The following is a 72089-nucleotide window of genomic DNA, read 5'->3' as shown; positions in this document are numbered from 1 at the left end:
GATTGGCTGAATTTAAAACTGGCGGAAACAGAGATCAATATTGCCAACCCAATAAATGAAAGAAAGAAATTTAACAAAGAACAAACTTATAGATACCAAAATTCCTTCAAAACAACAGTTCCTTCACTTCGCACTAGGGTGCACAATTATAGTTCTTAAGTAGTGCCATCTAGAAGAGAATGTCCACACTTCTTGATACGGAATAAACAAACACAAATCAAAATAGATACAGTTCAGAACACTTCAAAATTACCAAATTTACAGTAGTGACATCTTTTAAGAAATAGTAGAATTAGTTCAGTTTTCAAGGTTCCAAAGTTCTCCTGTAGAGGAGTTTAAACTGGCGCAATATTTGAATTCGCGGCGTGGAGGTGTACCGCCCGGTACAATTATTATTATGTCCGACTCGTTGGCTGAATGGTCAGAGTACTGGCCTTCGGTTCAGAGGGTCCCGGGTTCGATTCCCGGCCGGGTCGGGGATTTTAACCGTAATTGGTTAATACCAGTGGCCCGGGGGCTGGGTGTTTGTGATGTCCTCAACATTCCTGCAACTCACACACCACACATAACACTATCCTCCACCACAATAACACGCAGTTTCCTACACATGGCAGATGCCGTCCACCCTCATCGGAGGGTCTGCCTTACAAGGGCTGCACTCGGCTAGAAATAGCCACACGAAATTATAATTATTATTATTATTATTATTATTATTATTATTATTATTATTATTATAAGAAGGCTTACATTTTTAGCGGTAGGCTACCGGTGGACAAAAGACATATCAGGGGCAAGAATTTGTGCATTTTAGTTAGAGCAAACAGTGATATAAATATATATTTTTGGTGATCGTTAAAATAGATGCAGATGGCATGACCGCAAATAATTTGTGCGAAGTACTTAGAAATATTTAGAGAGCAACAAAGTGTCTCTCAAAGTGTTGAGTATGTGACATCAGCAGTGATGAGGGTAACTAATCACCAATTCTACATTAATAACCATTTGATTCTCGTATATGAGCATGCATTCCTTTTATGTAGGCCTGGCCTAGGGTAATTATTTATGAAATTTTAAACAATTCAATAATAAGATGAAAATTTCAACTCGGGATTGACTGGGTTTCGAACCCCGGCCTTCCGGGAGAGAGGCCAGCTCCTAAGCCACTGAGCTAATCATGTCCCTCATTTTTTTAACAGCTCATGATGTGCACTAATTTCAACCATGTTAACATATTAGCGTCCCAGAGCCGGGCTGAGTGGCTCAGACTGTTGAGGCGCTGGCCTTCTGACCCCAACCTGGCTCAACCTCGTGTCGGTTGATTTACCGGGGGATCTAAAGCCGCTATTAGCCGAGGGCGACTAGTGGCGCAACTTGTGAATAATTGTTCAGTTCACATCGAGGGAACAGTCACGAGAGAGAGAGAGAGAGGGAGAGAGAGAATGGTGTCCTATGATCTTCTTCTCCTTGATCTTCTATGAAAAAATTGAAAGCCGAAGGGTTAGGAAAATGCGAAAACATCCTTGTCTGTTTCTCGACTGACTACAGGATTGTATTATACATTTCTTAATGATCTAACTGCGGGCTACAGGAAATTTTTCAGTTGTCGTCGCATGTCGAAATCGTCATTTTACTCATTTATAGGCTACATAAAATAAGATATAACAGGAAACGACACACGACTAAACGAGCGTTTTCCAGCAGGAGAAAAAGTGTTCCACACACTGAAGTAAGTCATGCCGTAGTCGTTAGTTGGTTTCTCATAATAAATATTTTACAATTATCCGTAATTTTGAAAAAGCGTGTTGTTCGAATTCATCACAAATTATTGTACGGTAGTTAATCATTAGTAACTGACTCATTAACTCCTTTGATGAGATTGACGTCAGGAAGGGCACCTGGTCGTAAAAGCAAGCTTCATACCCGAACCGTATACATACATACATACATACATACATACATACATACATACGTACCTTAGTTACTGATGGTGTCATGGTTGTTGCGCGCTAAGTAATTCTCCCTAACGGAATATATTTAAAATAATTCTAATTAGAAAAACATGAATGTTATTTAATATCAAATTATTTCTGTAAAAATATTTACTTTACGATGAAAATAATTTTAGTAACTAGTCTATATATATAAAATAAGAGTTTTGTCTGTACATTGCTCAGAATTTGAAAAGAATGGTATTTCTGTATCGGTCATGTCCACAGTAACAAGAAAATGCATTTTTTACTTTTCCGTAATTTCTGTCTGTCTGTCTGTCTGTCTGTCTGTCTGTCTGTCTGTCTGTATGTATGTATGTACACGCATCACGAGAAAACGGCTGAAGAGAATTTGATGAAAATCGGAATGTAAAGTCGGGAGATGAACCGCTACAATCTAGGCTATAAATTATTTTATTCACGCTGAGTGAAATGGTAGTTTAGGGGAAGGCCTGAAATTTAATTCTCAAATATTTATGTTATTAGTGATCGTGTCTTAATGAAAGTCGCTAGACAAAGATGGGAAATAAGTCGCTTAGCAGTTGACCTCCCGAGGCTGAGTGGACCCCGTTCCAGCCCTCGTACCACTTTTCAGACTTTGTGGCAGAGCCGGGAATCGAACCCGGGCCTCCGGGGATGGCAGCTAATCACGCTAACCACTACACCGCAGAGGAGGACCTTTATTTTCTTTAATTAACGAAATTATTACCGGAAATACGCACAAAATGTCGTTCGTTGTGGCCAACCGATTTGTTTACCGCACAGCATGTAGTGGAGACTTTGCATGTGCTGTGAGGAAGTGTAGTAGGGGTGTATATATACCAGGTGGCTCACGGACGCCGTACTTTCTACTTATAAATGTCCCGCATGCATAAGTGATGTGTGGGGTGTCCACCAACTGGTTTTCACAGGGGAACTACTGCCAGCGGGCAGGTTACGTCAGAATATGAAGAGATAAGAAACGGAGTGTCGCTCTCAGCATGTTACTCAGCGCTATTGGCCTAATGCACCCCTTGCATTAGTAAACATCGTTTTCGACCGCATAGTTCTAGGCTGGTGTATGCTACAGCCGCACTATATTTGCTGTCTGCATATCGGCAGTAGCTAGTGTGATCAGCAGCGGTTAATACACAGACATTATTTTAATCTGGACAATCTGGTCGGAATGCAACAGAAGCTCCAAACAGACGTATGCCTTCTACATACGTACTTCACCGAACAGTATTAGTTTTTGTTTCATACATACAACTCTTCCATCGAGTGGAATGTCTACACGAGTATAAATAAATAAGTTATTACATTTCCTTTTCTACACCTTTGGCGTGTCTACAAACAGTAGCGGCGATTAGGGGGTGCGGCGAGGAGGGACAGTCGCTCCCCCCCCCCCTCCACTTTGTGGAGTACACATTATATTTTCATTCCACTTTAGCCAGCTGGAACTAGGAATTATTTTATAAAGCTGTTTGTACAAACTTTGTTATCTTATCTGCTAATTCCTTCGTTTATTTTCTTTAATTATTAACATAATTACTGACAGAAATACGCACAAAATGTTGTTCATCGCCGCTAACCAATTTGTATAGCACTACGGCAAGTAATGGAGACCTTGCCTGTGCTGTGAGGAAGGGTAGTAGGGGTATATATTTTTTGCTGAGGTCGTGGCCACTGAGTTATAATTCACCCACTTGTCGCGCGCATTCATCATTCTGGCAGTCTATTTAGTGTCTGTTAGTTTCTTAGTGAGTATTCAAATACTAAATTATTTTTAATTGCATAATCATGCCGTACTTCTATGTAATTATACCGGACGAGGTGGCGGTGGGGTTACGGGCGTGCAGCACTGAGTTTGCACTCGGGAAATAGTAGTTTCGAATCCCACTGTCAGTATCCCTGAAGATGGTTGTCCGTGGTTTCCCATTTTCACACCAGGCAAGTGCTGGGGCTGTACCTTATTTAAGGTCACGGTCACTTCCTTTCCACGCGTAGCCCTTTTCTGTCTCATCGTCGCCATAAATCCTATCTATGTCGGTGCGACGTAAAGCCAATTGTAAAAAAAATATTCAGTTGTAATCGTATTTCAACAGGAGCTAATACCAACGTTCCTAAGTTATTTCTTTGTGTACTGTTATTTATTAAGTAAATGTCCCGTAGTACGTTCGTGAGACCTGGTGAAAATTTTATTATACAGCATTGTAACGGTTCAAATCCCGTTACAAGGTGATATCTGTATTTTATTATTATTATTATTATTATTATTATTATTATTATTATTATTATTATTATTTTATCTGTGATATTATTACTATTATTGTAATTATCATTCTTATTCAATTCAATTTTGCAATGCTTGTCGCTTGCAGGATTGTATTTAGATGTATGCATACAGTATATTCGTATGTGTAGAATAACGCTCAAGACATGTACAGTGAGAATTGTTAAATATCAGATGTTGGATATGACATTGCTATATTGTGCAATACTGCTGGTGATTCTGTCAAGTCATCGCCACGTCATGGCTACGTCATCGTGCTCACTTAGCACTGAGTTCTGTTCCTTTGATTTTCTTAGGAAGCCCCAGGGGATTTCACCATTACATGTAATATCTGTCGCGTTGTGGGAATAGGTCATTGTTATTTCTGGAGATTACGTAGGTGTGCCATGCAACGTCTATAAAAGGTGACTTCTTATTGTAGCGTCAGTCATTAGTTAAACGGAAGCTGAACAGGGAAGAAGTCAAATGGATAAGTGGACAGTCATAATTCTACTGGAAGCAGAGGCCACAGTTGGTCATTAAGGGAACGAGATGGAGAAGACTCAGTGAAGCATTAGTCTTTGGTCATTGAGAGAGTGAGGCCAAAGTTGGTCGGTCACCTAGTCGAAGATACGGACTCAAAGGCTTACCATGGAGTCATCGAAGGATACCACTTGCAATGAAGTAATATCATCCAGACTTACAAAGAAGTCATATGATATGGAGAAGAAGCAGTCACATGGATACATCACCAAATTAGGCGTTTTCCACTCAAGCACTGTGCAAAGGATCACAGGCATATAATAGCTTAATTTTGTGTATATCTGATTCATTTAGTGCTGTTTATATAGTGGTGTTTAGTGCTTGTTGGTAGAAATTGGGAGTAGTAATAATTATTTAAATTTTGTAACAAGTAATTCAGTTGGTCTTCAGTAAATTACGTTTTCTAGGTTAAGTAGGCTAGCTAGGTGCACCTTGTTTCGAATTTAGCTTTAGGTAATACTTTAGGTAACAATATTAACTTTAAAAATATTTGTAAATATCTGTAGATTCGTTGGTTGTACTTACAAAGGCAGATTATCATAAGGAATAGTACCGTAACTTCTGCAGCAACTTCTCCGGTATTTCGTATAGATATACGTTCAAACTATCGCGAAAGTAATAATTTACTACATTAAAAAAACACGATACGCCTGTAAACTTCCATTTAAAAAGAAGTTAAAGAGATTACACGGTAATAGTTAACAGTCGTATTGTTATTGATTATTGTCGCTCCTCATATTCAAATATTGCATTGTTGGCTACAGTCGTGAACAAAGGGTGTAGTGTAGTCAAGTAAATATAAATAAAAATCATCTGACCTTGTATTCCATTCATTTGTACTTCTGAGTAGGTAGTTAGTATCCGTAATTTATATTTCGCTCTCTCGATCTTTCAGTATTTATGAGCGGTTAGCTAATAATAATAAAGTTCATATATCCCAGTAATTGCAGTTCAAGTCCCTGGAGTAGTAGTAGTAGTAGTTTTGATAGAAATATTTGAGAAATTATTGTGGACAACCTCGTATTTTTCAGTAGGCCTAATTAAGGACACTTTTTTTTCTCCGTCCCGTGGAGTAGGGAAAATAATAGTAATCCACCAGCTGTAATAATCACATAACAACATTTCAGTAGAATTGTAGTGAAGATAAGGTATAATATATTAGATAGTATCTTGCCAGTTATATTCGTGTTTTTCTTCGTGTACGGCAATCCTTTCGATACTTAAGCATTTAACCAAACGCAGTGTAGTGTAGTGTAGATACATTGTAGTATAGATACAGTATATTTAGATAGTGCCGTATCTTGCGTGCTATATTCGTGTGTTATCTTTCGTGTATATCTATTAGACCGTAATACTAATAATAATTTGTCTAAGCATTTAGCTTCGTTGGTAATCTTTGAGTACAGTAGTTCTTGCAAATTTCATTTCTGTTGTGCTTAGTAGTGACATACGGTACGGTACCGGTATCGTAATTAGGATACGTCTGAAAGTAGTTTAAAAATTACTGTAGTGTACTGTACAGTAGTATACGAGTAATATCCTATTAGAATTTAGTGTGCTTATTTTATTATTGTAAAATATTTGTGAAGTACTGGTGTGGTAGAGGTATCCGTAGAAACTCTTACTAAAATATTGTTGAAATTAGGATAGGCTTAATTGCAGTTTGGAATTGTGTAGTTCTTGTGTATTACTTTCGATATTCAGTAATTAACAGCAGCTTTTATCCTGTTAGGGGTTGTAGGATAAAACAAATTTAAAAAAAATAATAATAGAGCTCGACTAAGTAGTATTGTAGTGTAGTCGTATATTAATTACCTTATTGTTGTGTACTATCCCAGACAATATATCCCTCCGTTCATTTATTTTTTTGCAAATAAGTTATTTTATTTTTTTAATTTAAAATTTTCCCCCCGTAAAGAATGGCTAAGGAGCGCGAGTGTACTTATTGTGGGTGTGGTGAGGCATTGAGGGGTATGAGGGAGGAGTTGGAAAGTTTGAGGGAGATAATTAGGATTCTCACAGAAGATGGGAAGGAAGATAGGACTCCCTCAAACAATGTACAGGTTACAGTAGGTGTACAAGAGGGAGGGGAAGGAAAGGGAGGAGTTGTAGAAGACAGGTGGTCTAATGTTCTAAGGGGAAGGAGATTGCAGGCCAAGGGCTCTATTCAGGATCAGAATTCAGGACAGGTGTCTGTGCGAAATCGGTACGAGTCACTCCAGGTAGAACAACAGAGGGAAGATGAGGGACAGGGAACTGTTGCTGAGATGCGTGGAAGTAGGAGGAAGGGAAAAGGTAGGAAAGGGAAATGTAGAGTAGAGGATAGGAAAAGACAGGTGGAACGGGGTCATGGGAAGGAGAAAAGGGAGGAGGAAGTAGCTTCTGCAGCTATCAGGAAAGATAGGGCTGACCAGGAGGGGAGGGGATCAAATGAGGTGGGTAGGGTTGAGGCTCTGGTCATGGGGGATTCCATCGTTAGACACGTGGGGAAAGTGTGTGGAGGAAAGGGTACCAGGGTAGAATGTTATCCAGGAATTAGGTTGAGGCAGATGTTGAGGAAAGTAGAAGAGAGGGAGGAGGGGAAGGAGAAGGTGGTAGTGTTTCACGTTGGTACCAACAACGTAAGGCAAGCTGATATAAGTACCAACATAGTTGGAGATGTGTGGGATCTGGTAAATGCAGCACGGGTGAAGTTTAAGAAAGCGGAGATTGTTATTAATGGAATACGGAGGGATACTGACTGGAGGGTGATTGGGGATTTAAATGAGACTATGGAGTGGGTATGTGGGAAACTGGGAGTGAAATTTCTAGATCCTAATGGGTGGGTAGGAGAAAGGGATCTGCGCTCAGATGGCCTTCATTTAAACCGCAGTGGTACGTATAAGTTAGGAAATTTGTTTGGAAGGGTAATAGGGAGGTACATTCAGGAAAACGGGATGGCCTAGGGAGCGGTGATAAGGGAACAGGGAACTGGAAATCAAGTAGGGATGACATAAAATTGTTAGTGTTGAACTGTAGAAGTATTGTAAAGAAAGGAATAGAATTAAGTAATTTAATAGATATATATTTACCAGATATTGTAATAGGAGTTGAATCATGGCTGAGAAATGATATAATGGATGCAGAAATTTTCTCACGGCACTGGAGTGTGTATCGTAGAGATAGGATAGGAAAGGTGGGAGGGGGAGTTTTCATTCTGGTGAAAGAAGAATTTGTAAGCTACGAACAAGTTAAAGATGAGACACATGAAATTCTAGGTGTAAGGCTCATTTCTAAAGATAATAGGCAACTTGATATATTTGGAGTGTACAGATCGGGAAACGGTAGCACTGATGCGGATTCGGAATTATTTGATAGGATAGTCAGCTATGTGGGAAACGACATGGAAAGAAATGTGATTGTAGCGGGAGATCTGAATTTGCCAGATGTCAATTGGGAAGGAAATGCGAACGACAGGAAGCATGACCAACAAATGGCAAATAAGTTAATATGGGAAGGACAGCTGATTCAGAAAGTGATGGAACCAACCAGAGGGAAAAATATTTTGGATGTGGTGCTGATAAAACCAGATGAGCTCTATAGGGAAACTGAAGTAATAGATGGTATTAGTGATCATGAAGCTGTTTTTGTGGTAGTTAAAAATAAATGTGATAGAAAGGAAGGTCTTAAAAGTAGGACTGTTAGGCAGTACCATATGGCTGATAAAGCAGGTATGAGGCAGTTTCTAAAAAGTAACTATGATCGGTGGAAAACGGTAAATAAAAATGTAAACAGACTCTGGGATGGGTTTAAAGAAATTGTTGAGGAATGTGAAAACAGGTTTGTACCTTTAAGGGTGGTAAGGAATGGTAAAGACCCACCTTATTATAATAGAGAAATAAAGAGACTAAGAAGGAGGTGCAGACTGAAAAGAAATAGAGTTAGAAATGGCTGTGGAAGTAAGGAGAAATTGAAGGAACTTACTAGAAAATTGAATCTAGCAAAGAAGGCAGCTAAGGATAACATGATGGCAAGCATAATTGGCAGTCATACAAATTTTAGTGAAAAATGGAAGGGTATGTACAGGTATTTTAAGGCAGAAACAGGTTCCAAGAAGGACATTCCAGGAATAATTAATGAACAAGGGGAGTGTGTATGTGAGGATCTTCAAAAGGCAGAAGTATTCAGTCAGCAGTATGTAAAGATTGTTGGTTACAAGGATAATGTCGAGATAGAGGAAGAGACTAAGGCCAAAGAAGTAATAAAATTTACGTATGATAACAATGACATTTACAATAAGATACAAAAGTTGAAAACTAGAAAAGCGGCTGGAATTGATCAGATTTCTGGGGATATACTAAAGACAATGGGTTGGGATATAGTACCATATCTGAAGTACTTATTTGATTATTGTTTGGCCGAAGGAGCTATACCAGATGAATGGAGAGTTGCTATAGTAGCCCCTGTGTATAAAGGAAAGGGTGATAGACATAAAGCTGAAAATTACAGGCCAGTAAGTTTGACATGCATTGTATGTAAGCTTTGGGAAGGCATTCTTTCTGATTATATTAGACATGTTTGTGAAATTAATAACTGGTTCGATAGAAGGCAATTCGGTTTTAGGAAAGGTTATTCCACTGAAGCTCAACTTGTAGGATTCCAGCAAGATATAGCAGATATCTTGGATTCTGGAGGTCAAATGGACTGTATCGCGATTGACATGTCTAAAGCATTTGATAGGGTGGATCATGGGAGACTACTGGCAAAAATGAGTGCAATTGGACTAGACAAAAGAGTGACTGAATGGGTTGCTATATTTCTAGAAAATAGATCTCAGAGAGTTAGAGTAGGTGAAGCTTTGTCTGACCCTGTAATAGTTGAGAGGGGAGTTCCTCAGGGCAGTGTTATCGGAACTTTATGTTTTCTTATATATATAAATGATATGAGTAAAGGAGTGGAATCGGAGGTAAGGCTTTTTGCGGATGATGTTATTCTCTATAGAGTGATAAATAAGTTACAAGATTGTGAGCAACTGCAACGTGACCTCGAAAATATTGTGAGATGGACAGCAGGCAATGGTATGTTGATAAACGGGGCTAAAAGTCAGGTTGTGAGTTTTACAAATAGGAAAAGTCCTCTCAGTTTTAATTACTGCGTTGATGGGGTGAAAGTTCCTTTTGGGGATCATTGTAAGTATCTAGGTGTTAATATAAGGAAAGATCTTCACTGGGGTAATCACATAAATGGGATTGTAAATAAAGGGTACCGATCTCTGCAGATGGTTATGAGGGTATTTAGGGGTTGTAGTAAGGATGTAAAGGAGAGTGCATATAAGTCTCTGGTAAGACCCCAACTAGAGTATGGTTCCAGTGTATGGGACCCTCACCAGGATTACCTGATTCAAGAACTGGAAAAAATCCAAGGAAAAGCAGCTCGATTTGTTCTGGGTGATTTCCGACAAAAGAGTAGCGTTACAAAAATGTTGCAATGTTTGGGTTGGGAAGAATTGAGAGAAAGAAGAAGAGCTGCTCGACTAAGTGGTATGTTCCGAGCTGTCAGCGGAGAGATGGCGTGGAATGACATTAGTAGACGAATAGGTTTGAATGGCGTCTATAAAAGTAGGAAAGATCACAATATGAAGATAAAGTTGGAATTCAAGAGGACAAACTGGGGCAAATATTCATTTATAGGAAGGGGAGTTAGGGATTGGAATAACTTACCAAGGGAGATGTTCAATAAATTTCCAATTTCTTTGAAATCATTTCGGAAAAGGCTAGGAAAGCAACAGATAGGGAATCTGCCACCTGGGCGACTGCCCTAAATGCAGATCAGTATTGATTGATTGATTGATTGATTGATTGATCTACAGTAAACACCAGATTTAAGGAATACGTCGTAATTACACTCAAAGTGTTGAAGGTACAGTCAAGTGAAACAGTGAGGGATATATTTTGTACAAATTGTTAAATGTCCGGTCAAGAAGAATTCAAATTCATGCCTAGTTTCTTTCAGTTGCAATGTCATAATTTCATATTCTCATCTGTTTTATCGCAACAAGACTCACTATTTTTTATATATTATTTAAAGAATATATTTTGTTCTATCAAACGAATTCATAGTTTTATTTCAATGACAGTAAAATATCTTAAACTCAAAATTAATGGGGAAACCGAACGCCAATCTCCTTTTCCCAGAACTTATATGGTATGTTGTCAAAAGTAAGCTTATTACCCCACACCCTAGAGATAGTCAAGATTCTCATTCTATTATTGCTGCACTGAGTGGTAGCTGGCGGCCTTCAAATAACGTATGTGTAAGTAAGCAGGTAAGAAGTAATTGTGAGTCCAGGGTTCGACGATTGTGTATTTTATTTAATGAATGTTAATTTTCATAATTTTCATGTTAAATGCAGATATTCAGATTTTTCAATATAAAAGCAGTCTTAAATGTTTCAAAAGATAGTCAGCGAGTCACGAACATGTTTACAGCATTGAATCAAAATCTCAAAAATCTATTATTACGAATAGGCCTAATCCACGGGGCTGATTAATTACATTTACTTATAAACAAGCATAATACAAACGAAATAATTTAGTCCGGTGAATGTACAGTTGGTATTCTCTCGCGCTGAAATTACAATTACAATTAAATATATCTGTTTATACTATTGACTTCATGTCGCACCGACACAGAAAGAACTTATGGGAAGGAAGCAACCGTGGCCTTAATTAAGGTACAGCCTCAGCGTTTGCCTGGTATGAAAATGGGATACCACGGAAAACCGTCTTCAGTGGTGTCGACAATGGGATTCGAAACCACTATCTCCCGAGTGCAAGCTCACAACTGCGCGCCCGTAACCCTACGGCCAGATCGCCCTATACAATTACATAGATGTACGGCATGATTATGCAATTAATAATCATCTAGTATTTGAATACACACTAAGAAACTAACAGACAATAAAGAGACTGCCAGACTGACGAATGAGTGCGGCAAGCGGTTGAATTATAACTCCGTGGCCACGACCTTGGCAAAAATTTGTACCCCTACTACCCTTTCTCACGGCACATGCAACGTCTCCACTACTTGCCGTAGCGCTATACAATAAAGGAAAGATTTATCATATAAGACAAAAAAGATTGTACAAATAGCTTTTTAAAAATAATCCCTAGTTCCAGCTGGCTAAAAGGGAATAAATGTCATATTTACTCTACAAAGTGCGGATGGGATCGACTGTCCCTCCTCACTCCACCCCCTAACCGCCGCTACTGTTTGTAGATACGCCAAAGATGCAGTACATGAAATCTAATAACTTATTAATTTAGACACGTGTAGACATTCAACTCAATAAAAGAGATGATTACATGGAACAAAAACGAATACTGGTCGGCGAAATGTGTGTGTAGAAGGCGTACGTCTGTTTGGAGCTTCTGTTGCATTCCGACCAGGCTGGCCAGCTTAAAATAATGTCTATGTATTCACCGCTGCTGATCACACTAGACATTGCCGATATGCAGACAGCAAATATAGTCCGGCTGTACCATACACCAGCCTAGAACTATGCGGTCGAAAACGATGTTTACGAATGCAAGGGATGCATTCGACCGGCAGCGCTGTGTAACATGCTGCGAGTGTGACTCTGTTTCTTATCTCTTCATATTCTGATGTAACCTGCCCGCTGGCAGTAGTTCACCTGTGAAAATCAGTTGGTAGACACCCCACACATCACTTATGCATGCGGGACATTTATAAGTAGAAAGTACAGCGTCCGTGAGCCACCTGGTATATATATACTAGCAAGATACCCGTGCTTCGCTACGGTGTTATATTGAAATTTATAATTGAATGCTTAACGTTTTATATATAATCCGCCGAAATTCGCGATCTAAGATTGAAAAATGAATATATATTTAACATAGCAGATCGCTTTGGTTTTCGCTGACTTCACTACCGCCCGTTTATGTGACTAGTAAATGGCTCCGATCTTAAAGCCCGCACCTTCCTTAATTCCACTTCCGTTGCCAATTCTTGGTGCAGTAAGTTATTCCAATCCCTAACTCCCCAACCTATAAACGAATATTTGCCCCAATTTTTCCGTTTGAATTCAAATTTTATCTTCACATTCTGATCGTTCCTACCTTTGAAAACACAACTCAAACTTATTCGCCTACTAATATCATTCCACACCATCTCTCCACTGACAGCTGAGAACATACCTCTTAGTCGAGCGCTTCTTATGCAAAATATTAGAAGACAAAATTTCGTAGTAGACATCGGCTCCTAACAAGATATCGATAGTAGAGGGCTGGTTAAATGTCCTATCACTCAAAATAATATCACGAGGAATAACCCAATTGGAACAATCAATTTCCTGCGCAGGAAGTGGACTTGACATTGTGTTCAAGACTGCACAGTATAATCTGATACATTGGAGAATCAAACAAGGTTATATGTGGAACTTACATGAGACACATTCGCATTGGCTTTACCAACAATAGATAGACAACAAGCCCTTGTACGGATACCAAGTTCCTTGACAAGGTCCGAAGTCACAAAGGATAATTGATTCGCAGAGTCTAACAAAGCTTTAACTAGTACAATCTCTCCTGAACTATCTTTTACTCCTACACACGCTGTGCTCAGCAAAACATTAGACCCTAGTCCTGAGACGACCTTTATAGCGGTGGGTGAAACAATTGCAGAACTTGTAACATTAATATTATTGTTTTTATTGGGACTTGTTTGTTCCTTGTGAACCAATAAGTTGTGGGGCCCATTACACTGGGGGCACTTGTTTTGCTTACACTGTTCAGAAATATGAGAAGCAGAAAAACAAAGATAACAAAGTTTATTTTCCTTCACAAACTTGCGACGACGATCAATGTTTGCTTGTTTGAACTTTCTACAATCAGCAATGCTGTGATTATCAAGTTTGCAAAACCTACAATTCAAGGAAGTGCTATTTTTGGTAATGTGAAGTGCTTTTAGGTTGGATTTTAAGTCTATTTTTGCTCAATAAAAGGTTTCTTGCATTCTGTTAGCTCTAATGTTTGACATTTTCTTTCCAAGAAATCAATTATATTATTTAGTGTGGGAATATCAGTGGAGGAAAATTTGTTTTCCCATTCACTTCTATGGTTGGACTTGATGTTATTTAGAATCAATTCTTGTAGCAAAATTTCATGAATTGGAACTTGACCCTCCAAACTGTCAATAGCACTAAGGTTAGATTTTACTTGGTTTATCAATTTGCGATATTCAACGGAAGGTCCACTAGTACAATTGTGGAGATTGAGCAAATGTTTTACGTGCTGAGAAACAATCAATCGTTTATTATTGTACCTTTAATCAATTAAATTCCAAGCAACAGTGAAGTTCTCCGCGCATATGGCTAGGTTATCCAACAAATCCCTAGGTTCGCCTTGAAGAGACGACAATAGGTAGTGTAGTTTTTGCACATTGTCAATGTGGGTATTGTTAATAACTAAGCTTTGAAAGGTGTTCCTGAAACTCAAGTATTTTGTCAAATCTCCTTTAAAAACAGGCAGTTCAATGAGAGGGAGCTTCAAGCTACAGTTGGATCGAGTAGAGTTATCAGAGACAATAGATGTGTTACTAGGACTCCTGGGTCTTTCAAACGAACAAAGCAATTCTTGAATCCTACCAACTATTGTATCATACCTGTTTTCAAATTCATTATGCTCTCTGAAGTGAGTTTTGATAGATTTAGAGTCTAATTCACTTTCTAAATACTCCCTAACTGCACTGAATTCCTTCCAAATTTCTGGCAAACTATTCTGGTTGGAAATCAGTTCGTAGTGGTTGATGTTATCTTGCTTCAAGTAATTTTCAAGGTGAGTTAATGACCTTTTAAGTAGACCACGTTTTTGAACAGCCTTTGCTCTGGATTCAAACACCATGATGAATAGTTCGGGTGATCAATTATTGACAAGATAATAATAGAAATCTATCTTACAACTGTGGTGACTATGCAAACTATAAGCTCTATATTCACTTCACTGCATTCATTTTGCATTGTTAGAATGAGTGACAGTCTTTGAATGGAACCAGCAATGTAGGTAGACGCACAAAAGCATGAAATAACGTATAATAAACCACGTACGTTCTAAAATATGTAAAATACACAAAGCGGCCCAACAAATTATCAGCACGAAAGCTTATAATGCCCATGAGAAATCAAGACAAATCTGTTAATTCTATACACGGAAAGTGCTAGCAGTAGGGTTAGGATATTAGGCAGGATGTCCACCCTAGTCAAGATAGAAACAAAAAAGGTAAATCTCACAGACTTACAGTACATAGCGGTGCTGTATCATTAATCATCACTACCACTGGAATCACTCCTTGACTGGAACCACATGGCCAAAGTGACTGGAAAGTCCAAAGGATGACGTCTGCGATGTAATGTTCGCTGGAGTCCATATTCCAAGCAGCATTTAACATCTCGAACATTAAGGTATCAGATACAAGCTGGCGTAAACAGCTCACAAGAACAAATGCGTTAGCACGTGGTAACATTCCACAGATTGTTAACGAGCGATATCAAAACAGTTCCAAAACAATGTAGACTTCGTTGAAATCTCAATATGACGAATTCAAACATGCGTAGTAATTAGTTTTAAGCACGATATTCTGGTGCTTCAGTACAATAACTGTTCACGATGCTTTTCGCGCCAAGCTCGTTGCTATGTTCAAATGGCGGTTGCAGGCAGCAATACATGACGATAACAATTTTATGGTGACTAGCACGACTAGCACAATGTTTAAAGTTCCCAATGATTCTCATCGCGGCCCAGAAGGACCAACATTTTATGTTGCGTACGACGAAACAACATATCGGCCGCACATAACAAAGTTCAGTTCCATAAGCGCACAAATACAATTTTAAAACAAGTCAGATGGAGCACCAGACTGCCCCAAACGAGCAAACACAAACACATCACTCAGAGGGTGATTCAAACATTTTTTACACATGAATAAAACACTGCACATTTACACACATGTACAACAAATTTCAGAGGTACACCAAAATCCGTGTACTGCTGCCGGTCGCCATGTTCGGTGTGTCTGTATAAAACAAAACGCAGCACCACATTGCCAACTGTGACAAATGAAATGCGGCAGGCGTTTACCAACACAAAAGCCGCAACACCTCCCACTGGAGTAGTGTATGCTGTGCTCGAACCCAGTGGGGGTTTGCTGGAGCCCCAAAACTGGAGATTGTGGGAGTTGACGATGGAATCATTCGAAAAATAACATTCATAGCTTCACAGGATATTTCTGATAAAATATGGATTTTATTGTAATGCCGCGGCCATTCTTCGGCACCATGTTACCCTGCGATTAAAATCATCTCTATAGATTTGCTGATGTAAGTGCGCCTTATATGGGTGCCATTTTCTCTCCTTCAGGATCCTTTTTATTGACGGTTTGATACCCCTAGCTCATCTGCAGCTCTTCTTTGCCCTAAGTAACATTAAACATGTGTACGTTGTAACAATGATGGTTTGTATATTATTATTATTATTATTATTATTATTATTATTATTATTATTATTATTATTATTATTATTATTATTATTATTATTAAGGGGCGGATTTTAATGACCTAAAATTCTTCGAGTAATGCAAACAAATATGACCCAAAAACCTTTAATATATGACCGTAAAAGTAAAAAATAAAACCTCCCATTATAATTGATTAATTTAGGTCTATAAATGAATATTTGTCAGTTTTGTTACATTCAGTTCCTGTTAATCACAAGGTTCTTTTTTATCTTCTGATATGGCAGCATACGTATCCTGAGAAATCAAGGTATAATTAGCAACGGATGGTGATCTGATCGAGTATTTAACTAGTTCTGAATCGGCAAATTTCTATAAAAATGACAATGAAAATATCCATACCTGGTTTTAGTATTCCATTCCGGCAGTGAAATTGCACTGGATGATCAGTGCATTTCCAAATTCTCGAACTCGAACCCTCTTCGGTAGTCAGGAGAAACTCCGCTGGACGTCACACGATGTTACTGGGGCAAATTTGAACAAGGTTATGTCCTCCGGAGAAAACTGCTCTTGAAAATCCCCAAATGTTGTATGGTGTCAACAAAGAATGTCAATTATCTTACAAAGCACAGAATAACCTTCATTTGAGAACAACACTCTTAGCAATTTTTCAGAAATTTGTTCAGCCACGTCACCTTTCCCTTTCTTTTAATCACGCTCAAGGTTCTTCACAATATCCAACGTGTCACTTAGTGAAAGCTCCACAGTTTCAAGACGAGTGATTGCTCTTGGTATCACACAGAAATTCGATGATATGAAAGCCAAATTTACGACCAAGCTGGCAGAAGTGAACAACTTTTGCACAATCCTGACAGATGATGAATCGCAAGGATCAAATTTCTGAACAACCGCCTTGAAGGAATCATAATTGCTGATAATATTGAACAGCGTCGAGCCAAGTTCCCCAACGAGTAAGGACAGGCTGAGGTGGAAGAGGCAGAGTAGGAGCAGTTTCTTTCAACTTTTGAACTCGAAGGGGAACCTTCAGGAATAATATTTTGCCATTTACAATTAACTTATCTACTTCAGGGTAGTTGATCCGAACCTCTTCGGCCGCCCTATGCTAAGCATGGACAAGGCACGTTACGTGGACCACTTTTTTTTTATAAAGTAGATTTAGGACTTTGGCTGCCTTCTTCATGTACTGGGCGGCGTCAGTTACAAGAAGTAGTATGTTGTTTCTTTTTCCCCATCTGCCCACAGTAACTTCATAGCATCATCAAACAGCGCTGCACTGGAGGAAAGATTTACTTTCTCTAAAACCGCACACGTCAGGAGAAACACATTACCGGGCTTGTCATCTTTCAGAATGTCAACAATTACGTTAGATACGTACCTGTCATTTAAGTCAGCTGTTTCGTCCAATGAAACCCATATCTTGTTATTGAGAACTTCAAATCGTATCTCCTTTAAAACATCTTCATAGAGACTCGAGATGTAAAATGTTCTCAAAGTTGATTCATTTGGAATAGGTTGTCTGATATACTTCTCCATGAAGGACCTGAAGCTGGCTGGTACTGTTCAGCTTTTCAAGGGAATATTTGAAGTAAATAATAATTTCGTGTGGCTATTTCTAGCCGAGTGCAGCCCTTGTAAGGCAGACCCTCCGATGAGGGTGGGCGGCATCTGCCATGTGTAGGTAACTGCGTGTTATTGTGGTGGAGGATAATGTTATGTGTGGTGTGTGAGTTGCAGGGATGTTGGGGACAGCACAAACACCCAGCCCCCGGGCCTTTGGAATTAACCAATGAAGGTTAAAATCCCCGACCCGGCCGGGAATCGAACCCGGGACCCTCTGAACTGAAGGCCAGTACGCTGACCATTCAGCCAACGAGTCGGACATATTTGAAGTAACCATCATCTTGCAGAGATCCTTACAGAATTCCGGTCTGTTGACTGACGGAGCAGTAGCCGCACACGGCGCCCTTTCAAAAAGCAAACGCTGCCTATTATCTGCCGCGGAAGATTTTATTAAGCACTTCTGATGTTTAGTTGCAGCGCTGTGTTGTTGGACATTAAAACGCTTCTGAGCACATAACTTCACTTCATACAGTTTACAATATAAAATAACACTATAACTACTAAAATTCTGCTCTCTAAATTCCCTAACAAACTGCCTTAATTTCACACTCTCTGAGCAGGTCGGTTTAGGCATGTTGAAACTACACTGAAGAAGTGGTTCCAAAACAACAAGGCAGACAGTCCTCTATTTTCTAGGAAACAGAAATACCAGTTCATTAGCTACGTATGCACCCCAGAATGCCTTTCTCCTGAGTATTGTCAATCACTTTGTGCTCCTCATTAGGAAAATCCAAGAAGATCCCTTGTTCATAATTCAATTTACGCGCTACCTGCCCATTCCCGCATACAGAGTAATATTCAGTCCACAAATAAACTCCCTAACTATTACAGAAGATTTCCTCGCTGAACAGCATTCCAAAAAAATTCACTCAGTATTGAACCCATAATTCTACGATGAGAAAAATATTTTTTATTTTTCTCAATATTTTTTTCAAATCAACAAGCTACTTTTATTTTCGAGAGCAGCCATGTTGCGCTCCCAGAGCCTCGCTGTCGCGTGGGAAAGATCTCACCCGCGGTAAGCTCGTGAAATACCGTGACACCTCGGCGGACTTCGAGTGCCCAATAATTCTTCAAATTCACGGAATTCTGCGTAACGAGAGATTTTGGCAACACAGAAAATACAGAAATAAATAATCTAAATTATTCTTAAACCCTACGTGAAGACAGAGCCCCCAGGGTAAAATATAAATGCAGTTAAGCCTAAGTACAAATCAGCGTCAGATCAGTGGACTAGCTCCACGTGCCAAGGTCAATGGATGAAGAAAACCCGCGAAACGCCCGGGCAGAAATAATTTATTTCGCCTGTTGCGAGTGTGGTAAAATTATGAGATTAACATCTAAAATAATTACAAGTCTGTCCGGAATTCTGGAACAAGTCTCATAAAAATCGGTCTATTGGACAAGAAATTAGCAGATTACGCAATCAAGCTTAGTAGTATGTGTGGCGTCACTCGTAAGACTATAAAAGGAACCCCCCCCCCCACTGCATATTTTTCAGTGTCGATCTGGTTTTTGAAGCAGCGGTAGCTTACGCCCGTCGTCAGCAGAAAATTGGACGAGATTGATCTATGAATAACTTAGTACATGTTCGTGGCTGAGGTCCACATATTCGGTTAGAAAGGGAAGGTGACAGAAACTTTCTGAACTTTTGCCGACAAACTGTGAAAGTATAGGCGTCTGTTAAAGTACATAGCAGATATTATTATATCACCTCATGTGCGTTTGAAAGTGTTAAGGGAGTTAGGAAGCTGGTCAGAGTAGTTCTGATTTCGTTATCTGTTGAACACCTGTTGTTTGGGGTGACAGAGAGACGACTCTGGGAAGAAGGTAGACAGTCGCAGTTGACTGCAGAACGCGGGAGGTTTGTTGTACAAATTATAACTAGGAAAGTGCGTGATTTGTGTTTGTAATTTAATATCGTGTGAAAAGGCAGTGTCTGTAAGATTGATATGTTGGAGAAGATGATGTTATTTGTACCAATGTGCAGCTAAAAGCACGAGGTCAGCTGGCGACAATGTAGCCAGAATACTGGAGATGACGCCACTTGCAGGTCTGTCTATATTTGTATTATGTTGTAGTTAGATTTTATTGTCTGTCCCAACAAATTTTTCAAGATGATTGTAGGGTTCATATTTGTAATTATCAGGCGAAAAGTGTTATAATTTTGGTCAGCGTGTGAAAACTTTTAGTTTGTAAAATTTCACGTCAAGAAACTATAAAATGCGACGTTTATGTCTGGTGTTAATGTTCTATGAGATATTGTCCAAAGTGAGGAAAATTAGGAAAGCTATAATGGTAAAATAGTCGTGGCGAATGTCTTAATTTCAAATATCAGTTGACTTCAGAAATGCTTGTCTATAATAATAATAATAATAATAATAATAATAATAATAATGTCTACCGCGGGATAAAGAAATTTTCCTATGTTAAAATTGCATTTAACCAGTATGTGTTACAAGGATCGCAGGCATTTAGATAATTCCAGCGCAATTCGATAGAGTTATGTTTTATTCATGGGAAGTAAAATTTTGTGACATCGTGTATGTCAATGATATGGAAAATCGCGGTGTGTTTTAATTCTCGAGGTTCGAAAGTTGTAGTAACAGTAAAGTAAAGAGGTGTATTTTATAATGGTTGTTGTTTTCACAAGAGGATTGAAATATGAAAAGGGTCTTCGAAATATAAGAAAAATGGATTGAGAGCGAAGAATTTATATATGTGGAGATGAGAGGGATAGGAATACTGAAGATGAAAGGGAGCCTGGATTTTAAGTAATACCGCTGGGATAAGGCGAGGAGAATGAATTTTGAGACAGGCTATGTTTGCCGAGGAAGGAGTTGTGATACAGGCTGTATTGTGGCAGGCTGTAGTGTTTTCCGCTAACAATCCGAAAATTGAGACGACTACTGTGTGAGGCACCGTAGATTTCTAGTAAGATCCCCAGTGAAAACGATTCTAGTAAAGATTAAAAGTCTTGGTAGTAAAAGTCAAAACATTAAGATAATGTGACCTCAAGGATAAAAGAGCACTTAGAATACGCGGTGGGTGTTGTGTGACCGTGTGAATTTATTGAATTTCGTTTCACTGGATAGTCATAGATATAAATATTTGGAATTGATGGTAGGCGATTTGAGAGTTTCCAATGCGGTAGTGATGATTACTATTTTTGAATACATCCACTAAATGGTAGACGTGTGTTGGAATTATTATTTCTTCCCTAAATTTTCATTGCACAGGCTGAGATTGTGTTTGAGTTGGAGAATTGTTCGTCACGTATATTTATTTTTCGAGCTCACGTTCTGTAACGAGATAGAAACTTACTGCATTTTTCAACTTGCATTCGTTTAATAGTAAGAGACGTTGTTCCGCTGTGTGTTATTAATCTGACCAGGTTTACATTTGAAATGTCAGAGTTTGTTTGAAATTATCAGTTCGCCTGATATGCTAGGGGATGCGTAGTACGACCCATTTTTACGCCCGACCATAGATTTAGGACGTCACATGTTATCCTTGGAGGATACTGATGATGAGACGTTCTAGTTCACGCTCGACGATAGGATTCGGTGGGTATCGTGTACATAGAGATTAGTGTTATGATGTACAGATTTTAAGTGAGCCCGACGATAGGTCTGGGATGTCAGCTGTACATACTCAAGTCTCAGATTAGATGTTTTTTTTATTGTTTGCGAAGTGACTTGGACGAAGGTAGCATCTACAGTAAAATATGAAATGTGAAGAGGGTTAGATCGGTAATAATGAGGCCAACTTGTGCGCAGCTCCAAACAGCTGGAAGGTGCTCCTTAAGATATGGGACCGTTATCGGCGAATGAGGGTTGCCCAAACATTGGATATCGACCTGATGGAGATTAAATATGTTACTGTAATTCTCCATGCGTGTTGAGTTTTAATGACTTCGATATGTTATTTTATTTTACGGACTTAATTGTTTTGTCGTTCTGACGTCCGTTTCGTTTTGATAGTGTGCATATTGACACTCAATGTATTAGTGTGAGACTTGAGCTGCGAATGCGGTTTCGATTTGCCAGCCAGTAGTATTATTTTATTTTCAATCTTTGTCGTTCTTTCACTTTTATACGTATTTGAATTCGATTAAGTGATCACTTTATAGGTAATGTGTTGGGACAAACAATAAGTAGATGGATCTGTAATGGTAGTCATTGTTTGAGAAAGGAAAGAATTCCTTTTGTTGTATTTTTCAATGTGGACTGGTAATTTTATTAAGCGTAACATAACCATTTCTAACCTGAAAATCGGTTTGATAATAATACTTTTCAAGTGATTTACCACTTTTTGATTAACTTCAGAGTTTGGCATTTCTTCTAAATGCGTAATGAATAAGTGTTTCCTGCATTTCGCAGTTTTGTTCCTTCAGAACGACGTAACGTAAGATCCTCGCGGATCATGTTGTTGTTGGTTCCCTCCGAACAGCTGTTTGGGTGATGCACATTTAGCATCGGGATTATCTTATCACTTAAGGGTGTCATGAATGACAAATACATGGTGGAATTTTATTTCAATTGTGAATGATGCTGTTAACTCGTAGTGAACACCATGCTTTCCCATAATATTTCGCAACCTATCCAAAGCAACTGATAGTCAATTTGGTTCGATTAAGGGTCCATTCGGCGGGTGTTCCGTATCCGTAAGCGTATTCGACTGGTGGATAACCTTAATTGAGAGGAAATCAGGCGTTCTACTTGTTGAAAGTCAGATTTTCCACGGATCGTGTGGATTAATTCTCAGTTCTTGTTTGGAATGATAGGTGCCCGGTTTTCAGGTCTTTCCTTTTTCAGTTTTTCCGTTTCGCTGTCCACTAATTTATTACTTTCTCCGAAGCAACCCTTCGATATTGTGAGAAATAAATCAACGCTATGCAATGTGACTGCGTTTGAAACATTCAATAATAAAGGATTTATAATTTTTTTTCAAGGATTAATATTAAAATAATAATGTTGTCGTGCCATTTCGAGTTTAATAAAAGTTAGTAAGCACATATTTGCTCCTCATTTCAAGTAGTTAGGCTCTCTTATGAACCCCATCGTTTGGTTAAGATCGTGACCGAATTTATTCCCGCAACGACCCATGATTTAAGAGTTCTATATTGTTCTACTGTAGCAGCCGTGGCCGACCAACGATGGAATGGTAAGAACAAGGGTTCAGTATGAAAATCCTTAGAATATGACGGAAAATATGACTTCATTGCGCGTCAAGCAGAAATATGACCAAGTTCTTAAATGTGTCCAAAATATGACTTTTCAAGCAAAAATACGACATGTCATTAAAATACGCCCATTAATTATTATTATTATTATTATTATTATTATTATTATTATTATTATTATTATTATTATCACAGTAAGGTGAAGTTCAACTTACCATGTGAAGGATGACGTTCAAAGTATTGCAGTACATTCTGCACAACGTCAACATTCTTACAGACGAGTCTGTCCCTGCTGGTATGTGCCTTGAACGATGCATTGCAGCTCTGTTCGACTAAATGAGTGTTTAGAAGGCAGACGCCTATTTGGAAACTCCTGCGCATACCGTCTGCGAGCTTCGGCTGCATTCCGATCAGATTTTCCATATATTAAAATTTTGTGTGTGAATTCGTCGTTGAACACATTTGCCATTACCGATATGTAGACAGCAAATACCAGCCTAGTACTATGCGGTCGTAAAGGAGGCTTACTACTTACTGCAAGGGGTTGCATTAGACAGGTAGCGCTGAGGAACATGCTGCGAGTGACGGCCCAGTTCTTATCTCTTCATATTCTGACGTAACCTGCCTGCTGGCAGTAGTTGCCCTGTGAAAATCAGTTAGTAGACATCCCGTTCATCATTAGTGCAAGCGGAACATTTATAAGTAGAAAGTACGGCAGCTCGCGGGCCGCCTGGTATATGTTTTTATCTTGCATGCGAAGCAAAAGTGGCGTGCTCAGTTCATTAGAAAGGCGGTCGGTTCGATTCCCTATCAGAAATATGGCAAATTTAGAAAGGAGACCTCCGCTTCCATTTCTGGAGAAGAAGATTTCCCTGGGTTTCATAAGCCTGCTCCAGAAAAGATCATCAGTTTAAATCCTGTGGGCAATGGTGTACGGCCATAAAAGTAACCACTGCTTGGCCTTGTATGTTGGTATCGAAGTTAAAGACTCGATCTTAAAATTGTATTCGCTGGTACACATAGTTCTGAAACCCTCCGCATGATGCCACTACAACAGAATCTTGGTCATCATGCACGTACTACCCTCTGTCATCTGTCAGCAACTTGGAGAATGTTGGAATATCCAAGATTACAGCGAGTGGCAACCACGGATTACCCCCTGGAGAAAAGCCAACGTGACTATAGCGACCAATGCCATTGGGGTGATCTACTTCCAGTGCTTGAGTAGTGGCTGACTAAGATTCATTCATTGTGTGTTTTGTTTCTGTGCTAATCCACATGCACGGTGATTTCTTTTTTGAGCATGTGTGGTATTAACGACGGATGAGTCTAAATCGGATATACTTGCCAACATGTTTGAAAAGTCATTTACCACCCGTTCGTTTGATGAAAAGATTCAAACAGAGCCGGGAGACCTCTTCCTTCCCTCACAAATTTGGACCAACAATTGGAAGCCCGTTCATTCCAGAAATTTACAGTAAAGCTGTTTGGGTCTGTAGCTCTCAGTCACTAAACAAATTGTTCTGTTAGCCTTGCTTATTGGAACAACAAGAAACGTAAATATGCAGATCTAAACAATCTGCACACTGCTATTGCGAGGCACGAGAAATCAGATTCTCATACCCACGCATGGATATCCTTAGGTACCTTTGGTAAAACAAGTATAGAGTTGCAGTTGAATAAGCAGAAGCAGGAAAATGTTTTAAGTTACAACGAAGCCGTTAAGAAAAATCGGGAAATTCTGAAACCACACTCTCTGGTGACATGCTTTTTGAGAAAGCAAGTGTTACTGTTCCATGGCATTTTTAACAGTTCTTCTAAGAGAACTGAACTGCTGGACAGTTTTCTGAAGAAAAAGTTTCCTAAGCTAGCTTCAACAAGGTGGAACTATTATAGTTGTTTAGTACAGACCAAACCAAACCAAACCAAACCCCATGGCACTACAGCCCTTGAAGGGCCTTGGCCTACTAAGCGACCGCTGCTCAGCCCGAACGCCTGCAGATTACGAGGTGTCGTGTGGTCAGCACGACGAATCCTCTCGGCCGTTATTCTTGGCTTTCTAGACCGGGGCCGCCATCTCACCGTCAGATAGCTCCTCAATTCTAATCACGTAGGCTGAGTGGACCTCGAACCAGCCCTCAGGTCCAGGTAAAAGTCCCTGACCTGGCCGGGAATTGAAACCGGAGCCTCCGGGTAAGTGTCAGGCACGCTACTCCCTACACCACGGTTAGTACAGACCATCGCAGAATATTGTGCTCCTCTCCAAGAGCTTTATGTAAGTATTTTGGAAGAACCTTGAGACTGGGATAAAATTACAATCAATGAGGCAAGCGGATTTCTTGCGAAGTTAACGGAATTTCAGTTCAATTTTCTCCAGAATGTTTTTATGGAATATTTTCATTGACATGTTACGTATAACATTGCATTTTGTACCAGACAAGTGAATTATTTAGTAACAGAAGTATCAGTAATGCGGAACGGTGCATTTTCTAACGTCTGGGACAGAACAAAAGAGAAATTTGGTCCACTAAGGGAAAGAAGAAAGGATGAAACGTAATTATCGGTTAACGATGAGGATATTATTCTAGCACATTTAGAATATTGCTTCTGTTCGTTAGGAGAATTGTTCTTCATTGAAACGATTGAGTGTAAGAAATTTTCATTTTTCTGACGATTTTCTTAAAGAGTAATTCAGTAAGTTGATTGAAGTCTATGGGAAATATTTTGATATAGTATGACTTAAAACCCAACTTAGGGCAGTGTTTACTTCTGAACACTTCAAAGATAAGACTGTCGCTGTAATTCACAAGTTCCTATTGATCAGTGGTCTCCATAGTGGTCTTCTTGGGCTTTATAAGTTGTGCACATTGGTTACAACTATTCCCGCTATATCATCATCTGTAGAACGCTCTTCCTCTAAAGAGAATAAAATCTTCCGTCCGCAATTCTCAAAATCAGAATCGTCTCTCTACATTAGCAATGATGTCTATAGAGAAGGATCTTCTTGTTGAGATGAAAGTGCGTGAGGAGTTCTACATTGACGTCTTATCTTAATCTGTTTACCCTCAAGGGTTGACTTTTCCCTCGGACTCGGCGAGGGATCCCACCTCTACCGCCTCAAGGGCAGTGTCCTGGAGTTTCAGACTTTGGGTTGGGGATACAACTGGGGAGAATGACCAGTACCTCGCCCAGGCGGCCTCACCTGCTATGCTGAACAGGGGCCTTGTGGAGGGATGGGAAGATTGGAAGGGATAGACAAGGAAGAGGGAAGGAAGCGGCCGTGGCCTTAAGTGAGGTACCATCCCCGCATTTGCCTGGGGGAGAAGTGGGAAACCACGGAAAACCACTTCCAGGATGGCTGAGGTGGGAATCGAACCCACCTCTACTCAGTTGACCTCCCGAGGCTGAGTGGACCCCGTTCCAGCCCTCGTACCACTTTTCAAATTTCGTGGCAGAGCCGGGAATCGAACCCGGACCTCCGGGGGTGGCAGCTAATCACGCTAACCACTACACCACAGAGGCGGACTACATTGACGTCACCAAGGAATTCTGCAAAAAGAATCGCGGGCTCCAATTCACCTACATGTAATTACGGTGAGTAGCATTGGAATGTATTTAATACCTTGTGCTACTGCATGGTTACTAGATACATGTCTTGGTGGAGGAACCAGGACCCGCCACTGGTTTTCAGAGACACCGATAACAGGATACCGACTTCAACGTAATACAACCTACATTATTTGGACTCAGCTAACACTGATTTACAAGAGGGAGATATCTGACATGATGTTTACTGTTTCCGGTGCAGTTTTTCATGCTGATTTCAAATCTGAAAACCATTTTGTTCTATCATGTTAGATTGCGAAGATGCTGACAAAGTTTTATTTTTAATGGAACAGCGTTCATCGAGAATTGTTTTCACAGTTTTTCATCATTTTTCCTTCAAAGCCGAATATTTTCATTTGCTTCTTCCTTATTGTCATTTACAGTGGACATTATGTGGCCCAGAGGTTGCATAAATTCACCAGATCTGTATTGCTACACTGCCCTTGAGGCGGTAGAGGTGGCATCCCTCGCTGAGTCCGAGGGAAAAGGCGAACCTGGAGGGTAAACAGATGATGATGATGATGATGATGATGTATTGCTACGTGTGCGTCTGTGTAACAAACAAATCCAATACGAGCCATGTGGTGCATGTACCATGTTCATTGGTACTCCATGTAGCAATCAATGCTCTAGTGAATCTTCTGTCTACGAGCTGGTTTCCTTGATGCAATGTTAAACATTCGCAGATGGTTCATGTCACATATCTCAAGAACGGTGGGTGATAGAGACAAATGGCTTGCATATTTTGCACCAACATGTTTCCTTTGGCCTCTGTGGTGTAGTGGTTAGTGTGATTAGCTGCCACCCCCGGAGGCCCGGGTTCGATTCCCGGCTCTGCCACGAAATTTGAAAAGTGGTATGAGGGCTGGAACGGGGTCCACTCAGCCTCGGGAGGTCAACTGAGTAGAAGTGGGTTCGATTCCCACCTCATCAATCCTGGAATTGGTTTTCCGTGGTTCCCACTTCTCCTCCAGGCGAATGCCGGGATGGTACCTAACATAAGGCCACGGCCGCTTCCTTCCCTCTTCCTTGCCTCTCCCTTCCAATCTTCCCATCCCTCCACAAGGCCCCTGTTCAGCATAGCAGGTGAGGCCGCCTGGGCGAGGTACTGGTCATTCTCCCCAGTTGTATCCCCGACCAAGAGTCTGAAGCTCCAGGACACTGCCCTTGAGGCGGTAGAGGTGGGATCCCTCGCTGTGTCCGAGGGAAAAAGCCGATCCTGGAGGGTAAACAGATGATGATGATGATGATGATGATGTTTCCGTTGTCTTAGAACACGTGTTGGTTTACCAAGATATCCACTCGATGCTCAGGTTGCTGCAGCCTTTGTCAACTAACAAAGGGGCATTCCCTACTCGACACCACCGATTTCGCTCAAATTTATAGAACATGCAGGGCCTGGCTAGAAATGGAAGTACCCTAAGTGGGAACTCCAGATGGCCAAGAGTATAGAAAATAAAATTAAAAATGTTGACGCGGCTCACGCACCGTGTAAGCCACTTACGTTAGTAAGCAGGCGGAGCAGTTGTTGGCATAGCGGTAAGAGCTCGAACTGGTAATTTGATGGTCGTGGGTTCGACTCGCTGTGTGGAGACCGATTTTCTTCTGTCATCTTTTATATTATTCTTTTTCCAATTACGCAAAGAGGTGAATAATTCATTTTATGTATGTATTTATTTATACGCAAAATGCATAGAAAAGGTAAAAAGAATTGGGATTTCACTGTCACACTTTTTTCTACCTGCGTCAGGAATATATTGTTTGTGTACAGCCGCCAGGAGCAACCTTCACTTCGTTCGTAATCTGTTTACCCTCCAGGGTCGGTTTTTCCCTCGGACTCAGCGAGGGATTCCACCTCTACCGCCTCAAGGGCAGTGTCATGGAAATTCAGACTTTGGGTCAGGGATACAACTGGGGAGAATGATCAGTAGCTCGGCCAGGCGGCCTCGCCTGCTATGCTGAACAGGGGCCTTGTCGAGGGATGGGAAGATTGGATGGGACAGGCAAGGAAGAGGGAAGAAAGCGGCCGTGGCCTTAAGTTAGGTACCATCCCGGCATTTGCCTGGAGGAGAAGTGGGAAACCACGGAAAACCCCTTCCAGGATGCCTGAGGTGGGAATCGAACCCACCTCTACTCAGTTGACCTCCCGAGGCTGAGTGGACCCGTTCCAGCCCTCGTACCACTTTTCAAATGTCGTGGCAGAGCCGGGAATCGAACCCGGACCTCCGGTGGTGGCAGCTAATCACGCTAACCACTACACCACAGAGGTGGACAACCTTCACTTGTCAGGTTAAAACGAATCTTACAGCGAAACTACTATTCACGTTTACGGCACATTCCCCAAGGAAGCGAGATAGCCAATAAAGGAGAAAAAAGAAGAATTTCTGTTTGAACACGTCGGGAAAGCTCGCAACTACAAATTTTCTACAATTGTGCGCTCATTAAGAAAATGACGTCCTATATGCCTATATGCCTTATGGTTCATGTTTGTGGGTTACTGTAGTCACGTCCTAGTTCCTGAACCATGGGCAACGGCTGAGTGGCCTAGTAAGTGGTCCTGAGAGTCGGGATATCAGTTGCTATGGAATGGGAGTGGGCATCTCGGACATATTCTGAGTCATGGCCCTCCTTGCGCTCAGGCGGCTAGGACTGTACAATTCACCGGTGGTCCATAACCCGTTAGAGAGATCCTCACTTGGACTATGTGCAAGGGATGCCGGAAAAGTTTGAACACAGAAATTACCGAACACATCATTAAAGCGGAAATTCGCGCACACTAGGGGTTATTGCTACCTGATTAGGATTTCCCAGATCTTGGCAAATATTTCGTTGCTGGAAATATGCGAACACTATCCTGAGAATCCCATCTACCCTGGATTAGCTTTCCGATTTTAACATCGACATTGTATTTGCAACCTCCCATTCCATGTCACAAACATCTACCAGGTAATTTTGTAACTAATGCGAATAATAGTGAGGATTTCCGCTGCGGCCGGTTTCATCGCCAGTTCGGCGCGCGTACCCGTACTTTTCTTGACTTTACTTTTAACCTTCATAGCGTTAGCAATATTAAATATGGAAGTTGTTACCACGATCAAGGGTAGGCCCTCCGCTCATTATAATGGTTACGCGTACGAAAGTATAGAGAAACAAAAGCAAGTGGTGTTACTTAGGCCCTATGTATAAATGACGAAGCATACAAAAGCCGATTTTAAACGACAAACGTATGAAAACTGACGAAGATGTCAAAAACCAGCGTTTCGTCTTAGGTCTGACACTAGATGACGAAGCCCATAAAGGCTAATTTTAAACACGCCAAAATATTAGATGATAATTTTGACAGTCCAATGCCTGTATGAAGTGTGATGGAAATCAGTTTCATTTTCAGGGGTAGCTTATATTACATGTCTTGTTTCTTATTTTCAAAGACAGTGTTCGCAAATTTCCGGCAACGAAATATTTACCAAGACCTGGGAAACCCTAGTCAGGTAGTAATAATCCCTAGTGTGCGCGAATTTCCACTTTAATGATGTATTCGCAAATTTCCGTGTTCCCACATTTCCGCACACCATGTGCAAGTAGGGTAGCATCCTGCTTCATGAATTTACCGAGCTCAGAACATTTTAAGCAAGCCTCGGACTTATGGGAGTAATGGAGTCCCACTCCCATTTGACAGGCGAGGGACTCCTTGGAAACAACTTGGCGAACGAAACGGAATTCGATGGGGAGCTATCAATATTAATGGGGCTTATGGAAGAAAGTAGAACTGGCTGAGTCAGCAAAGGGGATGCATCCGGATGTGCTAGGAGTAAGTGATATTCGGGTAAGGGGAGATAAGGAGGAAGAGATAGGAGATTATAAAGTGTACTTGACGGGTGTTAGAAAGGGAAGGGCAGAGTCTGGGGTAGGGCTCTTTATCAGGAATACCATTGCACGCAACATAGTTTCTGTTAGGCAAGTAAATGAGCGAATGATGTGGGTAGATTTGTCAGTTGGAGGAATTAGGACAAGAATTGTGTCCGTGTATTCACCATGTGAGGGTGCAGATGAGGATGAAGTTGACAAGTTTTATGAAGCATTGAGTGACATCGTGGTCAGGGTCAACAGCAAGGATAGAATAGTGCTAATGGGCGATTTCAATGCGAGAGTTGGGAATAGAACTGAAGGATACGAAAGGGTGATTGGTAAATGTGGGGAAGATATGGAAGCTAATGGGATTGGGAAGCGTTTGCTGGACTTCTGTGCTAGTATGGGTTTAGCTGTTACGAATACATTCTTCAAGCATAAGGCTATTCACTGCTACACATGGGAGGCTAGGGGTACCAGATCCATAATAGACTATATCTTAACAGACTTTGAATTCAGGAAATCTGTTAGGAATGTATGTTTTTTGCGGATTTTTCGATGATACAGACCACCTTCTGATCTGTAGTGAACTAAGTATCTCTAGGCCTAGGGTAGAGAAAGGGAAATCTGTCTGCAAACGAATCAGGGTAGAAAATCTCCACGACGAGGAAATTAGACAGAAGTACATGGATATGATTAGTGAGAAGTTTCGAACAGTAGACAGTAAGCAGGTTGAGGATATAGAAAGTGAATGGGTGCATACAGGGATGCTGTAGTAGAAACAGCAAGGGAATGGCTAGGAACAACTGTGTGTAAAGATGGGAAAATGCGAACATCTTGGTGGAATGATGAAGTGAGAGCAGCCTATAAACGTAAAAAGAAGGCTTATCAGAAATGGCTCCAAATAAGGGCCGAGGCAGACAGGGATTTGTACGTAGATGAAAGAAACAGAGCGAAACAAATAGTTGTTGAATCCAAAAAGAAGATTTTGGTGTTGTTGTTTGAGTCATCAGTCCATAGACTGGTTTGATGCAACTGCCCATGCCACCCTATCCTGTGCTAACCTTTTCATTTCTACGTAACTACTGCATCCTACATCTGCTCTAATCTGCTTGTCATATTCATACCTTGGTCTACCCCTACCGTTCTTAGCACCTACACTTCCTTCAAAAACCAACTGAACAAGTCCTGGGTGTCTTAAGATGTGTCCTATCATTCTATCTCTTCTTCTCGTCAAATTTAGCCAAATCGATCTCCTCTCGCCAATTCGATTCAGTATCTCTTCATTTGTGATTCGATCTATCCATCTCACCTTCAGCATTCTTATGTAACACCACATTTCAAAAGCTTCTATTCTCTTTCTTTCTGAGATAGTTATCGTCCATGTTTCACTTCCATACAACGCCACGCTCCACACGAAAGTCTTCAAAAACGTCTTTCTAATTCCGATATCAATGGTTGAAGTGAGCAAATTTCTTTTCATAAGAAAGCTCTTCCTTGCTTGTGCTAATCTACATTTTATGTCCTCCTTGCTCCTGTCATCGTTAGTTATTTTACTACCCAAGTAACAATATTCATCTACTTCCTTTAAGACTTCATCTCCTAATTTAATATTTCCTGCATCACCTGCCTTCGTTCGACTGCACTCCATTACTTTTGTTTTGGACTTATTTATTTTAATCTTGTACTCCTTACCCAAGACTTCATCCATACCATTTAGCAGCTTCTCGAGATCTTCTGCAGTCTCAGATAAAATAACAATATCATCGGCAAATCTCAAGGTTTTGATTTCCTCACCTTGGATTGTGATTCCCTTTCCAAATTTCTCTTTGATTGAACATCTTCTCAATGTAAAAGGAAATCATCCTGGTGGTGTTTCAAACAGCCAAGCTCATGGGAAGGAGGAAAGTGATGTTGGTGAATTTATGCTTGAGGAAGTGGAAAGGATGGTAAATAAACTCCATTGTCATAAGGCAGCAGGAATAGATGAAATTAGACCTGAAATGGTGAAGTATAATGGGAAGGCAGGGATGAAATGGCTTCATAGAGTAGTAAAATTAGCGTGGAGTGTTGGTAAGGTACCTTCAGATTGGACAAAAGCAGTGATTGCACCTATCTATAAGCAAGGGAACAGGAAGGATTGCAACAACTATCGAGGTATCTCATCGATTGGTATACCAGGCAAAGTATTCACTGGCATCATGGAAGGGAGGGTGCGATCAGTCGTTGAGAGGAAGTTGGATGAAAACCAGTGTGGTTTCAGACCACAGAGAGGCTGAAAGGATCAGATTTTCAGTATGCGCCAGGTAAGTGAAAAATGCTACGAGAGGAATAGGCAGTTGTGTTTATGTTTCGTAGGTCTAGAGAAAGCATATGACAGGGTACCGAGGGAAAATATGTTCACTATACTGGGGGACTATGGAATTAAAGGTAGATTATTAAAATCAATCAAAGGCATTTATGTTGAAAATTGGGCTTCAGTGAGAATTGATGGTAGAATGAGTTCTTGGCTCAGGGTACTTACAGGGGTTAGACAAGGCTGTAATCTTTCACCTTTGCTGTTCGTAGTTTACATGGATCATCTGCTGAAAGGTATAAAATGGCAGGGAGGGATTCAGTTTGGTGGAAATGTAGTAAGCAGTTTGGCCTATGCTGACGACTTGGTCTTAATGGCAGATTGTGCCGAAAGCCTGCAGTCTAATATCTTGGAACTTGAAAATAAGTGCAATGAGTATGGTATGAAAATTAGCCCCTCGAAGACTAAACTGACGTCAGTAGGTAAGAAATTCAACAGAATTGAATGTCAGATTGGTGATACAAAGCTAGAACAGGTCGATAATTTCAAGTATTTAGGTTGTGTGTTCTTCCAGGATGGTAATATAGTAAGTGAGCTCGCAGTTGCGTTCAGCAGTATTCTGTAAGGAGGAAGTCAGCTCCCAGACGAATCTATCTTTACATCGGTCTGTTTTCAGACCAACTTTGCTTTACGGGAGCGAAAGCTGGGTGGACTCAGGATATCTTATTCATAAGTTAGAAGTAAGGGACATAAAAATAGCGATAATGATTGCTGGTACAAACAGGTGGGAACAATGGCAGGAGGGTACTCGGAATGAGGAGATAAAGGCTAATTTAGGAATGAACTCGATGGATGAAGCTGTACGCATAAACCGGCTTCGGTGGTGGGGTCATGTGAGGCGAATGGAGGAGGATAGGTTACCTAGGAGAATAATGGACTTTGCTATGCAGGGTAAGAGAAGTAGAGGGAGACCAAGACGACGATGGTTAGACTCGGTTTCTAATGGTTTGAAGATAAGAGGTATAGAACTAAATGAGGCCACAACACTAGTTGCGAATCGAGGATTGTGGCGACGTTTGGTAAATTCACAGAGGCTTGCAGACTGAACGCTGAAAGGCATAACAGTCTATAATGATAATGTATGTAATGTATGTATGTATGTATATGGCTTTTGCATATAAATAAATACAATAAATAAAAATAAATGAATAATATAAAAATTGAGAACACTAATCTCCACACGGTGAGTCGAACCCACGACCATTGAATTTCTAGTCCAAGCTCTTACCGCTACGCCAACGACTGCTCGGCGGGCCCTCCAACGTAAGTGGCTTATACGGTGCGAGAGCCGCGTCAACATTTTTATTTTTATCTTTATTTTCTATACGCTTGGCCATCTGGAGTTCCCACTTTGGGTACTTTCATTTCTAGCCAAGCCCTGCATGTTCTATAAATTTGAGTGAAATCGGTGGTGACGAGTAGGGAATACCCCCTTGTAAGCTATTGAAATAAGAAGTTTCTCATTAAATACGTGCGCACGTAACTGGAAAATCAAGGGGCAGGAAAATGGTTTGAGGAACTCTAAATATTTATAAAACTCATGTGATTATTTTTAACAAATTTATTAATAAAACATGTCCTTTTATCGAACATTTTAACGAATACAAAATTGTGAGTCTTCTGACATGGGCTTTACAACTGTTAGATAAATAACATTGAAGTATTGCGACAATCATAAACAACTACTGTAATTCACAAGTTCAGTCATTCCACACCGCAAAGTTCGAACCGCATTCTCCTTGACACACCCAACGAGATGTCTAAGAGGTAAGGAGAATTTTATGAGCGTACCGAAAGCTCCTTATTAAAGATATGGAGCCCGATTAACACATAGAAAACGTTTGCACCAGATGCTACTTTAAACCTTTCTGGCTACGAACAAATTCCCCACCACATATTCCAGATTTAAGAATGCCTTTCCTCTACAACTTCAGTGAATTTAATCGGATCATAACTTGTTCAAAGAAAATACATTTCGTCAAAACAGAATCTTCTTTGCACACGTTCCGATATAGAGGGTAGTATTTCTGAAACACGCAGTACCCCTATTTCCTTAACACAATACTCATAGCCCTGTTCCGACACTCATTATTTTACTACCAATCATAATCAACAATATATTTCCTGTTTTACTGTAACACCTCCTTAAAAAAATTGAGCACGCCTCCGTAGTGTAACGGTTAGTACTATTAGCTACCGGTTTAGGGGGCCCGGGTTCGATTCCCGGTACTGCCACAAATTTAAGAATGGCAACAGGGCTGATATGTGCTTGAAATTTAATTATAATAAATACGTGGCAGAAACAGTTGGTTTGAAGTTTGTTCTTTAAATCCACTGACAGCTCTTGACGTGTTTCAAGCATTCTAAACTTCAGACTAAGTAAGCGCCAAGTTTAGGATCTCGCAGTGCAAGAGCAACGGCAATAAGAAAACTTGGAAGAAATGGAAGAATAACGTAAAAAGCCCCACTGTCGGCAGCCCTGAAGATGGTTTTCTGTGGTTTCCCATTTTCACACCAAGCAAATGCTGCGGCTGTACCTTAATTAAGGCCACGGCCGCTTCCTTCCCACTCTTATGCCTTTCCTATCCCATCGTCGCCATAAGACCTATCTGTGTCGGTGTGACGTAAAGCAAATGGCAAAAAAATAACGTAAAGCATGTGCGCAGCAAAGAAGAGTGCCACCCATTCGATGTCGAAGGTACGTCAGCCAGAAACTTGACGAATCTGCTGAGGTATCAACTAACTACTATTAGACGGTATTTGGAGACGCTGAGTTGCCGGAATTTGGTCCCCTAGGAATTCGTTCACGTGCCAGTAAATCTACCGATATGAGACTGACGTATTTGAGCACCTTCAAATACCACTGGACTGAGCCAGGTTCGAACCTGCAAATCAGCACAGAAAACACAATGTCATATGTTCAGTTCTATTCCAGATTGGAGTTATGGCACTGTACACATGCATGGACCTCGCTTCCTCCACAAGGTACACTTGATAACTCAATTTCAGCTACATATGGAGTTAACGCACTTTACCCACCCACTCGCCAAATTTCAACAACCCCTTGACCACCGGTGTATGGTCAGTCCAAAACTTCTTCACTACTTGGTGCCAAATGAGTTATCAACTATCCCACGACTATTTGACGTATGATTAGTGAATAACTTCTTCACCATTCGGTGCCCGGTGAGTTATCAGTTATCAACAATCTCTTGACCATTTGACATATGGTCAAAACGTTCTTCACTACTTGGCATCTGGTGGTTGTCAACAACCCCTTGACTATTTGAGGCATGATTAGTCAAAAACTTCATCACTTCATAAATTACTTCATAAATTACTGAAGAACCACAGAAGTACTATCATCTACGTTTATAATAACTGGCCGAGAAAATCACTCCCACTCCCCTAAGGAAGAATACTGAGAATCTCAGATCAATGATTTTGAGTTATCAACAATCCCTTAACAGGTTGGGGTATGGATAGTCAGAAACTTCTTCACGATTCGTTGTCTGGCGACTTTACAACAACCTTGGTACCTGGTGAGTTAGTCAACAACTCTTTCATCACCTAATACAGAATTTACTTATACAACTAGATTTAATGATAGCATCTGGTGCAGAATTTACTTATACAACTAGATTTACTGATAGCATCTGGTGCGGAATATACCTCTGTGATGCAACGCACCGTAATAATTTAGGACGGAGTTTCTCTCCTCGCCTGCAGAGAAAACGCCCAATCTTGTATGTGAAGATGTATCTGTTCACGAGATAACACAGATAGGGGTTTATTTGAATGGACTCTAAGCCATCGACTGTCCTGGCATGTAGTAGTTCATCCTACTGTTTACTGGAGACTTGCTGAATTCTTTAGATGCTTGTCGTTTAGAACCCACAGGAACTTTCATCTTTCCAGGTTCAGCCATTTTGGGTGAACTTTCTGCACATTCTTCCGGGTTCTCTTCTTCTCCGGGCATCTTGCCGTCGTTGGGAAGTGGGATGCCGATGGAAGTAGGCTCTTGATCCATATCAGCTCTCATGGACCATTGACGCATTTGTGGCATCATCATAGTACCACCTTGCTGATCACGTGCTTTATTCTGAAATGCAGAAGTACATAGAATAAATTACTGAAGAACCACAGAAGTACTATCATCTACGTTTATAATAACTGGCCGAGAAAATCACTCCCACTCCCCTAAGGAAGAATACTGAGAATCTCAGATCAATGATTTTGACCGTACTTTGTTATTGTATGGAATTCCACTTCTTTACACAGTACGTCTTAAATTAATAAGATATTACGAATACACATATTTAAGTCAAACATAAAAGAAACTTCGGTATCACATGAACTACTTTGTTGTATGGTACACAATGTCCCTACAATATTCACGTTAGTGTACTGTAAGTTTCTCGAGTGATCAACTGCAATACATGCGTATATTAATTCTGATTCTGGCCTAGATAGATTTTTCTTAAAATACTTGACTTTGAATCAGAATTTTGTCTAATTGTAAAGCCATTCTAATGATAGTTTGCTCTTCCTAAAGATCCACAATCCATGTCGTCAAACATTTATTTTGTATTATTTGCTTTACGTCCCACCGACACAGATAGGTCTTGTAGAGATGAGGAGATAAGAAAGGGCTATGAGAGGCAAGGAAGTTACCATGGCCTTAATTAAGGTACAGCCCCACCATTTGCCTGGTTTGAAGATGGGAAAACAATGAAAACCACGTTTAGGGCTACTGACAGTTGGGTTCGACCTCACTATCTCCCGAATGCAAACTCACCGTAACGACGGTCGCCTTTTTCCCACTCCTAGCCCTTTCCTATCCCATCGTTGCCATAGGACGTATCTGTGTCGGTGTGACGTAAAGTAAATAGTAAAAAAACAAATAAAATTGTTATTAGCAGGCTTCTCTGTGCTTTCCTCCGATTAAGCCATTATTTTGAAAGTATTTTGCAACTTGAGTGTAGACAGGACAATACTGGATAATATGACATGTATTTGAGATAAGTAACAGATTTGTTTCCTAACGAGGGATATTCGCAAAGTGCCTGAAAGTTCAGCTGTAAGCAATTGAAGGGCTTATTTCCAAAGTGACACATTGAAAGTTTTAGCACCTACAATGTAGCCTAACCTACGCCGATCCGCATAATTTGCATTTCCAGCCCCGCTTTAGTTCGAAAGTGACGTAAATTCAAGAACCTTCCCCCACATTTTGCTGGATTTATTTTGCACTAGGATTTTAGCCACCAGGACAAGCATAGTTTGTTTAAAGTGTTGCAACTGCATAGAAAAAAATGGAGTCTCTTATCGTACTGGGAATCCATTTATTAAAAAATTGCATTTCGTGAAAAATTCCATTGCTTGGAGTTGCGTCACTTTGGAAAGAAGCCCTTCAATTTTAGCTGCCCATAGTGATAAGTATGCATGTTTATTTTGTTCAGTTCCCAACTGTGTAAATGTGCTTATTGTCGTTTAAAAAGAGATTTCTACATCAAGGCCGACAGGCATGTTTAATTATATGTATATGTAAGGACAGCTAATATTAGTGGAATAATCATTCAATATTTAGATTGATGTTCTCACGGCCCAACTATAGATATGATAAAAAGCTTTCGGATCTTTGCCGAGTCAGGAAACAAGGTGAATTCCATCTGCATTCTAATCTTCATAATTAGAGAAGTCTTGCTCGTGAACGGTCAAGATTTTCTTCTGAAGACGTGGAGCAAAAAGTTCACTGCGAAACGTAAAGAATTTCACCTTGTTTTCTCGGCACGGCAAAAGCTTATTATCATGTCTAGAATACTCGTTACCGAGCTCGATAGCTGCAGTCGCTTAAGTGCGGCCAGTGTCCAGTATTGGGGAGATAGTGGGTTCGAACCCCACTGTTGGCAGCCCTGAAGATGGTTTTCCGTGGTTTCCCATTTTCAAACCAGGCAAATGCTGGGGCTGTACTTTAACTAAGGCCATGGACGCTTCCTTCCCCCTCTTAGCCCCTTCCTGTCCCATCGTCGCCATAAGACCTATCTGTGTCAGTGCGACGTAAAGCAACTTGCAAAAAACAAAAGAATACTCATTATTATTATTATAGCTGAGTTCCCAGTCGTTTTCGTTATTATATCACATTACCGCCACGGGCTGTAAGAGCTGTGCCGGCAGTTTCAATTGGAAACACGAGGTGCATAACTCTCAACACATACCCTACACCGCTGCTGCAAACGCTTCTTTGGTGTCAGTCCTGCCCATTGCAAAATACTTGATGACTCGAACGCGAGCTACCCCGAGGCTGCGTCTTCTCGTCAGTTCAGCTGAGAAGCTGTTCATATGAGAGGTAGTGGCCTCGGTCAAACACGACTGTAATACACATGGAACTGCTAATATGAGAGGTAGTGGCCTCGGTCAAACACGACTGTAATACACTTGGAGATGTTGATATGAGTGGTAGTGGGCTTGGTCAAACACGGCTGTAATACACTTGGGGCTGCTAATATGAGAGGTAGTGGCCTCGGTCAAACACGACTGTAATGCACTTGGAGATGTTGATATGAGTGCTAGTGGGCTCGGTCAAACACGGCTGTAATACACTTGGAGGTGTTGATATGAGAGGTAGTGGCCTTGGTCAAACACGACTGTAATACACTTGGAGATGTTGATATGAGAGCTAGTGGGCTTGGTCAAACACGACTCTAATACACTTGGAGCTGCTAATATGAGAGGTAGTGGCCTCGGTCAAACACGGCTGTAATGCACTTGGAGATGTTGATATGAGAGGTAGTGGTCTCGGTCAAACACGGCTGTAATACACTTGGAGGTGTTGATATGAGAGGTAGTGGTCTCGGTCAAACACGACTGTAATACACTTGGAGGTGTTGATATGAGAGGTAGTGGCCTTGGTCAAACACGACTGTAATACACTTGGAGATGTTGATATGAGAGGTAGTGGTCTCGGTCAAACACGACTGTAATACACTTGGAGGTGTTGATATGAGAGGTAGTGGCCTTGGTCAAACACGACTGTAATACACTTGGAGATGTTGATATGAGTGGTAGTGGTCTCGGTCAAACACGACTGTAATACACTTGGAGGTGTTGATATGAGAGGTAGTGGCCTTGGCCAAACACGACTGTAATACACTTGGAGATGTTGATATGAGAGCTAGTGGGCTTGGTCAAACACGACTCTAATACACTTGGAGCTGCTAATATGAGAGGTAGTGGCCTCGGTCAAACACGGCTGTAATGCACTTGGAGATGTTGATATGAGAGGTAGTGGTCTCGGTCAAACACGGCTGTAATACACTTGGAGACGTTGATATGAGAGGTAGTGACCTCGGTCAAACATGGCTGTAATACACTTGGAGCTATTGATAAGAGAGGTAGTGGTCTCGGTCAAACACGGCTGTAATACACTTGGAGCTGCTGATATGAGAGGTAGTGGTTATTTTCTAAGTTACTGCCATCAGTGACGCAGTCGGTTAGTGGTGCTAATATCGGATTTTTCTACTTTAAGGGTATTTGGAACACCAAAACGTATGAACATTTTAATTTCTATTTTGTTGAAAATTTTGAATTTTTAATCCATGATAATTTTCCTTTTATCAGTTTCATCAATTTCTTTTATACATCAACTGGAAATATTTAAACAATACATGTGTTTCACGCATTAACGCTGTGCCGCAACAGTTATTTCCCGTTTGATATTTTTTAAATACCGTAGGAACATTCTCTCAGCCTTTTTTTCAATGCAGGGACTTCTGCATCTGCTGAAATGGTATTTTGGTGATAGGTTATATATTAGAGATTTTATCAGAAGATATTTGGGAAAATGATTCAGGAAAAAATCACAAATAAATAGTTGCTGCTAATATAGGATTTTTCTATGATGATGATACTTGTTGTTTAAAAGGGCCTAAAACCTACTGTATGTCATCGACCCGGATTTTTCTACTTTAGGGGGATTTGGAACACATAACTGTATGATAATTCAAAATCAAATAAAAACTATTTTTTTTAATTAGTCATTTTAGTATCTAGGCAAGATATATCCATGCAACTTGTAAAATATGTAACTTCAACAGGTAACATTGTGAACATAAATCATCAGACAATTTGTACACAGTTTAAAGCACACATCCTTTTTAGTCATTATTTCCCTTGTTCAGCGGGTGAACTGGCACGTGTGTGGTGGTCTACAGTTCGAGCCAGTTGCGGTTTATCATGGAATCTGTAGAGTAAAATTCTCAGGGAATTTCTAACTCCTTTTTCCCGTCTCTGTCTGAGGAGATCCATCTCATGGAATGTGGATGGTAGGTGTCTATTCAGTCGGAGGTCTTCTATTAGGAACGTTTGTCTTATCATTTCATAGTCAAGTCTCGAAGGCGAGCGGTATGACACTCCAAGGGCCTTTTTCAAGAAACTTGCTTTGAAACATTGTGGAGATTTGAGATCCGATACTCTTAGATGTTCCCAGTACTACACCGTCTGCAAGCACGGGTTCTATTTTTGCTCGGAAATGTCTCATGACTCTGGGTCGGTAGATGCAGAGTGGGTCTCGGCCCCGGCTGGTCCGTGGTCCAACAGCTCTGCACTCTGACCGGCCAACCGAGCAAAGGAAGGGTGGCCACGGCTCTACCGTGGCTCTACGCCTCTGCATTCGGGAGACGGGACAGGGCTGGACCTCACGGCTGGTCCCAGTCGTCTGCTGTCCTGAGAATGGTTTTCCGTGGTTTCCCATTGTCCTGCACTAGGGCGAATGTCGGGACAGTTCCTAGTATGGGCCACGGCCGCCAACCCCTCACCTTCTCGGAGCATCTCCTTCACCGTAACAAATCTCCCGGCCTGAGAGACGGCGTCACGGTCAAAGAGGCCCGCCTCCCCCCTTCAGGGGAGAAATGAAAACATTTTCGTAGAAGGAGTCATGGCTGTTTCGAGGGCGCGTAGTTAGGTTTTCCATTCCTTACATAGTTCTGATAGCAGCTGATGTCTCTTCTGTGATGTGGAATGTACTGTAAGTGATGATCCGGTGGATTGAAGTGTCATTCCCAGGTAGAGCGTCGTTGCGCCTATAACATAAAATACTGACAACAAATTCAGTCGGATGTTCAGACAGACATCGGCAAGTTGTCCGGCTTCATGGCTAAATGGTTAGCCTGCCGACCTTTTGTCTAACGGGTTCCGGGTTCAATTTGCGGCCGGAACGAGGATTTTAGTATTAATTGGTTATTTTTTCTGGTTCCATCCTTACAGATGCGTAGGTCTTCTACGCGAAAGACCTGCACCAGCCCTCTCCGGAGGCCACACGCAATTCTGTAGAGTAACCACTCAATAGAAACAATGTAGGAGCACATACCGCGAGAACAGCACAGTTATTGCAGTTCGCGTTGATGCGAAATCACGCACGATCATAGGGAACAGCTGGCAAAGTGACAGCGCGTTGGAACTTGTTCATTGGCTTGATGAAGTTCACCTTCCTATTCTTCCAAAATCTCTTCATGAACTCACTGTGTTGCCTCTTCCGTTCTTCTGACCACTTGCACCAGTCCTGCTGCTACTTTTGACCACAAATGTATATTTATTGAGGTCCTGATGACTTGACGATTTTTCATGATGTCTTCCCCGATGTACAATTCATTCAGGTCTCCTCTCGTTTCATCCAGCCAATTTATGCTCCAGTTTTGAGAATTTGTTACAATGAACAAACTTTTTGTGAGTTTATTATTATCCATCCTTAAAATGTGTCCAAACAACTTCAAACGTCTCCTCCGTACAGTATTGTTGAAACGATCTGTGTGTCTATAGAGGTCTGCAGTTCGCCTTTTGATCCAAATACCATTTTCGTTTATGGAGCCGAAATTTTTTCTAAGCATTCTACTTTCCTGTTTTTCAATACCTGCAATTTTAGAATGACCTCCTAAAGATAAGGTTTCTGAAGCATGTAGAGCTTTCAGTAGAATAACTCTTTTGTAATGTTTCAATTTAGCATTACGTGACATTACTCGTTTGTTGTAGTGATCCCATGTCAGTCTAAATGCCCTCGGAAGTTTTGAGGCCCTGTCTGTATTGGCCAAACTGTCTAATTCTCAAGGTGTTTAAAATAAGATACCACCGGGCGAGTTGGCCGTGCACGTAGAGGCGCGCGGCTGTGAGCTTGCATCCGGGAGATAGTAGGTTCGAATCCCACTATCGGCAGCCCTGAAGATGGTTTTCCGTGGTTTCCCATTTTCACACCAGGCAAATGCTGGGGCTGTACCTTAATTAAGGCCACGGCCGCTTCCTTCCAACTCCTAGGCCTTTCCTGTCCCATCGTCGCCACAAGATCTATCTGTGTCGGTGCGACGTAAAGGCCCTAGCAAAAAAAAAAAGATACCTGTGAAATTGTCCGATATGCCGTTTCAATTTGATTGCACTTTATCTGAAAATTCTGCATATACTTGGTTTTCTCGAATTATTATTATTATTATTATTATTATTATTATTATTATTATTATTATTATTATTATTATTATTATTATTATTATTATTATACCGAGCTCGATAGCTGCAGTCGCTTAAGTGCGGCCAGTATCCAGTAATCGGGAGATAGTGGGTTCGAGCCCCACTGTCGGCAGCCCTGAAGATGGTTTTCCGTGGTTTCCCATTTTCACACCAGGCAAATGCCGGGGCTGTACCTTAATAAAGGCCACGGCCGCTTCCTTCCACTTCCTAGGCCTTTCCTATCCTATTGTCGTCGTAAGACATATCTGTGTCGGTGCGACGTAAAACAAATAGCAATATTATTATTATTATTATTATTATTATTATTATTATTATTATTATTATTATTATTATTATTATTATTTATCTGTTTATCCTCCAGGGTCGGTTTTCCCTCGGACTCAGGCAGGGATCCCACCTCTACCGCCTCAAGGCAGTGTCCTGGAGATGATGATGATGACTATGATGATGATGATGATTATTATTATTATTATTATTATCATCATCATTAATTCATACATCTTCATTATAGGCTGGTATGCCTTTCAGCGTTCAGTCTGCAAGTCTCGTGCATTTACTATGCTCCGTCACAAACATCTAGGCCTATCTGTAAGAACTCTGTCGCCTCGTTTAGGTCTATAGCTCATTAGATACTGAGCCTAGCCATCTCCCTCTACTTCTCCTGGGCAGGGATGGCGAACCTATGACACGCGAGCATGACTTTGTGGCACTTCAGACAACATACTAACATATTTTAATTTTTTTAACATGTAATAAATAGGTCGAAAATCTAGCAACATAGCATATTTTAACAATATACTTTAATAAAGAAGTAGGTCTCAATTAATTATACGGCCATATTATTTACAAATTTGATTAGGATAAAGCAAAAAAGTTATTCTCCAAATTTACCTGGTTTTGAAAAGTGATTTTCAGTTATGTTTGCAAAATAAAATCTTTCAGTTGAATGGATTTATATGTAATGCAATCTAATACCTAAATGAAGTCAAATGAGAGGTTTCGTGATTATTTTAAAGGAAAATAACCGATGACACGCTAGACAGTAAAAATTAATTAATTAATTAATTAATTAATTAATTAGAACTCAATTGACACGCTAGTCGCAAAAGGTTTGCTATCTCTGTCCTAGGTAACCTTACCTCAAACATTCGCCTCACATGACCCCAACAAAGAAGTTGGTTTATGCGTACAGCTTCATCAGCCGAGTTCCTTCGTAACTTAGCCTTCATCTCTTCGTTCCGAGTGCCCTTCTGCCATTGTTCCCACCTGTTTGAACTAGCGATCTTTCTCGTTACTTTCATGTCTCTTACTTCTAACTTAGAAATAAGATATCCTGTATTCAGCCAGCTGTCGCTGCCGTAAAGCAAAGTTGGTCTGAAAACAGACCGATGTAAAGATAGTTTTGTCCGGGAGCTGACTTCCTTCTTAGAGAACACTGTTGATCGCAACTGCGAGCTGACTGCATTAGCTTTATTGCACCTTGATTCAATCTCACTTACTATATTAATATCCTGAAGGAACACACATCCTGAAAGAAAACCTACGACCTGTTTTCCAGTCAATGACCGGGTCAGGAATGGAATGAAGCCCCTAACTTGGCGAGGATACTAATCGTGCCGGCTGCCGAAGCCTATCGCACTCAACTGGGGCAATGGTTAATGACTGACAGATGAAATTAAATTATAGTGGAGAGTATTACTGGAATGAAAGATGACAGGAGAAAAACCTGTCCCGCCTCCGCTTTGCCCAGCACAAATCTCACATGGAGTGACCAGAATTTGAACCACGGAACGCAGCGGTGAGAGGCCGACGCGCTGCCGTCTGAGCCACGGAGGCTCACTAACACAGATCCTAAATACTTGAAATTATCTATGTGTTCCAGCTTTGTATCCCCAACCTGACCTTCAGTTCTATTTTAAGTCTCATCATTTAGTCTCGGAAATGTTAATTTTCATATCATACTCATTGAACCTACTGCTTGCAGCTACGAAATGTAAGAGTCAGTATTCTCTGTGTGCTATTTTGTAAAGTGTGTGAGCTTCTGTTCTCATGTAGAGTAAATTACTCTGAGCTGTTGAGCTGTTTCTAGTAAGTGATCTCCGAGCTCCCTTTCGGTGTTTAAATTTCCCAGTTTTTTTAAATTTTACTGAGTCTTACGTTCTACCTGTTGCTTGAGCTTCCTCCTCTCTTGCTATTGCTTATGTGAAAAGAAAGAAAATACACATTTCTCAAATTTTGATAGGTTTTCTCGAACTTTATTTTTGTTTTTCCTTGTCCAGCCATTCACCCCTCACGCTTCGTCCCCACTGCGAACTACGGATAAGTCCATAACAATCATTATCGTATTCTTGCTGTTGACCGTGACTACGGCGTCATGCAGTGTATTATGAAAACTGTTAACTTCATCCTCATCTGCACCCTCACATGGTGAGTAAACAGAGACCGAGCGAGTTGGCCGTGCTGTGAGCTTGCATTCGGCAGATTGTGGGTTCGAACCTCACTGTCGGTAGTCCTGAAGATGGTTTTCCGTGGTTCCCATTTTCACACCAGGCAAATGCTGGGGCTGTATCTTAATTAAGGCCACGGCCGCTTCCTTCCAACTCCTAGGCCTTTCCTACCCCATCGCCGCCATACGAACTATATGTGTCGATGCGACGTAAAGCAAATAGCAAAAAAAAAAAAAAAGTAAGCCATCGATATTCTCCCATCTCTTCCTCGTTATGTCCCCTTACCCGAATATCATTAACTCCTAAAAATCCAGGTACATCCCCTTTGCTGACTCAGTAACTACTGCTATCTTCATTTCAAAAACCCCATTAACATTGATAGCTCCCATCGTATTCCTGTTTCCAAGGAGTCCCTCGCCTATCAGTGGGAGTGGGATTCTGTTACTCCCATAGGTTCAAGGCTTGTTTAAAACGTTCTGAGCTCGGGAGGTTATGTGAAGCAGGGTGCTAACTTACTTGCACATAGTCCTCGTGAGGATCTCTCGTCTAACGGGTAAGGCGCCATCGATGGATTGCACAGTTCTAGCCGCCTGAGCACGAGGAGGGCCATGACTCAGAATAGATGGTTACGTCTCAAAACTCACGAGTCTCAAAACTCATGGGCTATAATTAGTAACAAACAGTATCAAAACTCACGAATACAAACTGGTAGCTAAAGTAAACATTCTAATGAGTCTCAAAATTCACGAATCCGGACAGCAGGTGCTCGCGATAACTGCAGGAGGGTTGAGGTGCGCGGTGGCTCACGCTTCCCTTCAACCCATGTTTTTCCACCGACTTAGGGTAGTCACCCAGGTAGCTTATTGCCTGTCAGTGGTTTATCTAGTCTTTTTAAAAAGTCATTTAAGAGCCCATGGGGCCCCTTTTTAGTTGCTTATTTCGACAGGCAAGGGATACTGTGAATGTTATTCTGCCACCCCATCCCAGAGGGGAAAAATAATGCTCAGTGAATCAAAGAGGCCGAGGTGTATTATTATCATTATTTTTAAAATATTTTGTTGTTGCCTTAAAATTAATATAATGCATTTTTCCTTTTCACATAATTTATAATAACGACGTGTGGGCTCCGGAGAAGTCTGGTGCAGGTTCTTAAAGTTGACACCGTATAGGCGACCTGCATGCCTGTGAGGATGGGGCCCTGCCTACGATGATGTCTAATGCTGAAGACGGCACGAACGCCCAGTCCCCGAGCCATAGGAATTAACTAATCAAAGTTAAAATCTCCCACCCGACCGGAAACCGAACCCGGGACCCCCTGGACCTGTTGGAGCAAAGGCCAGCATCCTAACCATATTAAAGTAGGTACAGGATATTACCCGCTGCTAGTTAAAAGAAACTGTCAGTTGGTAGTACTGGGGCTTAGTTCCATAATGCGGCCAGCAAACGGCATTCACTTGAATAAGGAATGTTATTTATAGATATTAGAGATCAAGATATCCATAGCTAAATGGTTAGCGTGCTGGCCTTTGGTCACAGGGGTCTCGGGTTCGATTCCCGGCAGGGTCGGGAATTTTAACCATCATTGGTTAATTTCACTGGCACTGGGGCTGGGTGTATGTGTCGTCTTCATCACCATTTCATCCTCATCACGACGCGCAGGTCACCTACGGGTGTCATATCGAAAGACCTGCACCTGGCGAGCCGAACATGTCCTCGGACACTCCCGGCACTAAAAGCCATACGCCATTTCATTTCAGAGATCAAGACAGTTAATTCACTCATTTAGTTTAAACATTTGGAGATTCATTTGGAAAAAGGCGTATTTATATTCGTCAAAAGCGTTCATCTATTCGCTTACTTCAATCGGTTATCTACCAGACACGTTTAAACCAAAAAGAAAAATATTCATGAAGCATCTCATTATTCTGCGCGATATAACTGAATGGTATTTGAAACTCATTCGATTATTTGATTTGATTATGGAAGTTATTTGATTATTAAAAGTATTTCATTATCCCATCACTAATAGGGTGGACATTTATCCATTCAAAGAAGAACTGGCCCTGCTAGTGAGTTCTGAGACAGGCTCAGGTAGGGAAACTTGCTCTTACTAATCCTAATCCAGGAATTCGTGAGTTTTGAGATTGGCCCAAGTAGGGAAACTTGTTCTTACTAATCCTATTCCTGGAATTCGTGAGTTTTGAGACTGGCCCAGGTAGGGAAACTTGTTCTTACTAATCCTATTCCTGGAATTCGTGAGTTTTGAGACTGGCCCAGGTAGGGAAACTCGTTCTTACTAATCCTATTCCTGGAATTCGTGAGTTTTGAGACTGGCCCAGGTAGGGAAACTCGTTCTTACTAATCCTATTCCTGGAATTCGTGAGTTTTGAGACTCGTGAGTTTTGAAACTCGTGAGTTTTGAGACGACACGGAATAGATCAGAGATGACCACTCCCACTCCATACCAACTCTCAGGACTACTAACTAGGCCACTCAGCCATTGTCCATGGTTCACGAACTAGGACGCGACTACAGTAACAAGTGCCACGAACCACGTACTTATTACTATTATTATTATTGTTATAGCCACATACTGTGAATATTACAAGTAACTGCGCTGGATGCAGCAATCGAGAGAATGAGAAAGACACTAGGCGTTGTTTGCTCTACGGCCGTGAAATTCAATTCAGCATTTCTGTGATCGTCCGCCTCTGTGGTGTAGTGGTTAGTGTGATTAGCTGCCATCGCAGGATGCCTAGGTTCGATTCCCGGCTCTGCCACGAAATTTGAAAGGTGTTACGAGGGCTAGAACGTGATCCACTCGGCCTCGGGAGGTCAACTGAGTAGAGAGGCGTTCGATTCCCTAGTCAGCTATCCTCGAAGTGGTTTTCTGTGGTTTCCTCCACCCCATTTGTATTCCCCGCCCCAAAGTCTCACGCTCCAGGATACTGTCCTTAAGGCGCTAGAGGCACTGAGTTCGAAGCAAAACAAACCCTGGAGGGTAAATGGATTAAGAAAGATTGAATTTCTGTGATCACTTTTTTACGGGGCGAGTTGGCCGTGCGGTTATGGTCGCAGAGCTGTGAGCTTGCATCCGAAAGATAGTGGGTTCAAACCCCACTGTTGGCAGCCCTGAAGATGGTTTTCTGTGATTTCCCATTTTCACACCAGGCAAATGGGTACCGGTACCTTAATATTAAGGCCATGGTCGCTCCCTTCCAATTCCTAAGGCTTTCCTATCACATCGTCACCACAAGACCTATCTGTGTCGCTGCGACGGAAAGCAAATAGCAAAAAACTTTTTTTTTTTTTTTTTTTACAATTTGCTTTATGTCGCACCGACACCGGCGACTATGAGATAACAAAGTGCTAATAGTGGGAAGTAAGAGGCCTTTTCCTTAATTAAGGATCAGTCCCAGCATTTGCCTGGTGTAAAAATGGGAAACCACGAAAAACCATCGTCAGGGCTACCAAATCTTGGGACTTAACCCATTCTGTCCCGAATACAAGCTCACAGCCGCGCGACCCTAACCGCACGGCCAACTTGCTTTGTCTGTAATCATTTAAATTACAGGTGTTTCAGTTAAGTATAAAAACATTTTAGCCTTAAGACTAGACCCATAATATTTATTGTACAGGTAGAGTTGTGTGACCAACCAAACTTCCCCGACTGCTAGTTCTAAGTTCGACCGCACCGTCTGCAGCCCTTGAGACGACTATTTTTTTTTAATTTTTCCTCCCTTCACTCTCACTACACCCCCAGTCCCAGCCGTTCCAATGTCTGGTTCCATGACTGACAGATCAGCTTCTAGGCCTTCCTTCCTCAGGCCCCTCAGTTCGATTCCCAGCCCACTACACTATCCTCGTCGGCGAAACCTATTGCATATGAGTTTATCGATGAAAATGAAATGTGCACACCAGCGCCTTTTTTAATGCATCTGAAGTAATGAACGATTTATACCGTCCTTATTTTTACGCACAATAATATTGATCATATCTTTAATCTATATAAATAAAAATGAATCGCTAAATGTGTTGCTAAACGCAAAACTCTGGAACGGCTGGACCAATTCGGCTAATTATTTTTTTCAAATATTCGTCGAAGTCCGAGTAAGGTTTTTACGAAGAGAAAAATTGCGAAAAATGGCAGGAAAAACGCAAAAGCCCCATTTCTTTTTTTTCATTCATACTGTTCGTCTCCTTTTCCTTCTCCCACGTTTGCGCTTAGCGTTGTCCTCTAATCCAGCGCATTTGCCAAATGTCCGTAAATCTGAATGTTATCGGTTAAAATGGGTGAATATCGGATTATGTACAAAATTTCAAGACGCATTTGATGCCGTTAACAAAAAACGGTTTACAAAATAATTGAGTGTGAAAATGTTAAAATAATGGAATGTTACCTCAAATGCAAAATCTTTATTGCATGGAACTTATCATGTCATAACTCCTATTTTATATTCACTATATTTGTAATTTTTTCACTGCTGGTAAAGGAAGATTTCAGCTCGACGTAGATAAGTTGAATTTTAATTTAAATGATAAGAACATGCACTGTTTGTGTTTCTTTTCAGTCATGTACAGAGATTTTTATATGCAGGCACGAAAAAGCCAGTCGCTGGCCAACTTCTTTGCTATTGGATTTGCATAGGTGGCCAAAGCGAGGCAAATAGTCTTCGGATATGGAAGTTATTTATACAGATCTACGCTCCAGACAGTCGCATGCAGTGTCGTGTTTTGTCGTAGTTGGAGACCTTTGTCTACCCTGATTGTTTTTAAATCTTCGCTTCTCAACAAACAAGTTCATCGATTTCTTTGGTTGATTGATTTATTTTGTGTGTGCTTCCATACACAGTATACTCATTTCAAGACTCATGCCGCCTATAAGACGCGGGCGGAGCAACTTCAATCGAAGAACTCGAAATGCTACAAGCCAAGCTAATTTTCAGTCTAATCGAACTGCACAACAACGTGAAGAGCGAAATGAAACTGAAAGGATTCGAATATCACAAACCCGTGCAGCGCGTGGTTCAACTAATAATCTTGCTAGTTTGAATCGAGCTGCTTTCAGTTACAATGTTTCAATTGACTACAGTGCCTATCAATGCATTTATGAACTCAGTTTGCCAATGTTGTAAGGCATTGAAATACAAAAATGAAGCCGCTGGATCGTGTTGCGCAAATGGCAAAGTGAAATTAGTACCATTGATTCCACTCATTGGTTTCAGGAACAGGAACAGATTCCATACATTTCCTTACAAATATCCAAAAATATAACAACTGTTTTCAAATGACCCCATTTGGGGCAACATAACATATAACAAGCAGACTTATCCCCCATATTGCTTTGTTTACCTTATTTTATAGTTTTTGTGACAAAAATAATAAACCTGTCCTTCTTAATTTACAGATACAAGGCCAAATATATCACAGAGCAGTACGGACTGAATTTGAGTTCGTTCCATTATCATTTATTTTTGACAGAACGACGTCTGTCGGGTCAGCTAATAATAATAATAATAATAATAATAATAATAATAATAATAATAATAATAATAATAATAATAATAATAATAATAATATATAATAATATAATAATATATATAATATAATATATTATATTATATTATATTATAATATATTATTATTATTATTATTATTATTATTTTGAGCATAGAGACAGACATCGGAAACGACGAGAAAAAGGAACGCAAGGTGATAAGGAAAATATAGGAAAATTGCAGGCCCCAGAACTGACAGTCGAATAGTAAGCAGGTAATACACAGCAACATTAGAAATGTCAGATCAAAGTTTTATGCACTCAAAAAAATGGAATCAACAAAAACTGGAATTCTATGAAAACAGAAGAAAATCAAACAACAGACTGGATCGGCGAAATGTAAAACGAGCTTATATTAGCCGGCATCCCTCAATGTTCAGATCTAACATTCACAAAATTTAAAGTTGACCCCAACGGCGAAGAAAACTGCCTGCAATACTTGGACCTAAGAGAGAATAGGAACCCAGAGCAAAAGAAAGAAAGAAAGAACATTGGGCGGAAAGGAAGGCTACTAAGTACTTTGTGTAGTCCTAACGCTAGAACTATTTTAACAGACACTGGTGTGTCTTTATAGTTCCAACAATCTCAGCAATCTCTTTGAATCATAACACACAACGAAAGAATTTTGTATCTGTCTGGATCTCATGAATTGTGCACTAAATTTGAGATTGCTGCGAAGTGTTGTGGAACATTTGCAGTAATGCAATAGCAGAGTTGCAATAATGGATACAAAATACGAAGCCATCTTCCCTCAAACCACGAAAGCCCTTGGAGGAAGTGCACGACCCGCATCCTCAGCACGAAGTGGTAAAGAAATTAAGTAGTCTAAACTCACTCACCATTCTTTCACTCCAGCAAATAAATTCCATCTGTCATAAATTCCTACCCTCATCAATGTAACCACTAGTTGGTTTGCCAGTGTTCTAGGAAAACAAATTTATTTTATGTATTTAAATTCAAATTTCTATTTTCATACGTGTACTTCTAGGCATAGGATGGAACAGGAAGTTCCTAGTATATAATTTGTCAAAACTGTAGAAAGTATTTACCTTGTATCATAAAAAGACAGTTTGCCCATATATTCTTGTATGGTACAAATCAAATCAAAATAAAGTTGTAAAACCCTTAGCCAAGAGGCCAAATAAACCTCCCATCTCCTCCGAACACGCCCGCATCACTTGGCCAGGAAGAGAATGGCGGAAACCTCTAGTTGGCCCACCCCCACCCTTAAGGGTGATGGTGATGTTGATATATTCTAAGAGGTACATGTGTGTAGCCTGCATAAGGAGCGATTATTGTACAAAGTTCACATTTTTCCTTCGTCTATTTAAGGTCGTCATTAATCCAGTTTTAGTTACGTTTCCCACTGAAGTAGTTCAACTTCCTGGCTGAGTGGCCTAGTGCTCAGAGAGCCCCGAGTTTGAGGCTCGGGATCTCAGATGTCACAGCACACAAATTAACTTCTCCGGGACAAAATTCTGGTATCTCGGCGTCTCCGAAAACCGTAAAAGTAGTATAGTGGGGCGTAAAACCAATAACATTATTATTATTATTATTATTATTATTATTATTATTATTATTATTATTATTATTATTATTATCATTATTGATGTTATTGATGGTATTGCTTTAACGTCGCTTTGACTACCTTTACGGTTTTCAGAGACACCGTGGTGCCGGGATTTTGTCCCGCGGGATATCGTTTACGTGCCAGTAAATCTACGTACACGGGGGTGACGTATTTCAGCACTTTCGAACATCACCGGACTGAACCAGGATCGAACCTGACAATTTCGGCTCAAGAAAGCCAGCGCCTTAACCGTCTGAGTCACTCAGCCCGGCATTATTATTATTATTATTATTATTATTATTATTATTATTATTATTATTATTATTTTACAAGTTGCTTTACGTCGCACCGATGCAAATAGGTCTTATGGCGACGATGGGACAGGAAGGGGTTCGAACCCACTAACTCGCGAATAGTGAATACTGGCCGAACTTAAGCGACTGCAGCTATCGAACTCGTTACTATTATTATTATTATTATTATTATTATTACTATTATTATTATTATTATTATTATTAAGGCTCCACGTTACATGCACAAGAATTGAACTTACTGTGACCTTCCTCCAGACAATCTGAGAAATGTTCGTTATATCACCATTAAGTAGTGCTCCAATTCTAAACCTTATTTTTATTAGTAGGAATAAATAAAACGTGCCAGGACTGAAGAAGGCCAGTTCACGACATGCAAATTCTCCATTATTTTAAATCAATGGATTATCGGAATACTTACCGAAGGGTGAATTGGTCCTGGTGTAGAAGAGCCCTCACTGCTCTTTGGAGATGTCTTCTCCTTCTTGTCCTTCTCCTTGTCCTTCTTTTCATCTTCTTGCGCTGTTGCACGATACGAGCCATAAGGGTAACCTGGAGCAGGTCGCATGAACAGGTGTAACATGGCGATGGGGTTCGGTGGGGGTGCAGCGTACGGGGGTTCAACATGGCAGTTCAAAACGAGAGGGGTTAGAGGGTGGTATGGAGTGGGGTAAACTGGGGGATAAGCTGGAGGATGAGCTTCAGGATACGCTGGAGGATGAGCTGGTGGATAAGCTGGAGGGTGAACTGGGGGATAAGCTGGAGGGTGAACTGGGGGATAAGCTGGAGGATGAGCTGGTGGATAGGCCGGAGGGTGAACTGGGGGATAAGCTGGAGGATGAACTTCAGGATAGGTTGGAGGGTGAACAGGAGGGTAGTAGGGAACAGGAAGAGGTTTAACGGGAGGTGAAGGATGAGGTACAATGTATGGAGCATAAATACCGCCATGATGACCAGGTGGGTAGTATGGAGACGGGCCATACACGGTTCTGGGAGCAGAACTTCCAGAACTTGGTGCAGGTTTTTCAGTTTTCTGCTCATGGCTGCCACTTTCTTCCTTAGGTTTCTCAGTGACTGCTTTCGTGGTCTGATCTGGTGTTGTAGCCGGCGGTGGTGGTGGACTGGTGGTAGTTGCGTGATGTTTATGCTCGTGTTCACTGTGGGTTTGATGCTCGTCAGCTCTGCCATACGGTGGACTGTATCCTCCTGGATGCTGTTGAACCGAGCTGCTGGAAGCCACAGACGATACAACTCCTTTGTGTGGAGGCTCACACACGAAGAAAGGAGCTTGTGTGGGAACTTTGGGACGAATTTCTATACAGAATGGTGGAGCGTGAACGTAGGGTGGGGAGAAATGTGGGGGTGGGTGTGGTGCTGTATACGTGATGTGAGAGCTGGCGTATGTTGGACCAGGAGGCACATAGGCAGGTTTAGCCACGTAACTATGGACGTGTGAGACATGGTGGGTAGCGGGATACGGCTCTAGAGGATAGGGAGGCTCTGGGGGAGTGTACGATTTTTTGGCTCGATCCCTACTGGCGTCTTCTTCAGTCTCGGCTGGATCGAGCTCCGGTTTGGACTCGGCGGGAAGGACACTGTCCTTCACCACTTGCGATGAGTCTTCTTCTTTCTCCAGGCTCTCCGTACTACTGCTCAAGAGTTCCTTCAATTTGCTGATGTTGACTTCCTGACTCGCCGGGGGGTCTTCAGCGCTCCACACCAGCGGAGTGAACGTAAGTGAAACAAGCACAACAGTGAAAAACTTCATCCTGACCGACTCTACCAGGGAACACCTGATACCTGCTCAAGACAGCGCTTTTTAAACTGGCAGTATGTCGTCAACCGGAAGGGTGGGGGTAACAATCAAACACCATTTATGTAGGTCAAAACATTGCGCCTTGCCTTATGTCACAGATGCCAAGTAATATTATTTCTTTCAATTACAACAGTAATATACAACATGAAATCACTAGGATACGTGGTAGAAGTCAAATACATTTCATTCGCACGGAGCGAATTGGTTGTGAGCTTGCATTCGGGAGACAATGCGTTCAAATCCCACCTGCCACAATCCTGAAGATAATTTTCAATGGTTTACAGTTTTCACAACAGGCAAATGCTGGGGCTGTGCCTTCATTAAGGTCACAGCTGCTCCTTTCTTTTATCCGAACATCTTCGATGTGTTAGTGGATATTAAACCACCAGCCAGTAATAATAATAATAATAATGTTGGGTATTCAGCCCGAAGGCTGGTTTGATCCTTCACAGCTCCACCAACAGCTGTCATAGATAGTGTAGGTGTCACTGAAGAGGCATACTAGGGAAATGAGGAGTGAGGTAGTTTCCCGTTGCTTTCCTCAACGGGCCAGAAGTTGTTGTTATTACATATCAGTCTGCCAAACGCACCGAAATGCATGCACCAACCAACCCCATGGGTGATATTTTTACACCATTCATAACAGGGACTGGCTGCCTAGGTCACGTTCATATTGTCAAAGCCAAGGAGGAGACTGAGACAGTCAATGAAAGTAACAAATTTACTCTAGCCCATACCAGAAGACATAGTGCACTATAAACACTACATCCCACCAGCAAAGGCACAATAATAATAATAATAATAATAATAATAATAATAATAATAATAATAATAATAATAATAATAATAATAATAATAATAATACTTTAAGCGTGTGATCACCGGAAATGAAGATATCACCTTTTATAAGAGAACTTACATTCGTATGGTACTGAGTTAAGGTGACCGATCTCCTGAGCAATCATCTCTGTCTTTAGCTATGATCACTAATTGTCACCTTTTATATACGAACACTTACATTCGTATGGTACTGAGTTAAGGTGACCGATCTCCTAGCAATTGCCGTTGTCTTTAACCCAATCAGTAGCACGTTATGAACACTTGTTCAAGACAAAATTACAACCCGCCGGACTCCATTTATTATTTATTTTATTATATTATATTATTTATTACCGCCTCAAGGGTAGTGTCCTGGAGCTTCAGACTCTGGGTCGGGGGATTCAACTAGGGAGGATGACCAGTACCTCGCCCAGGCGGCCTCACCTGCTATTCTGAACAGGGGCCTTGTGGGGGGATGGGAAGATTGGAAGGGAGAGACATTGAAGAGGGAAGGAAGCGTCCATGGCCTTAAGTTAGGTACCATCCCGGCATTTGCCTGAAGGAGAAAGGGGAAACCACGGAAGATCACTTCCAGGATGGCTGAGGTAGGAATCGAACCCACCTCTTCTCAGCTGACCTCCCGAGGTTGAGTGGACCCCGTTCCAGCCCTCGTACCAATTTTCAAATTTCGTGGCAGAGCCGGGAATCGAACCCGGGCCTTCGGGGGTGGCAGCTAATCACACTAACCATTACACCACAGAGACGACCCTGATGTAATTCAGAGGTTTTACATTGTATTTGAGGGGGGCCCGAATGTTTGTTTTGACATTCGTTACCACCCTGACCACTATCAGTAGCCTCTCTTCAGCTTCTACGCGTAGTAAGGGAAGATTAGGTACTTGTGTATTAGGCAGCGCATTCAATCAATCAATCAATCAATCAATCAATCAATCAATCAATCAATCAATCAATCAATCAATCAATCAATCAATCAATCAATCAATCAATCAATCAATCAATCAATCAATCAATCAATCAATCACCACTGATCTGTGTTAGATTCTCTGTCAATTGTTTACCTGGTATTTTCGTAAATATGGTTTCCTTCTGGGAACCTTAATTGTGATATTTCGTTGAAGTTGGAATCTTCCTTGGTAAATCATTCCAATCCCTAACTCCTCTTCCTATAAACAAGTATCGTATATGCCCCGATTTGTCCTCTTGAATTCCAGCCTTAACTTGATCTTTCGTGCTCTTGAAAACCCCACTGAATCTTATTTGTCTACAAATGTCATGCCAAGCTATCTCTCCAATGACAGCTCGGAACATGCCGCTTAGTCGAGCAGCTCGTCTCCTCACTCCCAAGTCGTCCCAGCCCAAAGTTTGCAATATGTAACACTACTCCTTTGTCGGAAATCACGCAGAACAAATCGCGCTGCTTTCATTTGGATACTTTTTTACTTCTCGAAGGAAATAATCCTGGTGAGGGTCCCGTACAACGGAACCACACTCTAATTGTTGTCTCACATCTTGACTACAACCCATAAATACTCTCATAATCATATGAAGAGTTCTGTACATTCTTATTTACAACCTCGTAAATATGACCCCAGTGAAGATATTCCCTAGGCCCTTTCACCCTATCAAGACATTAATTAACACTGAGAGGAGTTTTACACTTGGTCAAACTTACAACCTGACTTTCAATCCTGTTTACCATCATACTATTGCCTACTGTCCATCTCACAAAATTGTCGAGGTCCCTTTGCAGTTTCTCATAATCCAGGGACGTATCATTGAAATTAAGAGGTGAATGCCTTGTGGGATTCACCTCTTAATCATTACAAGATCAGATAACGCTTCACCTAATCTAGCCTAGTCCAACAGACTCCCGTGATCTATCCTGTCATAATTCCGGGATAAGACAGTAGCAATACGGACCATTTGACCTTTTGAATAGTAATTTCGCAATCGTTTCTAATAAAATAATTATTAACTATTTCTCATAGATGTCTTTACCTCGTGTTTACACTGCACTATGTCTTCTGGTATAGGCTAGAGCAATTTTGTTACTTTCATTGACCTGTCTCAGTCTTACTCTTGGCTTTGACAATAAGAAAGTGACTGAGGTATGAGTGATGCTAGTAATGCCATTTCTTATGCAGCCAGGACCTGCTATGAATGGCGTGAAAATGTTGCTCATACGGTCGGTTGATGCATGCATTTCAGTGGGCCTAGCAGAGTGACATGTAATAGCAACTTCTCGTTCGGTGAGGAAAGCAACGGGAAGCTACCTCACTCCTCATTTCCTTAGTACGCCTCTTCAGTGATGCTTAGGCCATCTATGACAGTTGATGGCGGACGTGTTGAGGATCCAACCGGCCTTAGGGCTGACGACTGAACATACACATACACATACACATTTCCCATAGGCCTACCTTACACGCAACACACTGGCCTGTAATTATCCACTTTACGTGTATCACCTTTTCCTTCGTACGCTGGGGCTACTATACCAAGTCCCAATTAATTTGGTATAGATTCTTCATGCATTATTTTGTAATGGTCCCACACCTACATTTCGTTTGGTTTACTTCACATTTTCTTTAATTGTCCCCATTTTCCGCCTTAACGAAATTTCCCTCCCAGGGTGAAAAAGAATAAACGATTACGGACTTACACCTCCACCGACATCCACCCAGTCGTACCAACCCTCCGATCGTGTGCTCAAAATGCTCATCTATCGCGTAAAAACTTAATTATTTGGTAAACAGTTACAGTGAAGAAGAAAATGGGCATAAACTTCTTTCGTAGGAAACTGAACTGTAAGTGAATTTGGCAGGCTCCATTTTGAAGTAGACTTAATGGTCCTGGCCGTATAATTTTTGGACTCGCTCTGCTGAGATTAGTTTATTCTCTACATATAAGCAATCTTTCTCCCTTTAGAATCAGTTGTGTCCAATTTAAGAGGATACTTGCATTACGCCAAAGATGTAGCCGCGCTGAAACGCTGGGTTCCGTGTGATCTCGGAAGTTAAGCAACATGGTCAGCCGTGTGAGGAACTAGAGCTCCGGCTAAGCCGGGGAGTGATGAACTTGCCAGATTTCACTGTAATCAACTCGTGCATTAACAAGACGCAAGTTCTTCATATTATACGTGTTAACTTCCCACGCGTTATACAAGTCATATATTAATTTCTCAAGATCGCCGACAATTTTCTGCAATGAAATCGTTGACAAGTATTTGGGATATGCGAGTTATGCGCAAGCATTACACTGCAGCGTTATCACATTCCTCTGATTACATAAGTAATACGAAATTCCTCCACTCACGTTGTCACACGTGCTTCCTCACGTATCAGTGTACCCCAGCTCGTAATGCTGAGAATAAGGAAGCCCTTAACTAAATGATTACAATTTCTGACGTCTTTGCGAGACTCTGTTCAAAAGAATGATGAGGGATAGAATCATCACTTCTTCGCGAACGGAGACGTGAAAAAAAAAGGCTGATATCATACATACATACATACATACATTATCAAGCAATCAGTTAACATCGATCTGCGTTTATGGCAGTCGCCCAGGCGGCAGATTCCCTATCTGTTGTTTTCCTAGCCTCTTCTTAAATGATTATACAGAATTTGGAAATTTATTGAACATCTCCCTTGGTAAGTTATGCCAATCCCTGAATTCCCTACCTATACAGGAATATTTGCCTCAATTTGTTCTCTTGAATTCCAACTTTATCTTCACATTGTGATCTTCCCTACTTTAAAAAACCCACTCAAACTTATTCGTCTACTAATGTCATTCCACACCATCTCTCCACTGACAGCTCGGAACATACGGTACTACTTAGTCGAGCAGCTCGTCTCCCAAACTTTGCAACATTTTCGTAACGCTGTTCTTTTGTCGGAAATCATCCAGAATAAATCGAGCTGCTTTTCTTTCGATTTTTCCAGTTCTTGAATCAAGCAATCCTAGTGAGGGTCCCATACACTGGAACCATACTCTATTTGGGGTCTTACCAGAGACTTATATGCCCTCTCTTTTACATCCTTACTACAACCCCCAAATACCCTCACAACCATGTGCAGAGATCAGTACCCTTTATTTACAATCATATTTATGTAATTACCCTAATGAAGGTCTTTTCTTATAGCCTATTAACACCTAGGTACTTACAGTACAATGATCCCCATAAGGAACTTTCACCCCATCAACGCAGTAATTAAAAGTGAGAAGACTTTTCCTATTTGTGAAACTCACAACCTGACATTTAACCCCGTTTATCATCATACCATTGCCTACTTTCCATTTCACAACGTTGTCGAGGTCTTTTTTGTAGTTGCTCACAATCTTGTAACTTATTTATTACTCTGTACAGAATAACATCATCCGCAAAAAAGCTTTCTCTCTGATTCTACTTCTTTACTCATATCATTTATATATATATATAAGGAAATATAAAGGTCCACTAACAGTCCAGTATAGACTGTTATTCAGTCTGCAAGCCTGTGTGGATATACTAAATGCCTCCGTAATCTTCTATTTGTAACTATCACTGAGGCCTCTTTTAATTGTGTGCTTCTTACCTTTAATTCCTTAGAAACTTAATCTATCATCGTATTTGTCTCCCTCTTACCTTCCATGGACGAGTCCATTGTTCTCCCAGGTAATCTACCCTCATCCATAAGCCTCACATGACTCCACCAACGAAGGTGGTAAATACGTATACTTTCACGAATGAGCCATTAACTCCTTATTCCGAGTACCCTTCCGCCATTGTTCCCACCTGTTTCTTCTGGCGATCATTCACGTTAATTTAACGTATGTTACTTCTAACTTATGAACAAGATATCCTGAGTCCACCCAGCTTTCACACCCGTAAAGCAAAGTTGGTCTGGAAACAGATGTAAAGACCGTGAGCTTACTCCTTCCTTACAGAATATTGTTGATAGCAACTGCGACCTTACAGTTTTAGTTTTACTGCACCTTGATTGAATTTCACTTACAGTACTATCATCCTGGGAGAACAAACACCCTACATTCTTGAAATGACCTGTTCCATCTTTGTATTCCCAACCTGACATTCAATTTTATTAGGTTTCTTACCACTGACATCACTTTAATCATAAAAGAATCACTTTAATATTATATTCATTGCACATAAGTTCATGTTCCAGACTTTTAACATGGCAGCTAGCTGCTTTCTCTCGGGCAAACTTTCTCTCGCAAAAATTGTAAATCGCAGGTCTTGTAGTGCTTGAAGTATTAAACACGTTATTAGATTCGTGCTGAAGTTAAACTTGTGCAGTTAACTAAACTATCAGTGTTCTTAATAACTAAGGTAGGGGGGAGGGGCAAACTCCGTCCCCGCACCTAATTCCGTCCCCCCTAGGGATTTCCAGTTTACACGGTTGGTAACCTAATGTTTAGTCGCGCGCACACGCGTATCCTCATCCCGTTGTCTCTTGTGAGAGTTGGTTGTATGCACCACGTTTAGTTTCCGTGTAGAAGGAGGATTCATTTTTCATGCTGAGGTGAGTTAGTGCAGCATTCAAATTAAGAGTCTGTTATTCCTAGAGTGAGCACTGATATGCGTATAAATTAATGAACTGCATTTCAGTCGTATGGTGTAGTTCCTGGCGTGTAATCGCTACAGTGAGGTGGTTGGCGTGAGTTACTGTGGCGGTCATTATAATGGATCAGGAAATGTTCGTAATTTCGTCCCTCGTCATTTTTTGGTTTTATTTATGAAAATTATTATTATTTTCAGATGGGAAAACGCAAGCAAAGGAATAAGGAGCCCACGAAAAAGGGCTATTAAGGCAGTGAGGGACAGGATAATGGGCTACAAACGTGCAAGTAAAGCGTTTAACATCCTACGAGCAACGCTGAAAGACTGTGTTAAAAAGAATACCAAGAAAATATTTATAAACCGCCTTCAAATAATTCATTATAGGGAAAGTGTTTGGTAAGGTTAGAATGGAAAAATATACTAACATGTGTTGTACTTTTCTTAAATTTGGCGGGGGGGTGGGTGAAATTACGAACACATTTTTGGTAGTTTACATTTTGTAGTGTTTATGTTTATGTCAAATATTACCACCTTATGTTATAACATTTTCATTGTAACTTTCCCGTAAGTGGAGAATATATTCAGTAATATATATACCAATTTCCAGCCTTGTCCATAATAATCCTGAATATCTACGAGTCCAAATCTGCTAAAGGGACGAAATATGCCACCCCCCGCCCCCGCTTTCATTATGGCTCCTAAGAAGCGTCTGCTAGCCAGCAGGCCATAGCCGAGAAGTTACAGCCCCTAATGTCACAGTTTCGGGAACTAATAGCGGAGTACGAGGAAACTGTCAAACACTTACAAGGTCATCTTCAGGCTAAGGGCAGAGAACTTGCGAAAATCAAAAGTGTTTTTAGAAACAAGCAAGATACCAGAGGCTTTTGACATTCCGGAAAAGGAAAGGGAAGACTCCGATGCCGTCGCAATATGCATTGCCAAAGACGTTTGGTGATTTCTCCGTCGCGTTTCTAGGGTAACGTTAAGAGCTATGCAATTTAATACAGTCTTGCTCACAAAGTGCACTCTACCTAACCTACAATTCCGTAGCGAAGCACGGGTACACCAGCTGGTATCTATATATATAAAATAACATGTCCTGACTGACTGACTGACTGACTGACTGACTGACTGACTGACTGACTGACTGACTGATTCTTCATCGCCGGGCCAAAACTACTGGACATAAAGATGAGAAATTTTTGGGATGCATTTATATTTGAGTGTGGGTACTCACTGAGGAAGGATTTTTGGATATTCCGTCTCTGAGGGAGTGAATAGGGGGGTGAATTGTTTAAATGAGTATATCTATATCTCAAATACTTACAGCCTCCGTGGCTCAGGCGCCAGCGCGCCGGTCTCTCACCGCTGGATACCGTGGTTCAAATCCCGGTCACTCCATGTGAGATATATGCTGGACAAAGCGGAGGGGGGTCACGTTTTCCTCCGGGCAATCCGGGTTTCCCTGTCATCTTTCATTCCAACAACACTCTCCATTAACATTTCATTTCATCTGCTAGTCATTTATTATTGCCCCACAGGGTTTCGACAGGCTTCGGCAGCCGGCACATTCCCTATCCTCGCCGCTAGATGGGGGCTTCATTCATTCCATTCCTGACCCGGTCGAATGACTGGAAACAGGCTGTGGATTTTCATTTCATCTATATCTCAAAAATTTATAAGTTTACAGACGTAAAAATTCGTATTTGGAATCTCCTTTAAAAATAAAGAAACACGTATGCTTTTTGATTTCGGGAAGTCCCATTAAGGGGGTGAAAAAAGTGAAAATGGGGTTGAATACCCTTTATGAGAATACTTATATCTCAAAAACTAAAAATGTTATACAGACATGAAAATTGGTATTTGGAAACTCGTTTAAAAACTAAGAAACAGCTGTTCTTTGTTTTTGGAAAATTCAATTAATGGGAGTGACAATGGGGGTGAATTTAAAAAGTAAATCTCAGAAACGTAACAGGCTACAGATGTGAAAATTGGTAGTTGGAATCTCCTGTAAAAGTAAAGAAACATGGATAATTTGTTTTCGGAAAATCCACTTACGGGGAACTGAAAAAGTGGGTGAATTTTTAAAATGAGCATATCTACAATATATCTCAAAACGTAACATATTGCAGACGTAAAAATTTGTATTTTTAATCTCTTTTAAAATGAAAGAAACAAGTAGTTTTTGTTTTCGGGTAAGTCAGTAAAAATGGGGCTGATTTTTTTTGTATTGTTAGGATAATGGCTACTCAAAAACTGAAGATGTTACAGACGTGAAAATTCATATTTGGAATATCCTTTCAAAACAAAGAAATAGGTTTTGTGTTTTCGAAAATCCACTAAAGGGGGGTGAAAGAATTGAAGAATTAGTTTAATTCTTTGTATGAGGATACTCAGTTCTCAAAAACTAGCTATTTGCTTTAAGTCGCACCGACACAGATATGTCTTACGGCGACAATGGGATAGGAAAGGCCTAGGAATTGGAAGGAAGCGGCCGTGGCCTTAATTAAGGTACAGCCCCGGCATTTGCCTGGTGTGAAAATGGGAAACCACGGAAAACTATCTTCAGGGCTGCCGACAGTGGGGCTCGAACCCACTATCTCCCGATTACTGGATACTGGCCGCACTTAAGCGACTGCAGCTATCGAGCTCGGTAATTCTCAAAAACTAAAGATGTTGCAGACATAAAAATTGGTATTTGGAATCTCCTTTAAAAGAATAAAGTAATATGCATTCTTTCGTTTTCGGAAAATCCTCTTAGGGGGAGGTTTAAAGAACTGAAAAATTAGTTGAAATATTTGCATGAGGGTACTTATAACTAATAAAAACTAAAGGTGTTGCAGACGTGAAAATTGGTACTTGGAATCTCCTTTAAAAATAAAGAAACACGCATTTTAGGCGGAAATTCAACTTGGGCGGCGGGTAGGGGGGAGGTGAAAAAGGAGTTGAATTGTTTTTTATGAAATAGGCAATTTGGGTGCAATATACCTCAAAAACTGGAGATATTACAGTCGTGATAATTGGTATTTGGAAGTTCCTTTATAAATATAGAAACACGTGTTTTTTGTTTTCGGAAAAGTCACTTAAGGGGGGTTAAAGAAAGTTTAAAAAAATTGAATTCATTTCATTGGTATTCTTATACCGGTATTACAAGCACAGAAGGTTACAGACGTGAAAACTGGTATTTTGAATGTCCTTTAAAAAGAAAGAAACACGTATTTTTTGTTTTCGGAAGTTCACTTAGCGGATTAAAAAGAATTGAAAAAGCGGGTGAATTGTTAAAATGAATACCGGTACGCCTACAGTATATGTCGAAAAGTTACCATGTTACAGAGAGGAAACTTGGTATTCTGAAGTCCTTTAAAAATAGAGCAACATGTCTTCTTTTTCTTTCGGAAAAACATTTAAGTTGGTGAATAGAAGTGCAAAAAGATTTGAATTACTTTTTATGAGGATATTTACATCTCAAAAACTGAAGATGTTACTAATTGGTATTTGGAGTTTCCTTTAAAAATAAAGAAACATGCATTTTTGAGTTTTCTTCGGAAAATACATTTAGGTGGGGATGAATAATGGCAGACGGTTTAGTTCAGCTGACGACAGCATAGGATAAAGAATTATGATTTTTAGTGCCGAAAAAGGTAGAGAAAGTCTTAGACATTATGCGCATTATTATTATTATTATTATTATTATTATTATTATTATTATTATTATTATTATTATTATTATTATTATTATTATTATTATTATTATTATATGACACTTTCGAGAGTTGCAGCAAACAGTTATACACCATTGACGCAGACCCTTGAGGCCGGAGTGATGAAAGCAACGTTTATCCAGTCGTCTTTGCGTTCCTGCCTAACAAAAAGAAAGAAACTTATATTCGATTATTTCACGTTATCTTGGAAGCTGTTCCATCAATGGAATCCTAAGAAAATCACTATTGACTTCGAAGCAGCTGCGAGAAGTATTTCCGTCAGCAGAGTTAAGTGGCTGTTTCTTTCATATGAAGCAATGTCTGTGGAAAAAGGTACAGGAACTTGGCCTGACGAGCGAATACAAGGAAAACGAAGATATACGCCTCTACATCCGAATGTGCACTACTCTGGCATTTTTTAAGCCAGATGACGTCAGTGAGTGATGGTTGGTGATACATTCTCATGCTCATTCTACAGAAATACTTACTGGCTTCTTCGACTAATTTGTACGTGTATGGCTTGAAAACAGCGAGATACCAATCACTGTGTGGATCTGGTACAAAAAAAGCGACATCGAACAACAAATGCTGTAGCGGGATGGCATCACAAGATCAACTCTTTAGTTGGAAATCCACATCCTCGGTTAGACGATTTGGTGGTTTGTTTAAAGAAGGAAGCAGAAGCGACGAACTGCATGTACCTGAAACTGGAGCTCAATCTTGAAGGTAAGAGGAGAAAGATGAAATATGTGAAGAAAGATGACAGGATTGAAAGAACTCCTAAGAAATATGAAGAAACTAGCGATAGCACGTCCTGCTTAAGGGCAGAAAATCTTGCACAGAAAATCTTGCGTAATCTTCTTGCTGCTTTAGGTTCTCCTAATGTAAATAGGTATGTACAAAGGAACAAAATTATAACGACGCTTACCTAAAGCCGACAAAATAATTTACGAAGCTTAGTTACAGCTGATTTTAAACACGCGAAAATGATTGTATTAAAATAATTTTGCCAGTCCAAAGCCCGGATGAAGTATGATACTAATCAGCATTTTAAAACATATAATTTACTGTCGACCAAATTATTGTATGTACTCGAGTTTGGAGGTTTTGACCCCCTGCGGGTAGGGGACACAGACGAAGAATACATCCACGGTACCCCCTGACTGTCGTAATAGGTGACTAAAAGGGTCCCGGGGGCTCACAACTTGGAAGCGTGGATTGGCAGGATCGAACTCGCCAAGCTGAGGCCAGAAGACCAGCGCCTCAACTGAGCCACTGAGTCCGGCATTTCTAATTCTTTCCCATCCCATTTTCTCCGAAAAATATGTTAATGTGACGTTAGACTACCGTAATTAATTAATTAAATAAATAAATAAATAAATAAATAAATAAATAAATAAATAAATAAAATAAATTTGAATTAATTAACGATGGATTAACTTTTATTTTTTCTAAAAATGAAGGACTGGTGCAGAATAAAACAGTGTCTCTTGTACCCTGGCCGACCTTTAATTATTCCACCATAAATAAATATGAAACTTATTTTTTGAATTAGCCTCTGATGTTTGTATATAAAATACACTTTGTGTTGTATTACAGTTTAAATATCAAATATACCAGCTTGTATATCTGCGAGAATGTATATCGTAGTAGCCACGAGACCTTTTCGCGGTGTTGGTGATTACTGTTTTTGTGAGAAAGTAGAATGGTGTCACGATCCTCCCTTAAAACTAACCAGAAAAGAAAGTCGAATAGATCCGACTCTCTTTTAGGGAAAAAGAAGGGAAAAGCCACGAAGCACGTGAAAATGTAAGACTGTCTGGGCTTGGCAAATATCGTACCGTTCGGGTCGGAAGAGAAGAAGAGTTGACCAAGAGAGGACGGGTAGGAAATAGAATAGAGTATATTTTTTATCATCTAAAGAACTCTATGTTTCCAAAAACATGGCATGGCTTGTTCTCCTTCAGACACACCCAGGTGACGATTTCATGTTGACTTTCCCTATACTTTATGTATATATAACCATTTGCGTTATTAGTAACTGTCAAATACATTACACCTTACAACAGTAAATAATTACACCAGGAAGTTTCGATATAGAATTGTGTTTGTGTCTGAAGGTATCAGTCTCTAAATAATGCCCACGAAAGAAAAATGTTGATCTGCAAGGAGAGAGCAGGAGATCAGGCAGGTTAGCGGGGATATCCTGAGAATATACTAATGAGACCCACCCCCTGCTGCAGTGACCGCAAATGTCCTGTGATAATTGGGGAATTTCTGTGACTGGGGACAAGTTTACCTCATTGACCGCAATTGTCCGTGACCGCAAATGTCCGGACACCAGAGGTGGGATCCCTCGCTGAGTCCGAGGGAAAAACCGACCCTGTAGTATAAACAGATAAAAAGGAAGAAGAAGAGTAAAATGGTCGTTTAGGGGAAGGCCTAAAATTTAATTCTCAAATACTTATGTTCCTATAGATAAATATTACATAACTAAAGTTATATAGAATTAAATTTCCGATCATTTATGTTTGATACATTTTTATCGTACCGTCTATGATAACAGAGATATTCGTGAATTTCGATTTTTGTTGCTAAGTCCATATCAACGCCGAACTACGAGAAAATGGGTGAACAGATTTTAATGAAAATCGGTATCTAAAGTCGGGGAAAAAGTTGTTACAGTCTAGGGTATGAATATGTTCATTCACTCTGGTTGAAATGGTAGTTTAGGGGAAGGTTACTTAAATTTCATTTTTTGAATACCTATGTTATTGGTCCTATCGAAAAGTATTACATACCATAACACAAGTTATACACAATACAAGTTCCAATCATGTATGTCTTATACAGTTTTACGGAACCGACTATGATGATAGAATAATGACTTTAGACTATTGCTGCTTAGTCAGGAGCTCTCTGGCCGAGGCGGTAAAGACGTGCTCGGTTCGCCCGGAAAGACCTGGGTTCGAATCCCCGTTAGGAAGTTGTAAAATTTAAGAAACGAGTTTTCGACTTCAGGAGGTGCACCTGGCCCTTTGATTCACTCAGCCTACACCAGAAATTAGTACCAGGTTAATTCCTGGGGGCAAAGGCGGCCGGGCGCAAAGCTAACCGCTCTACTCTATCAGGTGCCGAGGTTACGGATAGTGGATTTACCTTCCACCACTCCAAGGGCCTTCATGGCCTGTACGGTGATCACTTTGCTTTTGCATTTTGTTACTTAGTCCATATCAACGCCAAGCATTGTTAACATGGAGATACTGTTAACTGGCGACGATTTTTGTCATGATTGTCTTAAGGTGTTAAACCACGTGGTCATCGGTCAATATCGACAAAGAAAAATGTGAAGATGATTATAAAAATGAGAAAAACTCTTAAAGGAACGTTCGCTTGAAGAATAAGACAATAGGAAGTCATGAAAGAAGGAAGGACTCCCTTTATATTAGATGCCCTAATATCCCAGAGTCAGAAGGAAACTAAATATGAAGGCGTACAATATCGAAAGCTCATAAAGGTGATCAACAATAACAATACATTGACCACTCCTGTGATGTTATTTTTCTCTTCTGCTGCCACTCATCTCTAATGGATATGATTACTGCTGCGTCCCGAGTAAAATAGCATGCCTGAATATTGGCGGAATGTAGCTGGGGAGTGCACATGCTATATGATTGCCCCTTCAACGGCGGCTACTGCAGCTAGTCTCCAATATAACTTAGGATAACCCACTTGAAAGTGGAAAAACTGGATTCATCTGCGCTTAATCCCTCTGATAATGAACTTGATGTGACAAACGAGCAGGCCCAAACCACACCACGTAACTGAACGACTGCAACTGGCGGGTTATACATTGCTTAGATGTTAATAATAATAATATTATTTGTTTTACGTCCCACTAACTACGTTTCACGGTCTTCGGAGACGCCGAGGTGCCGGAATTTAGTCCCGCAGGAGTTTTTTACGTGCCAGTAAATCTACCGACACGAGGTTGTCGTATTTGAGCACCTTCATATATCACCGGACTGAACCAGGATCGAACCTGCCAAGTTGGGGTTAGAAGGCCAGCGCCTCAACCGTCTGAGCCACTCAGCCCGGCACTTAGATGTTAGGCCCCTTTAAAGAACAAGCATCATCATCATCAAGCTTAGATCCGACCGCTGCATACGTTATGACCAGTCTACACCCTAAAACAAAGTGTAGGTCTTCAGGTCCCCAGGTCCGTACCAGCGGACATGTTTCCGCAAAATAACCATGAGCGAAGTTAATTGTCTCCTGGGTGTAGTGCGTAAGCCACGGGATGCGCCCTGGAGACCCAAATACTCTCCTCAGACAACCCAATTTTTAAATTATTTTATTGCTTGCAATTTATCTCAGTGCTACACGTCGCGCACATTAATTGATTTGCACTAATGAAACTGAATTAGTTCTTCACCACGGTCAAATTGCTATCCAAGGTATATCGCGGCATGATGCTATATTTATGCACTATTCTATTAAAAGTCCCAAGTTCAAACCCAAAATAATTTCATATCAAGATCTACGAGGAATTGACAACAATAAACGTTTACAAGACGCAGTTGCAGTGCCGTGGTAGGACTTATTTAAAAAGACATAAACGACAAAGTGACTCTTTTCAATCAACATATACCTGAGCTGTACGATAGACATGCCCCTGAAAAGAAGGCTCGAGTTTCGCGGAAGCCAGCTCCCTGGCTGTCAGATGAGATTAGAGCACTAATGGCTGAACGCGATGCTGCTTATAGACAACTTAGAAAAGAATTGCACTCTTCGCAATCTACTTTCCTATAAGAGACTGAGAAACGCTACGACTCAACAGATTAGAAACGCGAATCTGCGATACGACCACAGTTTAATTCAACCAAACGTTTCAACAGCCATGTTGTGGAAATCCATAACGAGCTTTGGCATTACAAAAGGACGAGAGAATGACGAAATAAATATACCCTTGAAAAACTAAACGATTGTTTTCCATCAAGCTGCACATTTTAAAGCCGTCTACATGGACTTAGTATACTGGTGCAACCGAAGTCTCAACAAAGATAATAATGCCCATTTCGGCCATTAATTATTCCACCTCGTCGTAACCTATCTTGTTTAAAAATGCTCCTATACTCACATACCCTAGTCTCCATTCTAGTTATTTTTTTATTTTGACCATCTGACAGGTTGGTAGCCTCGGTTTTTTGTTACCCCTCGATTTCTCTACTTCTAAAATACTGCCCTCTATTGAACTAAAAATGTCCGTGTCCATAGTTTCTCGCTGGATTGCCATTTTTGGACAACAAGTCCTTTAAACTTTAACCTCTGGCCACTGTTTCTCTCCTCCTGTCTCTGTCCCTTTGCTGGCCCTTGTACGTGACTCGAACCAGCAGTCGGCTAGTCCAACGCCTACCACTTCTGTCTGTTCACTTTCTTTCGCCGACCTTGCAGTGCACTGAACCTCTCTGCTATCTGCAGTATCACCTGTTGCTGCACAAGCGCTATTATTACTCGTAGCAATCTTGCACATTCCTCCATCTGTCGTACGCGCCACACTTCGCTGTTGCTTCTCATCCATTTTTTCATCTGCTCTAGTGCCCAAGCTCGCCCTTGTATGTACGCACTAAGTCCTGAGTTCTTTGATCTTCCTGCATGTAAACGCAGAATTCTCTGCTCCGTGATGGTATCTTTGCCCATGTTAATTTTGACTTGTTTTCCCTTCGCTCTCTCAATTCTGTTCACGTCATTTATGTCTAATTCACTGCAATATAACTTCATACGGTTTTGTATAACGTCCAACATCTTACTCACTGTATCATGAAAATTTTCAGTTTCACTCTCAGGTACACCGTAAATAAAAATATTTTCCTCCTGGTTTCCTGGTTGACCATACTTCCTTGCCCCTTTACATGTCTCAATTCCTCCTCCAAAACCTTTACTTTGGCTTCAACATTTCTAATTCACCATTATTCTGCACAACCCTCTATGTTATTATTCTCAGTTCCCCATTTACACATTATTTTATCTCCTTCATTTCGTTACACTGATCCCGAATAAGGTCTCTAGTTTGCTCCGCCTGGCACGCTTCTCTATTTCTTTGATATTCACCATTCCTTCCCAGCCAACTGATCCCACTCGTCCGGAACTAGGATTTACCTCTACACCCCAATCACAAGAACATCAGTGATACCTGCAATACGTGCTGTTGCCATTTAATTTTCGCATATGCCGCACTCTCACACTTCACACGTCCGTGCCATCGACCTATAGTCGCATTATACTGTTGAGTAGTAATAATGATATTCATCGCTCAGTACTTAAACACTAATACATCTCGCTTCGCTTGCTCGATTACAACTGACACAGGCCCATCCTTTTTAGGTGATTGTTGATATGGTGATCATGGCTACAGGGCCTTCAGTTTATGTGCCTTTGATATGATGAACATAGCCACAGGACCTCCAGTTCTAAGTGACTGTGTACATGGTGATCAAAGCCACAAGACCTCCAGTTGTACGTGACTGTGTATATGGTGATCATGGCTACAGGGACATCAGTTTATGTGCCATTTGATATAATGATCATAGCCACAGGACCTCCAGTTCTAAGTGACTGTGTATATGGTGATCATGGCTACAGGGCAGTGGCGGCGCGTTCTATATGTTCAGTGGTTCAATGAACCCCCTAGAAATAGATAAGTCTAGGTAAAATGATTTGTCAGAGCCTATTTGCTCTGTATATCAGCGCGTGTAGCGGTATTTTTGACATCAACACTCGGTTGCTCTCCGGAACCAGCGAAGAGGTTCAATTTCGTGACTGAACTCGCGGGGCCGTGAGACGTAAGGAGGGTGCGC

General features: G+C 40.8%; 1 protein-coding gene across 1 annotated transcript; it reads right to left on the bottom strand.

Annotated features, from left to right (window-relative positions):
- Positions 1-34467: 34467 nt before the first annotated feature.
- Positions 34468-55107, bottom strand: LOC136864733 (uncharacterized). The gene is made up of 2 exons (XM_067142077.2): positions 53737-55107; positions 34468-37023 (listed from the first exon to the last, which is right to left on the bottom strand). The coding sequence occupies exons 1-2, from the start codon at positions 55081-55083 to the stop codon at positions 36727-36729; spliced, it is 1644 nt and encodes a 547-aa protein (XP_066998178.2). The 5' UTR covers positions 55084-55107; the 3' UTR covers positions 34468-36726.
- Positions 55108-72089: the final 16982 nt, after the last annotated feature.

The sequence above is a fragment of the Anabrus simplex genome, chromosome 2 (assembly GCF_040414725.1).
Source record: "Anabrus simplex isolate iqAnaSimp1 chromosome 2, ASM4041472v1, whole genome shotgun sequence".
Classification (NCBI taxonomy): domain Eukaryota; kingdom Metazoa; phylum Arthropoda; class Insecta; order Orthoptera; family Tettigoniidae; genus Anabrus; species Anabrus simplex.
The sequence above is the reverse complement of the archived record's forward strand: the minus strand, read 5'-3'. Positions and strand labels throughout refer to the sequence as shown.

What these genes read in the sequence shown, in the direction of transcription:
- LOC136864733 (XM_067142077.2), bottom strand. Translation starts at nt 55,083, where the DNA reads ATGAAGTTTTTCACTGTTGTGCTTGTTTCACTTACGTTCACTCCGCTG. An exon ending in CAGGACCAATTCACCCTTCG is followed by an intron (nt 37,024 to 53,736) that starts GTAAGTATTCCG and finishes TCTGCATTTCAG; the next exon opens with AATAAAGCACGTGATCAGCA.